Source organism: Mercenaria mercenaria, chromosome 15 (genome assembly GCF_021730395.1).
Source record: "Mercenaria mercenaria strain notata chromosome 15, MADL_Memer_1, whole genome shotgun sequence".
NCBI lineage: Eukaryota > Metazoa > Mollusca > Bivalvia > Venerida > Veneridae > Mercenaria > Mercenaria mercenaria.
In genome coordinates, this window is record NC_069375.1 from 25,365,694 (window position 1) to 25,437,782 (window position 72,089).

A 72,089-nucleotide genomic window follows, 5' to 3' on the forward strand; every position below is an offset into this window, starting at 1 on the left:
AAAATTAAAAATACATCTGCAAAAACAGGTGCTAGAGTAAAGAAATTTGCTGTGACGGGCGTATATTGTGACATTCTGGCACTCTTGTTTCTTTTTTTTCTCTCTCTCTCTCTTTAAAGATTAACGTCCCTTAGTTACTATAAATAACTTACATTGTAACTTTTTTATAATTGACCATAGGGAAAAACCATCCCACTTTTCTGTGGTACAACATTGATGTTACTTTCAAATTTTTGGTGTATTTTAAGGTATCTCTACCTGGTAAGGATTTTTTTTTGGACTTGGAAAAATAAAAGAATTACAATAATTTCTAAAAAAAAAACCAACATTGTAAACAACTACAAAATTAAAATTCCATTTGCAAATACAGGTGCTAGTGTAAAGAAATTTGCTGTGACGGACGTATATTGTGACATTCTGGCACTCTTGTTATAGGTTTGTTTGTAGATGGTTTGTTTCTGTTCAGAGGTGGGACATTTGGATGATTTCTTTTCAGACAAAGGAAGCTGTGAATCAGCTGCTGTGAATTCAGCAAACAAATAGATTAGTTTGTGTTTTAAGTATGATATAATTAGACATGTTTGTAAATTTTACAATGTTTTTGTGTTACTGCTTTTTAGGTTGCATGTTGACTGCAACAGACTACTAACACAGGTGTTGGATGCCACAGCTGACACTGCTCTAAAGGTAATAAGACACATTTTTACATACCATTAAAATTGTTTAAGCTAAATCTCTTAAGCTACTGAGTGTTAAAATTCTGTTTCTGAATGAAAATTGAGTTGTCTTTTGCAACCGGAATTACAGAGATAATGTTTTTATTGCAATATTTTTATGTTTGTTTTGTATAGATTTTTTTCTATTTTCAGAGGGATCTGCAATTGGGAGAGCTGATAGTTTGTTTTCTGTTTTGTACATATTTTAATGTTAGACATGTTTTAAAATCTGAATAAATACCTTTTTTTTTAAATACGTTATGATTTAATTGCGTGCGTAGGAGGCATTGTGGGAACGAGGGCGGGACGCGCGGTTTTTTTTTCCATTGCTGTGGTGGAGTTTTGGAAGGTGTTTATTTTTGTAGGTTATTTGTTCGGAGGCAGTGGGTTTTTGTTTGGAGATGGTTTGCTTCTGTTCCTTTTAGGTTGCATGTTGACTGCAACAGACTACTAACACAGGTGTTGGATGCCACAGCTGACACTACTCTAAAGGTAATACACATTTTTTTATATACCATTTATCCTCTGAAAATTTAATAAAAACTGGTATTAATAAATATAAAACATTGCAGTTTTAACTTTTAACAGTATAATTTATGTACATCTTAATACTAATAATTCCGGTTGTAGAAGGTGTTTTTTATTGGGTTTTTTCAATATTTCTCTTTCTTGCTGTTCCCCCAAAATGTGAAACATAGGATAAGTATTAGCTCACCTGTCACATCGTCACCTCAACGCAACGGTCATATCTTATTATAAATTTATAATAAGATACAACTTTGTTGCGTTGAGGTGACGACATAATGACAAGATGAGCTTTTGTGTTCACCCTTCGTCCGTCGTCCTTTGGATAGGGAACTCTGCAATTGCAGAGCCATTCTTAGGTGCCCTTTTCTCTTTCAGCTAGATAGGGAACTAAATTGTGTAGATAGGGAATCTCCTATGGAAAGGCATTTGTAGCCTGTAACTCTGCAGCCGGATAATGCCTCTCATATTGAAAGGCATTTGAAGCCTCAAGTATACAGCCGGATAATGCCACTCCTATGGAAAGCATTCGAAGTTTGTAAGTGTGCAGCTGGATTATGTCTCTCCTATGGAAAACCGTTCGAAGTCTGCTAAAAAATAATATAACTGGTCTTTAGAATCAAATGGTTGGTATCACGAACAGTAAGTAATTGCAAGTTGTGAAAGAGGATCAGGAGATTACATCGACCAGGCTAACATTTTGAGGGACAGTGAAAATTGTTTAAGCTAAATCTCTTAAGCTACTGAGTGTTAAATTCTTTTTCTGAATGAAAATTGAGTTGTCTTTTGCAACCGGAATTACAGAGATAATGTTTTTATTGCAATATTTTTATGTTTGTGTTGTATAGATTTTTTTTCTATTTTCAGAGGGATCTGCAATTGGGAGAGCTGATAGTTTGTTTTCTGTTTTGTACATATTTTAATGTTATGACATGTTTTAAAATCTGAATAAATACAATTTTTAGCTCGACTATTCGAAGAATAGTCTAGCTATTCTACTCACCCTGGCGTCGGCGTCGGCGTCACACCTTGGTTAAGTTTTTGCATGCAAGTACATACAGCTATCATTTAAAGGCATATAGCTTTGAAATTTATTTATTCTTTTTCTAGGTCAATTACCAACCTCACTGGGTCAAGTTCCATAACTCTAACATGTATTTTGAGCAAATTATGCCCCCTTTTGGACTTAGAAAATTCTGGTTAAAGTTTTACATGCAAGTTACTATCTCCAAAACTAATGCAGATATTGAATTGAAACTTCACATGTGTCTTCGGGGTTATAAAACTAGTTGATAGCACCAAGTCCCATAACTCTGACCTTGTTTTTGGCCAAATTATGCCCCCTTTTGGACTTAGAAAATTTTGGTTAAAGTTTTGCGTGCAAGTACATACAGCTATTACCAAAAGGCATATAGATTTGAAACTTATTTTTTCTTTTTCTAGATCAATTACCTTCATCACTAGGTCAAGTCCAATAACTCTAACATGTATTTTGGCCAAATTATGCCCCCTTTTGGACTTAGAAAATTCTGGTTAAAGTTTTGCATGCAAGTACATACAGCTATTACTAAAAGGCATATGGATTTAAAACTTATTTTTTCTTTTTCTAGATCAATTACTTACCTCACTGGGTCAAGTCCCATAACTCTGACATGTATTTTGGGCAAATTATGCCCCCTTTTGGACTTAGAAAATTCTGGTTAAAGTTTTACATGCAAGTTACTATCTCCAAAACTAACGTAGATATTGAATTGAAACTTCACATGTGTCTTCGGGGTTATAAAACTAGTTCATAGCAGCAAGTCCCATAACTCTGACCTTCATTTTGGCCAAATTATGCCCCCTTTTGGACTTAGAAAATTTTGGTTAAAGTTTTGCGTGCAAGTACATACAGCTATTACCAAAAGGCATATAGATTTGAAACTTATTTTTTCTTTTTCTAGATCAATTACCTACATCACTAGGTCAAGTCCAATAACTCTGACATGTATTTTGGCCAAATTATGCCCCCTTTTGGACTTAGAAAATTCTGGTTAAAGTTTTGCATGCAAGTACATACAGCTATTACTAAAAGGCATATGGATTTAAAACTTATTTTTTCTTTTTCTAGATCAATTACCTACCTCACTGGGTCAAGTCCCATAACTCTGACATGTATTTTGGGCAAATTATGCCCCCTTTTGGACTTAGAAAATTCTGGTTAAAGTTTTACATGCAAGTTACTGTCTCCAAAACTAATGCAGATATTAAATTGAAATTTCACATGTGTCTTCGGGGTTATAAAACTAGTTGACAGAATCAGGTCCCATAACTCTGACATGTATTTTGGGCAAATTATGCCCCCTTTTGGACTTAGAAAATTTTGGTTAAAGTTTTACATTCAAGTTACTATCTCCAAAACTAATGCAGATATGGAATTGAAACTTAACATGTTTCTTCGGGGTTATAAAACTAGTTGATAGCATCAAGTCCCATAACTCTGATATGCATTTTGGTCAAATTATGTCCCCTTTCAAACTTAAAACTCTTTTGATATTTAACATTTTGGGTAATAATTTCCTGCTTCTGTGACAATATTTCGAATAGTCGAGCTTGGCTGTCTTACGGACAGCTCTTGTTATATACGTTATGATTTAATTGCGTGCGTAGGCGGCATTGTGGGAACGAGGGCGGGACGCGCGGTTTTTTTTTTCATTGCTGTGGTGGAGTTTTGGAAGGTGTTTATTTTGTAGGTTATTTGTTCGGAGGCAGTTGGTTTTTGTTTGGAGATGGTTTGCTTCTGTTCTTTTTAGGTTGCATGTTGACTGCAACAGACTATTAACACAGGTGTTGGATGCCACAGCTGACACTGCTCTAAAGGTAATGCACATTTTTTATATACCATTAAAATTGTTTAAGCTGAAATCTCTTAAGCTACTGAGTGTTAAATTCTTTTTCTGAATGAAAATTGAGTTGTCTTTTGCAACCGGAATTACAGAGATAATGTTTTTATTACAATATTTTTATGTTTGTGTTGTATAATGTTTTTTTTGTATTTTCAGAGTGATCTGCAGTTGGGAGAGCTGATTGTTTTCAGTTTTGTACATATTTTAATGTTACGACATGTTTTAAAATCTGAATAAAATCAATAAATACCATTTTTTTTATATACGTTATGATTTAATTGCGTGCGTAGGCGGCATTGTGTGAACGAGGGCGGGACGCGCGGTTTCTTTCCATTGCTGTGGTGGATTTTCGGAAGGTGTTTATTTTTGTAGGTTATTTGTTTGGAGATGGTTTAATTACTTTTGTTCAGAGGTGGGACATTTGGAAGATTTCTTTTCAGACAAAGGAAGCTGTGAATTCAGCAAACAGATTAGTTTGTGTTTTAAGTATGATATAATTAGACATGTTTGTAAATTTTACCATGTTTTTGTGTTACTGCTTTTTAGGTTGTATGTTGAATGCAACGGACTACTAACACAGGTGTTGGATGCCACAGCTGACTCTGCTCTAAAGGTAATAGACACATTTTTTACATAGGGAATTAGGGAAAAACCATCCCACTTTTCTGTGGTACAACATTGATGTTAATTTCAAATTTTTGGTGTATTTTAAGGTATCTCTACCTGGTAAGGATTTTTTTTTTGGACTTGGAAAAATAAAAGAATTACAATAATTTCTAAAAAAAAACCAACATTGTAAACAACTACAAAATTAAAATTCCATTTGCAAATACAGGTGCTAGTGTAAAGAAATTTGCTGTGACGGACGTATATTGTGACATTCTGGCACTCTTGTTATAGGTTTGTTTGTAGATGGTTTGTTTTTGTTCAGAGGTGGGACATTTGGATGATTTCTTTTCAGACAAAGGAAGCTGTGAATCAGCTGCTGTGAATTCAGCAAACAAATAGATTAGTTTGTGTTTTAAGTATGATATAATTAGACATGTTTGTAAATTATGTCTCCCCCAGGAGACATTGTTTTTGCCCTGTCCGTCCGTCCGTCCGTCCTTCCGTCCGTCCGTACGTCACACTTCATTTCCGAGCAATAACTGGAGAACCATTTGACCTAGAACCTTCAAACTTCATAGGGTTGTAGGGCTGCTGGAGTAGACGACCCTATTGTTTTTGGGGTCACTCCGTCAAAGGTCAAGGTCACAGGGGCCTGAACATTGAAAACCATTTCCGATCAATAACTAGAGAACCACTTGACCCAGAATGTTGAAACTTCATAGGATGATTGGTCATGAAGAGTAGATGACCCCTATTGATTTTGGGGTCACTCCGTCAAAGGTCAAGGTCACAGGGGCCTGAACATTGAAAACCATTTCCGATCAATAACTAGAGAACCACTTGACCCTGAATGTTGAAACTTCATAGGATGATTGGTCATGAAGAGTAGATGACCCCTATTGATTTTGGGGTCACTCCGTCAAAGGTCAAGGTCACAGGGGCCTGAACAATGAAAATCATTTCCGATCAATAACTAGAGAACCACTTGACCCAGAATGTTGAAACTTCATAGGATGATTGGTCATAAAGAGTAATTGACCCCTATTGATTTTGGGGTCACTCCATCAAAGGTCAAGGTCACAGAGGCCTGAACATTGAAAACCATTTCCGATCAATAACTAGAGAACCACTTGACCCAGAATGTTGAAACTTCATAGGATGATTGTACATGCAAAGTAGATGACCCCTATCTATTTTGGGGTCACTCCATTAAAGGTCAAGATCACAGGGGCCTGAACATTGAAAACCATTTCCGGTCAATAACTTGAGAACCACTTGACCCAGAATGTTGAAACTTAATATGATGATTGGTCATGCAGAGTAGATGACCCCTAACGATTTTGGGGTCACTCTGTGAAAGGTCAAGGTCACAGGGGCCGGAACATTGAAAACCATTTCCGGTCAGTAACTTGAGAACCACTTGACCCAGAATGATGAAACTTCATAGGATGATTGGTCATGCAGAGTAGATGACCCCTAATGATTTTAGGGTCACTCTGTTAAAGGTCAAGGCCACAGGGGCCTGAACATGGAAAACCATTTCCAATCAATAACTTGAGAACCTCTCGACCCAAAATGTTGAAACTTCATAGGATGATTGTTCATGCAGAGTAAATGACCCTATTGTTTTTGGGGCCACTCCGTTAAAGGTCAAGGTCACAGGGGCCTGAACATTGATAACCAGTTCTGATCAATAACTTGAGAACCACTTGACCCAGAATGTTGAAACTTCATAGGATGATTGAACTTGCAGAGTAGATGACCCCTATTGATTTTGTGGTCAGTCTGTTAATGGTCAAGGTCACAGTGGCCTGTTCATGTAAAATCATTTTTTGGAAATAACTTGAGAACCGCTTGACCTACAATGTTGAAACTTAATAGGATGATTGGACATGCAGAGTAGATGACCCCTATTTATTTTGAGGTCACTTGATCAAAGGTCAAGGTCACAGGAGCCTGAACAGTGACTTGAGAACCACTAGGCCAAGAGTGTTGAAATTTAGCGGGATGACTGGACATGCCAAGTAGATGATCCCTATTGCAGCCAACCATCAGTGTCGCTTTGATTTTTGCTCCTGACCCCTATTGACTTTTTGCCTATAGGACTTTGCATTGGGGGAGACATGCGCTTTTTTTACAAAAGCATTTTCTAGTTTTACCATGTTTTTGTGTTACTGCTTTTTAGGTTGTATGTTGAATGCAACGGACTACTAACACAGGTGTTGGATGCCACAGCTGACTCTGCTCTAAAGGTAATAGACACATTTTTTACATACCATTAAAATTGTTTAAGCTAAATCTCTTAAGCTACTGAGTGTTAAATTCTTTTTCTGAATGAAAATTGAGTTGTCTTTTGCAACCGGAATTACAGAGATAATTTTTTTATTGCAATATTTTTATGTTTGTGTTGTATAGATTAGATGTTTTTTTCTATTTTCAGAGGGATTTGCAATTGGGAGAGCTGATAGTTTGTTTTCTGTTTTTTTAAAATTTTAATGTTAGTTATGATTTAATTGCGTGCGTAGGCGGCATTGTGGGAACGAGGGCGGGACGCGCGGTTTTTTTCCATTGTGGTGGAGTTTTGAAAGGTGTTTATTTTTGTAGGTTATTTCTTCGGAGGCAGTTGGTTTTTGTTTGGAGATGGTTTGCTTCTGTTCTTTTTAGGTTGAATGTTGACTGCAACAGACTACTAACACAGGTGTTGGATGCCACAGCTGACACTGCTCTAAATGTAATACACATTTTTTATATACCATTTATCCTCTGACAATTTAATAAAAACTGGTATAATAATATATGAAACATTGCAGTTTTAACTTTTAACAGTATAATTTATGTACATCTTAATATCTATAATTCCGGTTGTAGAAGTTGTTTTTATTGGTTATTTCAATATTTCTCTTTCTTGCTGTTCCCCCAAAATGTGAAACCTAGGATAAGTATTAGCTCACCTGTCACATCGTCACCTCAACGCAACGGTCATATCTTATTATGAATTTATAATAAGATACAACTTTGTTGCGTTGAGGTGACGACATAATGGCAAGATGAGCTTTTGTGATCACCCTTCGTCCGACGTCCTTTGGATAGGGAACTCTGCAATTGCAGAGCCATTCTTAGGTGCCCTTTTCTCTTTCAGCTAGATAGGGAACTAAATTGTGTAGATAGGGAAGATCTCTCAAGTATAAGGTTATGTAATTATGCAGGCGGATAATGCCTCTCCTTTGGAAAGGCATTGGTAGCCTGCAACTGTGCAGCCGGATAATGCCACTCCTATGGAAAGCATTTGAAGTCTGTAAGTATGCAGCTGGATAATGCCTCTCCTACGGAAAACCATTCGAAGTCTGCTAAAAAATAATATAAGTGGTCTTTAGAATCAAATGGGCGGTATCAAGAACAGTAAGTAATTGCAAGTTGTGAAAGAGGATCAGGACATTACATCGGCCGGGCTCACATTTTGAGGGACAGTGAAAATTGTTTAAGCTAAATCTCTTAAGCTACTGAGTGTTAAATTCTTTTTCTGAATGAAAATTGAGTTGTCTTTTGCAACCGGAATTACAGAGATAATGTTTTTATTGCAATATTTTTATGTTTGTGTCGTATAGATTTTTTTTCTATTTTCAGAGTGATCTGCAGTTGGGAGAGCTGATAGTTTGTTTTCAGTTTTGTACATATTTTAATGTTATGACGTTTTAAAATCTGAATAAATACCATTTTTTATATGCGTTATGGTTTAATTGCGTGCGTAGGCGGCATTGTGGGAATGAGGGCGGGACGCGCGTTTTTTTTTCCATTGCAGTGGTGGATTTTTGGAAGGTATTTATTTTTGTAGGTTATTTGTTCGGAGGCAGTTTTTGTTTGGAGATGGTTTGCTTTTGTTCAGAGGTGGGACATTCGGATGATTTCTTTTCAGACAAAGGAAGCTGTGAATCAGCTGCTGTGAATTCAGCAAAACAGTAGATTAGTTTGTGTTTTTAAGTATGATATGATTAGACATGTTTTTAAATTTTACCATGTTTTTGTGTTACTGCTTTTTAGGTTGCATGTTGACTGCAACAGACTACTGACACAGGTTTTGGATGCCACAGCTGACACTGCACTAAAGGTAATAGACACCTTGTTTATATACCATTTATTCTGACATTTTTAAAAAAAATGGTATAATATATAAAACATTGCAGTTTTAACTTTTAACAGTATAATTTATGTACATCTTAATATCTATAATTCCGGTTGTAGAAGGTGTTTTTTTATTGGTTATTTCAATATTTCTCTTTCTTGCTGTTCCCCCAAAATGTGAAACATAGGATAAGTATTAGCTCACCTGTCACATCGTCACCTCAACGCAACGGTCATATCTTATTATAAATTTATAATAAGATACAACTTTGTTGCGTTGAGGTGACGACATAATGACAAGATGAGCTTTTGTGTTCACCCTTCGTCCGACGTCCTTTGGATAGGGAACTCTGCAATTGCAGAGCCATTCTTAGGTGCCCTTTTCTCTTTCAGCTAGATAGGGAACTAAATTATGTAGATAGGGAAGATCTCTCAAGTATAAGGTTATGTAAGTATGCAGGCTGATAATGCGTCTCCTTTGGAAAGGCATTGGTAGCCTGCAACTGTGCAGCCGGATAATGCCACTCCTATGGAAAGCATTTGAAGTCTGTAAGTATGCAGCTGGATAATGCCTCTCCTATGGAAAACCATTCGAAGTCTGCTAAAAAATAATATAAGTGGTCTTTAGAATCAAATGGGCGGTATCAAGAACAGTAAGTAATTGCAAGTTGTGAAAGAGGATCAAGATATTACATCGGCCGGGCTCACATTTTGAGGGACAGTAAAAATTGTTTAAGCTAAATCTCTTAAGCTACTGAGTGTTAAATTCTTTTTCAGAATGAAAATGAGTTGTCTTTTGCAACCGGAATTACAGAGATAATGTTTTTATTGCAATATTTTTATGTTTGTGTCGTATAGATTTTTTTTCTATTTTCAGAGTGATCTGCAGTTGGGAGAGCTGATAGTTTGTTTTCAGTTTTGTACATATTTTAATGTTATGATGTTTTAAAATCTGAATAAATACCATTTTTTATATGCGTTATGATTTAATTGCGTGCGTAGGCAGCATTGTGGGAATGAGGGCGGGACGCTTTTTTTTTCCATTGCAGTGGTGGATTTTTGGAAGGTATTTATTTTTGTAGGTTATTTGTTCGGAGGCAGTTTTTGTTTGGAGATGGTTTGCTTTTGTTCAGAGGTGGGACATTCGGATGATTTCTTTTCAGACAAAGGAAGCTGTGAATAAGCTGCTGCTAATTCAGCAAAACAGTAGGTTAGTTTGTGTTTTAAGTATGATATAATTGGACATGTTTGTAAATTTTACCATGTTTTTGTGTTACTGCTTTTTAGGTTGCATGTTGACTGCAACAGACTACTAACACAGGTTTTGGATGCCACAGCTGACACTGCTCTGAAGGTAATAGACACCTTGTTTATATACCATTTATTCTGACATTTTAATAAAAAATGGTATAATATATAAAACATTGCAGTTTTAACTTTTAACAGTGTAATTTATGTACATCTTAATATCTATAATTCCGGTTGTAGAAGGTGTTTTTTTATTGGTTATTTCAATATTTCTCTTTCTTGCTGTTCCCCCAAAATGTGAAACCTAGGATAAGTATTAGCTCACCTGTCACATCGTCACCTCAACGCAACGGTCATATCTTATTATAAATTTATAATAAGATACAACTTTGTTGCGTTGAGGTGACGACATAATGACAAGATGAGCTTTTGTGTTCACCCTTCGTCCGTCGTCCTTTGGATAGGGAACTCTGCAATTGCAGAGCCATTCTTAGGTGCCCTTCTCTCTTTCAGCTAGATAGGGAACTAAATTGTGTAGATAGGGAAGATCTCTCAAGTATAAGGTTATGTAAGTATGCAGGCGGATAATGCCTCTCCTTTGGAAAGGCATTAAAGCCTGTTAAAAAATAATGTAACTGGTCTTTAGAATCAAATGGGTGGTGTCAAGAGCAGTAAGTAATTGCAAGTTGTGAAAGAGGATTAGGACATAACATTGGACAGGCTCACATTTTGGCGGACAGTGAAAATGGTTTAAGCTAAATCTCTTAAGCTACTAGTTGTTTAATTCTTTTTGTGAATGAAAATTGAGTTATGTCTGTTGCAACCGGAATTACAGAGATAATGTTTTTATGCAAGTATTTTTGTTTGTGTCATATAGCTTTTTATTTTCTCTTTTTAGAGGGATCTGCAATTGGAAGAGCTGATTGTTTTTGTTCAGAGGTGGGGCATCCGATGATTTATTTTCAGACAAATGAAGCTGACAGTCAGATTAGTCTGTTTTTTAATTATGATATAATTACACATTTTTGTAAATTTTACCATGTTTTTGTGTTACTGTTTTTTAGGTTGCATTTTAACTGCAACAGACTACTAACACAGGTGTTGGATGCCACAGTTGACACTGCTCTAAAGGTAATAGACACCTTTTTATATACCATTTATCCTCTGACAATTTAATAAAAACTGGTATTATAATATATAAAACATTGCAGTTTTAACTTTTAACAGTATAATTTATGTACATCTTAATATCTATAATTCCGGTTGTAGGAGGTGTTTTTTATTGGTTATTTCAATATTCCTCTTTGTTGCTGTTCCCCCAAAATGTGAAACATAGGATAAGTATTAGCTCACCTGTCACATCTTCACCTCAACGCAACGGTCATATCTTATTATAAATTTATAATAAGATACAACTTTGTTGCGTTGAGGTGACGACATAATGACAAGATGAGCTTTTGTGTTCACCCTTCGTCCGTCGTCCTTTGGATAGGGAACTCTGCAATTGCAGAACCATTCTTAGGTGCCCTTCTCTCTTTCAGCTAGATAGGGAACTAAATTGTGTAGATAAGGAAGATCTCTCAAGTATAAGGTTATGTAAGTAAGCAGGCGGATAATACCTCTCCTGTGGAAAGACATTTGAAGCCTGCTAAAAAATAATGTAATGGTCTTTAGAATCAAATGGGTGGTGTCAAGAGCAGTAAGTAATTGCAAATTGTGAAAGGGATTAGACATAACATTGGACAGGCTCACATTTTGGCGGACAGTGAAAATTGTTTAAGCTAATAATCTCTTAAGCTACTGGGTGTTATTTAATTCTTTTTGTGAATGAAAATTAGAATTATGTCTATTGCAACCGGAATTACAGAGATAATGTTTTTATGCCAATATTTTTATGTTTGTGCCATAGAGCTTTTTATTTTCTCTTTTTAGAGGGATCTGCAATTGGGAGAGCTGATTGTTTTTGTTCAGAGGAGGGACATCCGATGAGTTATTTTCAGACAAATGAAGCTATGAATCAGATTAGTCTGTGTTTTAATTATGATATAATTACACATTTTTGTAAAGTTTACCATGTTTTTGTGTTACTGTTTTTTAGGTAACAGACTACTAACACAGGTGTTGGATGCCACAGCTGACACTGCTCTAAAGGTAATAGACACCTTTTTTATATACCATTTATCCTCTGACAATTTAATAAAAACTGGTATTATAATATATAAAACATTGCAGTTTTAACTTTTAACAGTATAATTTATGTACATCTTAATATCTATAATTCCGGTTGTAGAAGGTGTTTTTTATTGGTTATTTCAATATTCCTCTTTCTTGCTGTTCCCCCAAAATGTGAAACATAGGATAAGTATTAGATCACCTGTCACATCGTGACCTCAACGCAACGGTCATATCTTATTATAAATTTATAATAAGATACAACTTTGTTGCGTTGAGGTGACGACATAATGACAAGATGAGCTTTTGTGTTCACCCTTCGTCCGTCGTCCTTTGGATAGGGAACTCTGCAATTGCAGAGCCATTCTTAGGTGCCCTTCTCTCTTTCAGCTAGATAGGGAACTAAATTGTGTAGATAGGGAAGATCTCTCAAGTATAAGGTTATGTAAGTAAGCAGACGGATAATGCCTCTCCTGTGGAAAGGCATTTGAAGCCTGCTAAAAAATAATGTAACTGGTCTTTAGAATCAAATGGGTGGTGTCAAGAGCAGTAAGTAATTGCAAATTGTGAAAGAGGATTAGGACATTACATTGGACAGGCTCACATTTTGGCGGACAGTGAAAATGGTTTAAGCTAAATCTCTTAAGCTAGTAGTTGTTTAATTCTTTTTGTGAATGAAAATTGAGTTATGTCTGTTGCAACCGGAATTACAGAGATAATGTTTTTATGCAAGTATTTTTGTTTGTGTCATATAGCTTTTTATTTTCTCTTTTTAGAGGGATCTGCAATTGGGAGAGCTGATTGTTTTTGTTCAGAGGTGGGGCATCCGATGATTTATTTTCAGACAAATGAAGCTGACAGTCAGATTAGTCTGTTTTTAGCTCATCTGATTTTTTGAAAAAAAATGATGAGTTATTGTCATCACTTGAGCGGTTGTCGGCGTCGGCGTCGGCGTCGGTGTCGGCGTCGGCGTCTGCGTCGGCGTTGCCTGGTTAAGTTTTATGTTTAGGTCAGCTTTTCTCCTAAACTATCAAAGCTATTGCTTTGAAACTTGGAGAGACTTGTTCACCATCATAAGCTGACCCTGTATAGCAAGAAACATAAACTCCTCTTGCTTTTTGCAAGATTTATGGCCCTTTTGTACTTAGAAAATATCAGATTTCTTGGTTAAGTTTTATGTTTAGGTCAACTTTCTCCTAAACTATTCAAAGCTATTGCTTTGATACTTGGAATACTTGTTCACCATCATAAGCAGACCCTGTACATCAGAAACATAACTCCATCTTGCTTTTTGCAAGAATTATTGCCCCTTTTGGACTTAGAAAATCAGTTTTCTTGGTTAAGTTTTTATGTTTAGGTCAGCTTTTATCCTAAACTATCAAAGCTATTGCTTTAAAACTTGCAACACTTGTTCACCATCATAAGCTGACCCTGTACAGCAAGAAACATAACTCCATCCTGCTTTTTGCAAGATTTATGGCCCCTTTTGGACTTAGAAAATATCAGATTTCTTGGTTAAGTTTTATGTTTAGGTCAACTTTTTCTCTTTAACTATCAAAGCTATTGCTTTGAAAGTTGCAACACTTGTTCACCATCATAAGCTGACCCTGTACAGCAAGCAACATAACTCCATCCTGCTTTTTGCAATAATTATTGCCCCTTTTGGACTTAGAAAATCATTTTCTTGGTTGAGTATTATGTTTAAGGCAACTTTTCTCATAAACTATCAAAGCTATTGCTTTAAAACTTGCAACAGTTTTTCACAATCATAAGTGGACACTGTACATCAAGAAACATAACTCTATCCTGCTTTTTGCAAGAATGATGGCCCTTTTTAGACTTAGAAAATCATGGGTAGGACAACATTTCTATTATACAAAAAAAATCAGATGAGCGTCAGCACCCGCAAGGCGGTGCTCTTGTTTAATTATGATATAATTACACATTTTTGTAAATTTTACCATGTTTTTGTGTTACTGTTTTTTAGGTTGCATTTTAACTGCAACAGACTACAAACACAGGTGTTGGATGCCACAGTTGACACTGCTTTAAAGGTAATAGACACCTTTTTATATACCATTTATCCTCTGACAATTTAATAAAAACTGGTATTATAATATATAAAACATTGCAGTTTTAACTTTTAACAGTATAATTTATGTACATCTTAATATCTATAATTCCGGTTGTAGGAGGTGTTTTTTTATTGGTTATTTCAATATTCCTCTTTGTTGCTGTTCCCCCAAAATGTGAAACATAGGATAAGTATTAGCTCACCTGTCACATCTTCACCTCAACGCAACGGTCATATCTTATTATAAATTTATAATAAGATACAACTTTGTTGCGTTGAGGTGACGACATAATGACAAGATGAGCTTTTGTGTTCACCCTTCGTCCGTCGTCCTTTGGATAGGGAACTCTGCAATTGCAGAACCATTCTTAGGTGCCCTTCTCTCTTTCAGCTAGATAGGGAACTAAATTGTGTAGATAAGGAAGATCTCTCAAGTATAAGGTTATGTAAGTAAGCAGGCGGATAATGCCTCTCCTGTGGAAAGGCATTTGAAGCCTGCTAAAAAATAATGTAACTGGTCTTTAGAATCAAATGGGTGGTGTCAAGAGCAGTAAGTAATTGCAAATTGTGAAAGAGGATTAGGACATAACATTGGACAGGCTCACATTTTGGCGGACAGTGAAAATTGTTTAAGCTAAATAATCTCTTAAGCTACTGGGTGTTTAATTCTTTTTGTGAATGAAAATTAGAATTATGTCTATTGCAACCGGAATTACAGAGATAATGTTTTTATGCCAATATTTTTATGTTTGTGCCATAGAGCTTTTTATTTTCTCTTTTTAGAGGGATCTGCAATTGGGAGAGCTGATTGTTTTTGTTCAGAGGAGGGACATCCGATGAGTTATTTTCAGACAAATGAAGCTATGAATCAGATTAGTCTGTGTTTTAATTATGATATAATTACACATTTTTGTAAAGTTTACCATGTTTTTGTGTTACTGTTTTTTAGGTAACAGACTACTAACACAGGTGTTGGATGCCACAGCTGACACTGCTCTAAAGGTAATAGACACCTTTTTTATATTACCATTTATCCTCTGACAATTTAATAAAAACTGGTTTTTATTAATATAAACATTGCAGTTTTAACTTTTAACAGTATAATTTTGTACATCTTAAATCTATAATTCCGGTTGTAGAAGGTGTTTTTTATTGGTTATTTCAATATTCCTCTTTCTTGCTGTTCCCCCAAAATGTGAAACATAGGATAAGTATTAGATCACCTGTCACATCGTGACCTCAACGCAACGGTCATATCTTATTATAAATTTATAATAAGATACAACTTTGTTGCGTTGAGGTGACGACATAATGACAAGATGAGCTTTTGTGTTCACCCTTCGTCCGACGTCCTTTGGATAGGGAACTCTGCAATTGCAGAGCCATTCTTAGGTGCCCTTCTCTCTTTCAGCTAGATAGGGAACTAAATTGTGTAGATAGGGAAGATCTCTCAAGTATAAGGTTATGTAAGTAAGCAGGCGGATAATGCCTCTCCTGTGGAAAGGCATTTGAAGCCTGCTAAAAAATAATGTAACTGGTCTTTAGAATCAAATGGGTGGTGTCAAGAGCAGTAAGTAATTGCAAATTGTGAAAGAGGATTAGGACATAGCATTGGACAGGCTCACATTTTGGCGGACAGTGAAAATTGTTTAAGCTAAATAATCTCTTAAGCTACTGGGTGTTTAATTCTTTTTGTGAATGAAAATTAGAATTATGTCTATTGCAACCGGAATTACAGAGATAATGTTTTTATGCCAATATTTTTATGTTTGTGCCATAGAGCTTTTTATTTTCTCTTTTTAGAGGGATCTGCAATTGGGAGAGCTGATTGTTTTTGTTCAGAGGAGGGACATCCGATGAGTTATTTTCAGACAAATGAAGCTATGAATCAGATTAGTCTGTGTTTTAATTATGATATAATTACACATTTTTGTAAAGTTTACCATGTTTTTGTGTTACTGTTTTTTAGGTAACAGACTACTAACACAGGTGTTGGATGCCACAGCTGACACTGCTCTAAAGGTAATAGACACCTTTTTTATATACCATTTATCCTCTGACAATTTAATAAAAACTGGTATTATAATATATAAAACATTGCAGTTTTAACTTTTAACAGTATAATTTATGTACATCTTAAATCTATAATTCCGGTTGTAGAAGGTGTTTTTTATTGGTTATTTCAATATTCCTCTTTCTTGCTGTTCCCCCAAAATGTGAAACCTAGGATAAGTATTAGCTCACCTGTCACATCGTCACCTCAATGCAACGGTCATATCTTATTATAAATTCATAATAAGATACAACTTTGTTGCGTAGAGGTGACGACATAGTGACAAGGTGAGCTTTTGTGTTCACCCTTCGTCCGTCGTCCTTTGGATAGGGAACTCTGCAATTGCAGAGCCATTCTTAGGTGTCCTTTTCTCTTTCAGCTAGATAGGGAACTAAATTGTGTAGATAGGGAAGATCTCTCAAGTATAAGGTTATGTAAGTATGCAGGCTTCAAATGCCTCTCCTGTGGAAAGGCATTTGAAGCCTGCTAAAAAATAATATAACTGGTCTTGAGAATCAAATGGGTGGTGTCAAGAGCAGTAAGTAATTGCAAGTTGTGAAAGAGGATTAGGACATAACATTGGACAGGCCCACATTTTGGCGGACAGTGAAAATTGTTTAAGCTAAATAATCTGTTAACCTACGGGGTGTTTAATTCTTTTTGTGAATGAAAATTACAGTTATGTCTATTGCAACCGGAATTACAGAGATAATGTTTTTATGCCAATATTTTTATGTTTGTGTCTGAGCTTTTTATTTTCTCTGTTTAGAGGGATCTGCAATTGGGAGAGCTGATTGTTTTTGTTCAGAAGTGGGGCATCCGATGAGTTATTTTCAGACAAATGAAGCTGTCAATCAGATTAGTCTGTGTTTTAATTATGATATAATTACACATTTTTGTAAATTTTACCATGTTTTTGTGTTACTGTTTTTTAGGTTGCATTTTAACTGCAACAGACTACTAACACAGGTATTGGATGCCACAGCTGACACTGCTCTGAAGGTAATAGACACATTTTTTATATACCATTTATCCTCTGACAATTTAATAAAAACTGGTATTATAATATATAAAACATTGCAGTTTTAACTTTTAACAGTATAATTTATGTACATCTTAAATCTATAATTCCGGTTGTAGGTGTTTTTTATTGGTTATTTCAATATTCCTCTTTCTTGCTGTTCCCCCAAAATGTGAAACCTAGGATAAGTATTAGCTCACCTGTCACATCGTCACCTCAATGCAACAGTCATATCTTATTATAAATTCATAATAAGATACAACTTTGTTGCGTTGAGGTGACGACATAGTGACAAGGTGAGCTTTTGTGTTCACCCTTCGTCCGTCGTCCTTTGGATAGGGAACTCTGCAATTGCAGAGCCATTCTTAGGTGCCCTTTTCTCTTTCAGCTAGATAGGGAACTAAATTGTGTAGATAGGGAAGATCTCTCAAGTATAAGGTTATGTAAGTATGCAGGCTTCAAATGCCTCTCGTGTGGAAAGGCATTTGAAGCCTGCTAAAAAATAATATAACTGGTCTTGAGAATCAAATGGGTGGTGTCAAGAGCAGTAAGTAATTGCAAGTTGTGAAAGAGGATTAGGACATAACATTGGACAGGCTCACATTTTGGTGGACGGTGAAAATTGTTTAAGCTAAATCTCTTGAGCTACCTGGTGTTTAATTCTTTTTGTGAATGAAAATTGAGATGTCTATTGCAACCGGAATTACAGAGGTAATGTTTTTATGCCGATATTTTTATGTTTGTGTCATATAGCTTTATATTTTCTCTTTTTAGAGGGATCTGCAATTGGGAGACCTGATTGTTTTTGTTCAGAGGTGGGGCATCCGATGATTTATTTTCAGGCAAATGAAGCTGTTAATCAGATTAGTCTGTTTTAATTATGATATAATTACACATTTTTGTAAATTTTACCATGTCTTTGTGTTACTGTTTTTTAGGTTGCATTTTAACTGCAACAGACTACTAACACAGGTGTTGGATGCCACAGCTAACTCTGCTCTAATGGTAATAGACACTTTCTTTTTACACAGAAAGCTTCAAGTTCGGAATGCTGATGGTTGGTATGCGTTTGTTTTTGCGTTTATGTATTAAATGTTTTAATACCTGTTTTAAAATATAAATGCATCAATATTCCATTTTTGTGTTTTTACGTTTGTTTTATGTATGCTGCGATATTTAATTTTATCTTTTTACACAGAAAGCTTGGTGCTTCTGAGGGATGTTCATGCGGATGATCGGTATTTGTGTACTTGCTGTCTTACTAGTATGTATATTTTATTTTTTTTTTATATAAATATACATATATGTATAAATACCATAATTATGTATGTTTTAATTTTTAAGTGGTTTTTGCTTTATCTGTGATATAGTTGCGTGCGTAGGCTGCATTGTGTGAACGAGGGCAGGACGCGCTTTTTTTTAGATTGCTGTGGTTTAGGTCTGTATAATTCTGGGTTTAGGGTACGTATGTTTTTGTTTTTAAATAGAGAACTCTGCATTGACTGAGGAATTCTTAGATACCTTTCTCTTTCATCTAGATAGTGAACTGAACGGCTTTAAGGCAAGATGATGGTTTGTACTTCTGTTTTACAGGTATGTATATTTTGATGTTTTAACATGTTTTATAATATGAATTGAATAGGTAAATACCATTTTTGTGTTTTTTATTTTAGTTTTATTTATGCTGTTACAATTTTTTATTTTGTCTTTTTTTACACAAAAAACTTCAGCTTGATGTGTGTGTGTTCGGGTGTTTTCAACAATTTCAGTCATCAGTCATATAAATGACGGTAAGTTGATGGTTTGTATTAGTGTGTTTTATGTATATTTTAATGTTTTACCACACATTTTAAAATATGAATATGTACATTTTAATGTTTTAACGTACATTTTAAAGTATGAAAAGAATGTATAGATACCATTTTGTGTATATTTTGATTTGTGTATGTTACCAATTTACACAGAAAGCTTCAAATGGGCAAGCTGATGGTTAGTATTTGAGTACTTATGAATGTCATAGAGATTGCATTTAACCATTTTGATGTACATTTGTTGACTATAATATTTATTTCACAGACAAAGTCTGATGGTGCTTGTTTTATTTTATGGTCATTATTAGAAGTGAAGTTCAAGCATACATGACATTGGACTATTTTGGCTCAGAAGAACCTGGGGCACTTGTCACCAATCCCAGAAGGAGCAATTACTAGAGGTTGCGAAGGATGAAGTTGAGGTATGTGTACAATTTTTGTGTTTCAGCAGATTTGACCTCTGGTCACTGTGGTAAACCTAGTTCAAATTTCTCATACTGTTCCTTCAGTCTCAACATGTCCATAAAAATAAAAAATACAAATATATAATGATACTTCCTGTAGCTGGACTTTATAACATATTAAGCATTATCATGTTTCATTTAATGTCACTTTGATTTGTTTTCTGTGTGCTGAATTCTGAGTAACTATGATTGATCAATACTAGTGATTTTGTTCAAAGACATTTTATACATTTATTAGTCCCCTACTGGTTGAAAATCAGTTTCGGGGACTATAGGAATGCGCTTTTCCATCCGTCATTTCGTCCGTCCGTCCTTCCGCAATTTCGTGTCCGGTCCATAACTCTTGTCATCCATGAAGGGATTTATTACTAGGCACAAATGTTCCCCATGAAGAGGTGACATGTCATGCGCAAAATCCTGACCACTAGCTCAAAGGTCAAGGTCACAATTGGAGGTCAAAGGTCAATAGTGTTTTTTTTTTTCTTTTTGGTCCAGAACTCTGACATCCATCAAGGGATTTTAATATTACTTGGCATAAATGTTCCCCATGATGAAACAACATGTCATGCGCAACACCCAAAACCCAAGCTTACAGGTCAGTCACACTTAGAGATGAAAGGTTAATGGGACATTTTTCATGTCCGGTGTATTAACTTTGTCATGCAAAACAGGATTTGAATATTACTTGGCACAAATTATCTCCACTATGAGAGGGAGTGTCATGCACAAGAACCTGGTCCCTAGGTCGAAGGTCAAGGTCACACACAGATGCAAAGGTCAGATACAAGAATGACTTTGTCTGGAACACTTCTTCTTCATGCATGGAGGGATTTTGATGTAACTTTGCATAAATGTTCACTATCATGAGACAGATTGTTGTGCACAAGAACCAGGTCCCTAGATCTAAAGTCAAGGTCAGGCTTAGAGGTCAAATGCCAAATTCAAGAATGACTGTTGTTCAGAGCATTTCTCCTTTATGCATGGAGGGAATTTGATGTAACTTTGCACAAATGTTCACCACCATGAGGCACTCTTGTTCTTTAGAATTATTTCCCTTTGTTGTTACTTTAAATAGCTTATATTGTGCCTTACTTATTACAGGCCGTAGGGAAAAATCGAGACCAGTTTTCTTTGGTACAACATGCATATTACATCCAATGTTTAGGTGTATTTTGACCTATCTCTACCTGGTAAAGACCCGCCGTTACATGACTGAAATACTGTTGAAAAACGGCGTTAAACCCAAAACAAACAAAACCTGGTAAAGAGTTTTGTGTGGACTTAAATGGAATTTTTTTGTTACTATAAACAGCATTCCCACTGTTTTTTTGAAAAGTGGGTACATGTACCCACATACTGTAGAAAATGTGGGTACATGATAAAAAAGTTGGGGGCGCGGTAATACTTATTTAGCATGAACAGTATCGGACTTGAATAAAAATGAAAAATTGCCCGATGAAAGTCAGTCCGCAACCGGTCATTTTGTAAATATTAATAAACAAGCAGCTTAAGAGACTTTCTTTAACAATGGAGACCAAAAAATTGTGTAGTGGATGCCAGCTGACCACGTAATTATTCAACAACTTGTTGAAAAAACGTCCAAAATCGTTGTTTTTGCACTCGCACATGTTGACAATTATCGGAAAGTGTCAAAGATGCAACTGCGTCGTTGATTGGCTGAATGCTATCACATCTAGTTTTACAAATTATTTGATTCGCTGTCACAGTTCTGGTTACATTCTACCAATTCAATTCCTTATTTATTTCATATTAATAACAAAACATTCAGACCTCAATTTCAGCACTTTAGAGCATTTCAATGATATGAAAACCATACATGTTCATTTTGTATAACATGTCTTCTTATCAAAAATAGAAAAATATTGACACGTTATGTTGAATATAAGAAAAATAATCTGTTCTGAGAAACATCACTCTCTAAAAATGCCCCCATGAAAACAGCCGTTTAGCAGTTACGCGTAGGTAGACATTTTTTGCAAAGAATAAAACTTATTCCAAAAAATTTACAATGAAAATGGTCTAGATCTATTCTCAATACTATAAGCAATAAACATAAGCCAAAAATTTAACTGTCACCTCCTCATGTCACTCATTATACCAGATTTCATCCATAGCATGGAACTACATTTTGGACTACTTCACATGTAACACTGAGTAGTCACTTCCGGTTTGGTGTAATCCGTCCTTCTCGCGAAAATCTCACAAGTACCTGGAGTAGGCGGAGCTTAAATTATGCTATCGGCATGTAAATTCAACTCGTCTTGACATGTAGCAAATTGTCAACAGTGTGTATTGCGGTAATTTGCGTGTACGGATCAAAAATAATGTCTGGTTACTTGAATTTCGGCTCTTTATCGACGAACAATGTATTTTCTATCAGATTTTTTATGTGTGCATTGTACCCGTGGATTTTTAAAACTTGAGTGCAAGTGACTTTTTATGTGTGAATTACGCGGATTTTTGCATGAATGGGAATGCTGTTATAAATAACGTTACTTTTTTGATAATCAGCCAGAAATGCTGTATGAAAACAACTAATTATAGGGTTTTATATATACAAATTTTAATCCAAGTCTTTTGTTTATAACATACTGTATATATAGTACAATATTGGTTATACATCATTGACAGATATCGGTTCATTATGCTATACTGCAGTACAGGAAATTAAGTGCCTTCCAGTAGGGGACTTTGTATTGCAAGGCTATACTTCATTCACTTGTTGTAACTGTTACAGGTACTAAATTTTTAGTTTGTATACAATGTACAATCTGTTTTAAATGTTTCAGGGTGATGAGGATGATGATAGTTCAAGTGCGAAATAGTGGTTGACATTATAGAGAATGGAGCAAAAGCAGATTGTATACTGGTCAGAATGAAGATGACTTGAGATGAAAAGACTAGACAACAACTAATAGATGGTGCGTATTCTCAAATTTTGAGTGTATTTATCAGTCTACAACATAAAGCTAAAAATGTGAGAACAGTGTCAAATGCACCCTAGGTTGAAAGCCCGAGATTTGTCTCCTACAGCTTTTAAGAAAGATTGGGGCATAGAATGTGCATACTAATTTTTACTAATTTTACACTCTGTCCAGTTGATAACTATCATTCATCAATCGAATAAATGAGAAAACCATGGTCACCAGAGAGGATGGTCACACTGCCCTATTGGTAGGTAGAGGAAACTGAAATATTTTTTATCAGAAAACACCTGCCAGATTTTTAAATGATTTTACACAATGGTAACTTTTGTGCCACTCTACCAAGAGTGTTCAAAATATTTAGTTTCATAAATGAAGAGAAGGCTGTTTGAGGATTGGTCACTTTTCTCTACATGTAATAAGTGCAATATTGAATAAAAATCTATTTGTAAAAAATTATTGGTCAGATTTTAAAATAATTACACACAAATGATCTTCATGTTAGTTACAACAAAGTGTTCAGGTTACTCTGTCAAAAATATGACTGCCAGGGGGCATGGTAATTTGGATTCAGCAGAAAATCAGCATCAAGTGGTAATGATGAAATATCCCCAGCCAAAGGCTGGATAGTTTTAGCGTCTTCCTTCCACTTGTCTGGAGCCATTATCTAGAATGTGGTTTACAGTAATTAGCTTTGCTAGTTTTGTACCTGTTAGAAAATGGAAATATAGTCACTCTCCCTTTCTGAAGTGTAACCAAACAACTATGGCTATATTTGACGTATTTAAGGCCTCAAAAAGTAGATTTAACTTGTAAAGGGTATATACAAAGACGGAATATCATTTACTACAGGTGTTATGAGACATTTTTGTGATTGGTTGGCTGATACTTGCGCTGGTGAAATTATTAGCGAATTTTGTCAATTTGCGAAATTCGCTAATATTTCCACCTCGCTAACTTAACCACTTAAACAGTATGTTCTTTTGTTTACTTTCAGTTGAAGAAAAGTCCAACTGCAAACTGTCAAGACATACAGTAAGGATGTGGATCTGTGGTAAATAAAGGTAATGTCTCTGTGCGTACACAGAGAGAAATCATTCATTCAAAGTGATACTGTAGAAAGAGAAAAATGTTGAATAACTTAAAAAATCAGTTTCTTGGTTAAAATCTTTGTTTTGGTCCACCTTTTCTCAAAAACTGTAAGAGCTAGTTTTGAAACTTTTTTTTGTACTAGAAACTCTGAACTATAACTCTTTTCTTGTATCTTGTCCAGCTATTTTTAGCTCGACTATTCATAGAATAGTAGAGCTATTGGACTCGCCCATGCGTCCGCGTCCCGATTTGGTTAAGTTTTTGTGTGTAAGCTGGTATCTCAGTAACCATTTGTGGGAATGGATTGAAACTTTACACACTTATTAACTGTGATAAACTGACTTACATTGCACAGGTTCCATAACTCTATTTTGCTTTTTTACAAAATTATGCCCCTTTTGCCACTTAGAATTTTTTGGTTAAGGTTTTGTATGTAAGATGGTATCTCAGTACTCACTAATTGGAATGGATTGAAACTTCACACACTTGTTCATTGTCATGATCTGACATGTACAAAGCAGGTCCCATAACTTTATTTGCTTTTTTTCAAAATTATGCCCCTTTTTTTTGGTTAAGTTTTTGTATGTAAGCTGGTATCTCAGTATCCACTGATGGGAAAGCATCGAAATTTCACACACTTGTTCACTGTCATGATATGACTTGCAATGCAAAGGGTCGATAACTCAACTTTCCATTTTACAAAATTATGCTCCTTTTTCAACTTAGGAGTTTTTGGTTAAATTCCTATATGTAAGCTGGTATCTCAGTACCCACCAATGGGAATGGATTGAAACTTCACACACTTGTCCACTGTCATGAGCTGATAAGCACTATGCAGGTTCCATAACCCTGTTTTGCTTTTTTACTAAATTATGTCCCTTTTTTGACTTTCGTATTCACTCATTCGACAAGGTTGTTGAATAGTCGAGCGTTGCTGTCTTCCGACAGCTCTTGTTTAGGTTTACAGTAGATGTTTTGGAATTCAGAAATTTAAAAGGGTGATTTTTGCCCATAAAGAATGAAGGATTTCTAATGCTACCTGATTTAGTTTGTCTTTGATTGATTCACACTAGCACTTTACTTCATATTAATGAGAAGTGAATGTATGTGAATCTGAACAGTGACAGACTGGAAATCTGGAGGTCCCAAGTCCTCAGAAAAGCAGAGGGGAAAAAGCTTCATTTTCTTTCAAATTCTGTTATTTACATAGGTGACTCATAACTGAAAAATAATTGTATTTTGCTATTTCTAGAAAAAAAGTCGCGAAAATTAATATTCACATTCGCCCTATTCTTTTCCATTGAAAAATTCGACATTCATTTCGTATGAACAGCAAAAGGAAAGGAGCAAAAGTTGCGTCAATCCTGCTTAGTGATGACAGATTGCTGTTTTGACGACGTCTGCATATAGTGGGGGAGAACAATACTTAGAAGAAGTCGGTGTTGCTACAGAAGTTAAAAGCTTTTTGTCGAGCCCGCTTGCAGAAGCGAAGACATAGTTGTCCAAATGGCTGTTCGGTGTATGTGCGTGCATCCGTCTGTCTGGATTTATTTGTCCGGACCATAACTTTGACATGCATGGAGCAATCTTGTTTATATTTGGCATGAATGTTAACCTCAGTGAGACGAAGTGTCATGCGCAAACCCCAGGTTCCTATCTCTAAGGTCACACTTACAGGTCAAATTCAAAAATGACTTTGTTCTGAGCATTTCTTCTTCATGCATGGAGGGATTTTCAGCTCGACTATACGAAGTATAAGGAGAGCCATCCTACTTGCCCCGGCGTCAGCGTCAATGTCTTTCCGCGTCCCCACCTTGGTTTAAGTCTTTTTTACACTCTCTTTTTTCAACTTATCTCTGTAATTACTTGATGGATTTGATTCAAACTTGAAGTACTTATTCCTCATCATCATCCACATCATCTGACATAAGGGCCATAACTCTGGCACCAATATTTCATGAATTATCCCCCCTTTCCACTTAGATTTTCAGGTTAAAGTTTTATGCACTTTCACTCTATCTCTGTTATTACTGAGTGGATTTGATTCAAACTTAAACTAGTTGTTCAACAGCACCACCCACATTATATGACACAAGGTGCATAACTCTGGCACAATTTTTTCATGAATTATTCCCCCTTTTTACTTAGAATTTTAGGTTAAAGTTTTGATGCACTTTCACTCTACCTCTGTTATTACTGAATGAATTTTATTCTAACTTAAGATAGTTGTTCAGCAACATTACCCACATCATATGACACAAGATGTGTAACTTTTGCACTGACCAACATAAGTCGAAAATAGAATTTTGTTTTATAATTTCCTTCATTTGCATGCAAACAACTGCTGATTAAAATACTAAGATTTCATAACGATCAATTATTGATTACTTAGAACTTCTTTTCTGCGGGATCAATAGTAATAAGTAATCAATAATAGATCGATATTTGATCAATAGAACTTTTTTTTCAACCCTTTATCAATAATTGATCTCATTAATCAGATCAAATATACCGTCAAACAAACATTTAGGGAAGTCGTGGAATAGACCACACAATTCTCACAGCGTGTGAAAATTTTTAATTAACCGATACATTCTGACCACCGAAAGTGTGAAAATTTTTGACACCTCTGCTCGAGTTTGCCAGAAGAAGCAAATAGTAAATTAATACAAAGGGACCAGGTGTTATGCTCGAGCGATCGAGTTATCAATGCTCTACCCAGCCATTGTAATTTCACATAGAAAATAGAAGGAAATCGGCCGGGACCACATAAATTGCTCGAGCGAGGCCGGGTACTCAAGTCATCGATGCTCGAGCGAGCGGTGTTTCACAGTAGTATCATAATTTTTGTGATTTATTAACATTTCAAAATTTAGAAAATTTGAACAAGTTTTGTAGCGGTCCACTAGGCAATGCTACATGTCAAATATCTAAGCTCTAGGCCTTTTGGTTTATTTTTAGAAAATTTTTGAAGATTTTCCTATGTAAAATCAAGTGACCCCTTGGGAAGGGTCAATTTTGACACTGGGGATCATGATTTGAACAAATGTTGTAGAGGTCCATCAGGCAATGCTACATGTGAAATATCTAAGCTATATCAAAGAGCTATAAAAATAAATAGATTGGCAACTTGAAAGGCATATAGAGCAGATCTCGCCAACCTCCCGTGACAAAAAAACGAGATCTCGTTTACCGGAAGTGGCGCTTTCTCCACGCGCCATTTTGTATGGGAAAGCAATTATTCATCGGTAAAATGATTATCACCGTATGACCACGCTTCTTTCGATGGCAAAAAAAAACTGTGTACTTCGTGTCTTAAGACCATTTCACATTAAACTAATTTTGTTTTAGAAGCTAACATGTATTTTAAATGTAGTTTAAAGGTACAAATTGTAACTCCATGCTCGCCGATGTTTGTTTTTAGCAAGATAACGCCGAATCACGCTCTGACACGAGCTCACGCAAGATTACAGCCAGTTGCCATTCTGTGTATTTTATACTTCTTTGGCTGTATCTACCACACAGTGGTGTGGGAGGCATATTGATTAACTACTGTCTGTCACAAAGCTTGTCTGTACTCTTAAGTCAATTATTGCTCATTTGATCTTCACCAAACTTGAAGAAAATGTGTTTGACCATAACACCTCGGCCAAGGTATATAACTTGCCTGAATGGCAAAGGTACTTCGGATAATGGCCCTTGAAACTTGTTTTGATAATCAAAGCACTGAAACGGTGTGGGAAAGATGTGCTTTTCTAAAAAGCGGCTATAGTTTCTGAACTAATATAAAATGTGTTTTCTTTAATAGCTTTATATAAATGTATAGTATCTATAAGATTATAGAAAAAGTTGATATGAATTGCAAGCAAAGTAGTTCTTCATAAGTATACAATTTCAAACATGCATGTTAAACTGTATGTAAAATCAGACGGCTATCTATAAATAAGCAGTGCAGAACGCTTGTGAATTATTTCGATTTGCTTGCCATTCAGATGGATAAACAAGATATCCATGAAAGTTTAAGGTCAAGTTCTTTCCCTTTATCAACAGATAGTTAGAAAGAAAATTTGCAGATTTCAACTTATTCCAGGTAGCAGCTGAGACCAGAAACAAAGACCTGAGGCCATGGGTGCCAGACCTGATAAATCATTTTTGGCATTGTTGTCAAATTGCTAATGGCAATGAAGATGTCTTGCCGGTATGTTCATTTTGTCGTTTTAAACAAAAAGAGTTCTCTGGATTAATGTGATAGTCTACCTGCTCATTATTTACATTACTTTTTCATAATATTCCAAGTTACCAAAAACAAAGCCTGGATGAAATGAAAAGCATGTAATATTTGCATAGAAATAAGACTTAATGACTAAATTTTCATAAACGCCCACTTCTAAACTAATTCTGATCTTTTACAATTCTGTTACACTAAAGGCTCATATCACCTTTGTTAAAATGTGGTTATCATTTTTATTTACATAAAATATTTTTGCTAATTCTGTTGTTTTTTTTTTTTTTTGTACTTTTCCTGAAAGGACAAACTCATAGTAATGAATTATCAGTTTGTTGGATAAATGTAAGGGAGGTTGTCAGAAAAAAAATCATCAACTTTTATCGATACTATTTATGCAGCACATTTCAATGAAGGTGTTGTGGGACTGTAGCACGTGTTGTTATTTGCTAGGCAAGGTGGAGAGGTGCACTTCATCATGTGACTAATGTGCATGAATGGATTTCTGGTGATGATGCAATAGAGCCAAAATGTGAGCTCGAGGAATTGGAAGAGAAGGAAGACGACAAGTGGCTTGAAGCAGGATCTCCTGCACATGAGGCATTGACACATGTCATGCTAGACACACGGTTCCTTCACAACCTTCACCATTATGCTGACTTCAGGTAGGAAATAGTCATGAATAACCAATGAAGTCAATATTGCAACAGACCTCTGAAACAAGACATATCATGTAATCACAAGATGCAGTAGTCCGTTTTCTAACATTAGTATCAAAAGTCCATAATTAAATAGTAAGAAATGTGAAAGTAAGGAGGTTCATACTTCTTGAAATATAAAAGTATGTAATTGAGCATAGGTATTTATTGTTTTTATGATGTATTAATTTTTATTGTGGGCATATCTTTCACTGTTTTATATTTTATATTACAGGCACACTGGAGAACTGGAAACATTCCATGAACATATCCTTGTGAACTGTGCTAAAAGATTTGCCTACACGTAAGTATGAAAAAAAAAGTTCTTTACATGCTGCAGTAAAACTCATTGTACTCCTCAGCTAATATTACAAAATTAATCTCTATAACTCTAGATTCAGATACCTTGAGAGTTTATGTATTTGATATTTGTCAGCAGACAATAAAATATTTACACAACATAATGGGACTATTATCATTTCATGAAAACATGAAAGCTCTAAACTGAGTAATGTGTTGTAGGTATCCAGTCTATAAAGCAAGAAACTACTTGGCAGGACTGGACTATCAGATTCACAAGGAAAGACCATTTCTGATGAATAAGAATGGCGAATTTAGGTTGGTATTGTGAAATTTCTTCTTTTTTTTTCTAATTGATATTTCTATTCATAATTCATCCCATGCCGGTAAAGAAGGCCAATATTTCTCCTTTTATCTGTTCTAAAGCTGCTATTGTCATTTATGAAAAAAATGTTGGTATCCAAGTATAAACTATTTGGCAGTATTCTCATGGTGCAGGCTTGTACCTGTCAGAGTTGTCCATAGATCACATGTATGAATTTTTTCCCTACTGCAATCCTGAATTATGATTTTTTTTTCTGGACTTAGAAGTTATATCATGTAAAACAGCATCTCAGCAGTTATCTAATCTGTTATGGATTTAGGTAATTTTTTGTAGGTGTTCTGTAGCTCTGTCTTTATGTTTAAGGTTTTTAAAGAAAGTTTGTATTGATCTTTGACATTCTTTGCAAGATATTTCTCCAAATTGTAATGAATTGAAATGATTGCATTGTCCTCTAGTGCATTTCACATATTTAAATTGTATAGACTTCATAGATGCTTCTCTAAATGAAGTGGATCATACAGCTGCTACAAAGAGAAAGTGCCAAAGACATACACAAACTTTTTAATGGCTTCCAAGAAATCCAGATTTGATGAGAAGTGAATGCAACTTACACAAATATAGTCTTGCGTGAATTGTCATAGAACAGGACTTCAGGACAGAAAGATATCCATTATTCTACCATATATGAAATAAACATTTGCAAAATCTCAAAAATATTGAGGATTGAATAAATGTACTGGGTGCCGACCAGTCACCGGACAGAAATCTGGGATTTTCCATTGCCGTTTTATAAAAAATTAACACAAAAACATGAAATTTGCCCCGATAAAACTTCAGCTCATTTGTCTTCCGAAAATGTAAAAAACTCAAACAATCGGACGTAAAACATCGTATATCTTGAGGCTCAAAAGGGGTAATGAAATGCATTAAATCAAACAAGGTGGAATAGTCACCGGACAAATATTTCAAAGACTGATTATTTTTATTTGACGATGACAATTGTACCGAAAAAAACTGATTATGTCCATCTGTCTTCTACGCCTTCTAGAAACATCTTTTCATGCACATTCAAAGTGTTAAACTATCCTCGGGGTCGAACTACATAACAGCAGTGATTTACCCATGTTACCATTTTAAACGAAGTACTATCTGCAGAAAATACCTCGGTGCTTATGCCACCATAAGGAGCCAACAATCAAATCTCTTTCCGTTTTTGTTACTTTCAGAAAACCCAAGCAATCTATAAATATATTTTTATACAAATGAGGCTCGGAATGGATGTAAATATATATTATCATATGCAAGGGCATTCACTCGTGCGGTATTAACACATGACCTAGCAAATGATACAGACGTTCATTCATTTTACAGAAACAGTATTATGTTTTACCAATATGTGATCCAAGTGAGGACTGAATCAAAAAGAAAACTGTCATCTGCAGTTGTAGGGGTCTGTGCTATACATGTAATTGTTTGAGACCCACTTGGTGACCCCCAAAAATAAATCAAGTTGCGCATGCGCACTGCCATTCCAATGCCCCAAGGTCAGAGGACAGCAGTTTTGTAAACACGGGTGAGAATTGGTACGATTTTCCTCGTTTACTCTTATTTGTCAGTCAATATTGATATATGAAAATGAAAACAGTGCTGAATGTTTCCGATTAGCAGATTACTGCGATATAATCGAAACAAAGCCGTAATTACGTTTGTCAAGTATATATTCCTGTCCAGTGACTGGTAGGCACCCAGTAGAGTATTTCTTATTTGTTCAAACCATTTGAGAGGGTAAGTTACACTATAACCAAACCAAAGAGCAAAAGTCTTGAATCCACATGCTGTTTATTTTCTTTGTAAGTTGTACATATAACAAGTGCCAAAATGTCATAAACCCAGTCAGGAAATCTGACCAATTCTGTAGAACAGGAGATTCAAAGATAAGCTATTTGATCAGTAAAGTAGGCCTGTACACCATAGTCATTTTAATAGTGACTTCATTACACAAAAAGGCATAATTCTATTTGCTGGAATATATATCTGATCAATAATGGACTTCTCTTCAAAATGGCTGAATTTTATATCTGACATATTAGATGTATTTGTATTTTTTCAGCTAATGATAAAAAATACTCCATTTAATAAGAGGACATATGACATCATGGTGTATGATACATGATACAATCTCATGATAGTCCAAAAAGTTTGTATCAGACAGATTAACCAGTTAATGGGCAATACGGTCAAACTTGTCTATAAATACCACCCTTGTGAAAGACAAATGGTCTTTTTTCATGGGTTAAAATACACTGTTATAATTTAGAAACAAAACATGTGGTCCCTGGAGCCAGGTAGTCTCTTTTAACCCTTATCATGCTGGACACAACTGATTCTGCCTCTGATCATCATCTGCACTGTATACCATTCAGTCAATACGTTTTGGTAAGCACCCCTTTTTAACAGTTAATGGTACTGTCGTAATTGAAGGATGGACAAGTTCGTTACATAAATTTACCATGGTAAGGTGGTATTTAAAAACAAGTTTGACTGTAAATGATTTCTGGAGTACTCATGAGGCAGAAGCCTCTGGCTACAGTATACTAACAGTACTTACGGATTTTTACCGAGAAATAGCGACACACAATTTCTATTTTTGGCTTGGTCTGGCTTATGAAGGATGGAATAACGAGTCTCATGTTAACGTTATTGTTCATTCAATAGCTAGACATGTTGGTATGATGGACTTTATTTGTACATGGCCTCTATTGATTTCAATGTCACTGAATCGAATGTAAAGATTACAATGACCCGAACATTGAAAAAATGAATTCTGCATGATATATGGACAAGTATTTCACCTAAGACCTTGGAACTTCGAAATAATGCTGTTGGTCTTTATGTCTACATTAACATTTTTGTTAAAAGGTCACTGCTTCAAAGGTCAAGGTCACAGGGACATGAACATGTTAGCTTGGTTGTTTTTATTCAATATCTGGACTAGTATTTCACCTAGGATCTTGATACTTCCAATTTATGATGGTTTTGATGTGAACATGACCTCTAATGATTTCAAGGTCACTAAGTCAAGGTCACTGGGACTTGAACATTGAAAATAATTTTTGCTCAGTATCTGGCCTAAGACTTTGAAAGTTTATAGTTAAATTGGTCTTTATGTGTATATGACCTCAAATGATATCAGGGTAAAAGGAACCTGAACATGTAAACCTCTGTATGACCTCAAATGATATCAGGGTCAAAGGAACCTGAACATGTAAACCTCTGTATGACCTCAGATGATATCTAGGTCACTGAGTCAAAGGAATCTGAACATGTTAACTTTGTGTTTACTCAATATCTGGACAAGTAACACCTAGGACTTTGAAACTTCATACCTATGTTAGTATTGATGTGTACATGACCTCATTTTATCTTCGGGGTCACTGGGTCAAACATTGAAAATGGTTTCTGTGCAATATCTGGGCAAGAATTTCACCTAGGGCCTTGAAACTTCATAGCTATCTTGGTCTTCATGTGTACCTTACCCAATTAATTTTTTAGGGTAAAAGGTCAGGGTTACTTGAATGTTACTTACTACCAAAGGTAAGAACCAGTTTAGTGAATTGGAGCTAAACTGTTCAAATGCTGGGAGTTATATGGTTTTAACTATAGAATTATGGGGCTGTTCGGCTACTGACTAAACTTTGTTGAAACATTTTGTTCTTACTTATTCTATAGTTTGGTGAAGATATGATAAAAATAGTTCTATATAGAAACACATGAATCTTTGTACCTATTGTCCGACCAACATAGCCAGTCCCATTGCTTAGAAACAGCATAAAAAATGAAAACAATTGTGTTAATTTCATACATTTCTTGCATAGAATTGCTTAATTTACAAATGCTTGTTCATAAAATACAAAGGATGTCTAAGAAATTCATGGAACAATTTCATTTATGTGTGGAGTTACTTTTTGTAAGCTTACAATGAGTTCTTTATACAAATGCACACAATAATAGACTAATTTCTATAAAACTGTTACATTTGTTGGTTTACCTAATCTGTGTGTGACTAGCATTTCTGATGATTTTTTTCAGTACTTAGAAACCCTTCCTTTTTACAAGACACTAACTAACCATTGTTAAGCTTTTGATATGTAGATAGAACTCATGACTGTTATTAATAAATGATATATTACTGACAGACTGTAGTTACTTCAGCTTTATTTTGGATGTTGAAAATAACATCACTTGAAAATTCCTCATAATTTCCTGTAGTCTAAAGACAATACAAACTGTATCTCAAAAGTGTCAATCATAAGCAAACAAACTCAAATGATAAACATCAGTAGTTGAATGTAAAAAAAGGTCTCAAAGACCTAAACTAGAACTTTCATAAGGGTTTTATATTCACAGTTTTTCCTTTTATACATCAAAGAAAAGGCACTGTATAGGTGAACAAGAGCACCGTCTTGCGGGTGCTGACGCTCATCTGATTTTTTTTGTATAATAGAAATATTGTCCTACCCATGATTTTCTAAGTCTAAAAAAGGCCATCACTCTTGCAAAAAGCAGGATAGAGTTATGTTTCTTGATGTACAGTGTCCACTTATGATGGTGAAAAACTGTTGCAAGTTTTAAAGTAATAGCTTTGATAGTTTATGAGAAAAGTTGACTTAAACATAATATTCAACCAAGAAAATGATTTTTCTAAGTCCAAAAGGGGCAATAATTATTGCAAAAAGCAGGATGGAGTTATGTTGCTTGCTGTACAGGGTCAGCTTATGATGGTGAACAAGAGTTGCAAGTTTTAAAGCAATAGCTTTGATAGTTTAAGAGAAAAAGTTGACCTAAACATAAAACTTAACCAAGAAATCTGATATTTTCTAAGTCCAAAAGGGGCCATAAATCTTGCAAAAAGCAGGATGGAATTATGTTTCTTGCTGTACAGGGTCAGCTTATGATGGTGAACAAGTGTTGCAAGTTTTAAAGGAATAGCTTTGATAGTTTAGGTTAAAAGCTGACCTAAACATAAAACTTAACCAAGAAAACTGATTTTCTAAGTCCAAAAGGGGCAATAATTCTTGCAAAAAGCAAGATGGAGTTATGTTTCTTGATGTACAGGGTCTGCTTATGATGGTGAACAAGTATTCCAAGTTTCAAAGCAAAAGCTTTGATAGTTTAGGAGAAAAGTTGACCTAAACATAAAACTTAACCAAGAAATCTGATATTTTCTAAGTACAAAAGGGGCCATAAATCTTGCAAAAAGTAAGATGGAGTTATGTTTCTTGCTATACAGGGTCAGCTTATGATGGTGAACAAGTATTCCAAGTTTCAAAGCAATAGCTTTGATAGTTTAGGAGAAAAGCTGACCTAAACATAAAACTTAACCAGGCAACGCCGACGCCGACGCCGACAACCGCTCAAGTGATGACAATAACTCATCATTTTTTTTCAAAAAATCAGATGAGCTAATAATCACACGACTGTCTTGACCATGCTTTGAAAAACTGGGTTATTCTCTGAGTAAATTACACATGGCACAAAAATGGTCAGATCTGTAAAATGACAATGTAACTCAAACGAAACATGCAGGCACAAAGCCTGTGTACTGTCCTGAGGCTGAAGGAAATTTTTGCCTTATAGCTAGAACACAGCAACTAGGAATCACTCGTCGGATTCCAGCCCCCAAGCGTCCGTGTCTCCAAAGTGTAAAATTGCGATATCCTGCATGTCGCATTGTTCTATTGTAATCTTCAACTGTTGGCGATGTCTTCCCAACATATCCCTGTAGTAGGCTTGTCCTATTGCCAACACTTCTGGGTCAAGAACAATACGGTTCATTGCTGAAAAAAAAAAACACTTTTCATGGATTTACTGACTTATCTGTACCTATTTGATACATAATACAGTACAAACTCTCCAGAGCGGCCCTCTCTTGTGCAATAATTGCTCTATAACATCATCAAACTTTCTCTAAGCTGAAATATACTTTAAAGTTTACTTCTCTAGAACAAAAACCTGTACACAATTGTCAATATTTGTATCTCCCAAAGGGCACTGCTCAACAGAGGTTGCACTGTATTGAAATTTGTGCTCTAAGATAAAGGGACACAATATAGACAAACACATGAAGAAAAATCAGATACATGTATTCTATAAAAAGGGACTTAAGTTTGCTACAATGTAATCTTGCTGTGTTAGATTGTCCCAATGTGCTGAATATGTGTGGAAACAAAAAAAAAATAATAAAATTTTGACAGAACAAGAGATTAATGTCAGTAATCCTATGACGTCTTATTATGATGTTGAATGTATAAGTCAAGTTTGAAAGCAATAGACATCCTGGTTGTGGAAAAAACATAATTACATGCAGTGGCACTGATAAACAAAAGATGTCAAGCTGAAGAAACTAGTGTGGAATTTAAAAACAGACTTACATCTCTCTGGCTCACACAGTTTTGTGGAATACAACCACAACATTTTTTTTCTAACTCCGTGGGCATTTCTCTGCAGAAACCACATCAGCACCATGAATGATGGTACTATGTTGCCTGAAGGTGATGGTGGTGGAGTCCCGTCATCCTCTACAAGGTCAAAGAGAAGCCCCGGCTCCCTCTTCAGTAAGGCCAGAACCAGATTCCTCAGCTTCTCTGTGTCCATACGTTTCACCAATTCCTATCAGAAAGAAAATTAATATGACATTATCAGAATACTCATTTCATAGTCTTATCCTAGTGCTGTCAAACTATAGTCAAGTCCATATTAAAAACCAACTCTATTAAAATCTTGTCATGTATGTAAAGCACCAGAACTGAACATTTACACTAAAAAATTAGGACAGACACACCTGTTGATAAATACCACCTGTCTATAGAGACTAGAGTAGCTTTAGTTTTATACAGTAGGCTGACTCTCTTCACATGTTTGACTGTACCAGTACTGGCTAATTCTGGTGAAGAAATTGATTTTTAATAACTAATGTATGAGAAGACGGAAACTGTATTATCACAGACTGAAGGAAATAGGAAAATTTTATTTTCATTGCACGGTTTATATTATGAAACAAATGCTGTTAATGCTGTTTTATGAAAATTAATTATGTCGGCAATAACAGCAAGATATTTATCACATTGTAGAAATACAATTCATACCTCGGCATTGTCTAATCTTTCTTTAAATCTCTCTTAGACTCTTTCTTTGTCTGACTTGGACAACCTGGTACTTTTTACACAACCACCCCAACCCCTGCCTTGCCCTCGTCTACCCCTGCCTCCACCACTGCTTCTGGACCTACTGCCCCTAACTCCTCTTCCCCTTCCACCTCTGTCTGTTCCACTGGTTGTCTTAACTCTAGCACTGCCCCTGCCCCTGCCTCTTCTACTGCTACTCCTTATATTAAAAAATGAAGACAGCACATGATGAAATTCATTAACATTATTGCAGAAACGACAAATGGACATAGTTTGCCGTATTAAAATTTATTAATTGGAATATATATTAAAAGCATCAGTAGTACCTGATCAATTATTGGGCTGAAAGCCTAAGTATGAGGTATTATTTCAGCTCAACATGTAATTTTTACTTTACAGTAACAATTTCATGTCTTTTGCATCTCTTGCATCATTTGTGCTCATTGCAATAAGATAACATAATGTTCACAAATATCTGGTATCAGTTTCACAACTTTTAAGGGAAAGGAGAAACAACTAAAATGAAATGACATATTTAAGCCGTGCCATGAGAAAACCAACATAATGACTTTGTGGCCAGAATGGATCCAGACCAGTCCGTGCATTCTAGTCAGGAACCATGCTGTCTGCTTTCAAAGCCTGTTGCAATTAGAGAAACTGTTAGCAAACAGCATTGATCCTGACCAGCTTGCGCGGATGCACAGGCTGATCTGGATCTATTCTGGTCACAAAGCAACTATGTTGGTTTTCCCATGGCGTGCCTAAATTTAATATCATAACAGGGTGCAGCTGTGTGGTAATTAATGTCAAGGTATTCAGTTGAATCCCAGTCAGAGCTTATCATTTTCAGTCAGATATACTTTATGTTTAGACTCGGGTTGATCCTGAATCCCATGTTATATTCCATGTTTGTTTCGATTTGGTGTACCATGTGATCAGTCACGTGGTATGGTGACGTTTGAACGCGCTAAATTTAGAACCGGAGATATATCTTACTTTCATTTTCACATTTTTTCCTTTACGATTATGACATTTTCTGTAAGTTTTTTTTCACATGGAAGGTACTGTATATGTTTTTTGGATAGATTGTAAGCAAGTTAGTGAAAAAAAAACAATTTTTATTATTAAACAAGCCTGGGGATCAGTCCTTATAATTTTAGGGCATGTGGCGCCCCTAGCGTTAAAATTTATCAAAATTTGCAGGTTCCCGGCTTCGTTGAAGTCATAAGGAACATAGTGTATGGTGAATAGTGCATTGTCGCTGTGCCAAGTGTCGAAATTTCTTTTTTCCTATTTAAAACTGTAATTAATGCAAACGCATATGGAAGAGCTACTTTACAAAATCAAAGAATGGTCATACATGCAAACAATTGATTTATTCTGTGCATCAAACTAACTGAAGTATATGCATGCGAACATTTGATATAGAGCTATGCAGGAAGCATGTTATGAAGCACCAAGCATATAGAGGCTAACATAGACGAGGATTTATTTATTGACCAGTGCATTGTCGAGACTGACGACCAAACAGAAAACACACCACGGAGGACGTACTATGACTAAAGAACAGAAGAAGAGAATTGTCTGATGAACTGTTATGTAATAGAATTACGTAGTGTAATCAATTTTTTGTATTACTATTGGTGTTATACTGTTCTTAAAATGTGTGAAAATAGAAGTTTGATTATAATTAATGTTTTATGCTAAAATAGTGTTACCAGTATACAGTCTAGTTTATACATAAATGTCTATTTAAACTAAACTAACAGTATATAACTTTTCCTATTAATTAAATGCTATTTCTTAATCACTAATTGATTTTTAATTTTTATCCATTAGTCTGTATTGTTTTATTTTGACACTGTACCCTAGATACCGGTACCATCTGAAATGTTCATACTCTGTTAATAGTGCACTATTACCTTAAGATCATATTGCTATAGCTATATTAGAAATGTATATGGAATTTTGCAGTATATAGATGTTGAATATTATTAAAGGTATCCATGAGTCATCTATATATGTAATGTGTAAAGGTTCCGTACGGTCAGTTGTTTATTGCACATTTTTATATGTATATAAATCGTTGTCAGCACATGCGTTATTTTTGCTATTACTAATAGAATACTTGAATATTATGGGAGACTTGGTTATGGTAACCAGGAGATGTTACTACTTTTAGGCCTACACCTATTGCTGACTTCAATCCTGTCCTATTGTTATTTGCTCATGAGCCTTAGCAGGGTTCTCGGTATGTAAGTTGATTAAGAATGTCCGATTGGAGGCCCTGCGGGTACACCTTTTACATGTTCCTTGCACACCTTTACATGTGCCACTTCACACACCTTTACATCATGTGTTGCTTGACATACGCCGGTGGGCCGGGGGTTAAACCTCCGTTTCCTCCTTTAATAGGCAGTCACTTTTTGGGATCCCGACAGGTATTATCATTGTATTATTATATTGGCGCCCAGGGTTGTGCAAGCCCTTTTGTCTCCCCACTCTTTTTGTACTTTTAATGTGCCACTGTGATTGAGATTTTATTTTGGGATGTTTACATTCCCATTATAGTTTACGAATCATTTTATAGTAGGCCTGGCACTTAGGATAAGGATACCATGTTTAGAGTTTAGTATGAATATAAATGAGAATACCAAGTAATAATATCATGAGGAATTTAAGAGTAAATTTTATATTGGGTACAGTGTAATTTTGTTAATCTGTTTATGTGATTATTTTAAAGCAGAATACCTTTGGTGTGATAGTTTTAGTGAGCAAGACATATTTAAGTCGTGAAAATATCACGTCAAATTGTAACCATACATTTAATTATAAATCTTATGCCTTGTTCCGGAAACTTTAGTAAATAAAAGCTGGTGGGGAGTTGAACTGATCAAAACTAGACTGACTAAAACATTAATGTAATCATGAAATTAAGAATGGCATGCATGTTACATCACACAAGTATACAATAGCATAATAATGGTAAAAGATAGCGACTGTTTATCAAATATTTTATAGAAAATCCGCGGCTAAACATTTTTTGAATTCCTTAAACATTCCCAACTATGACAACGAACAAGTAATAATACAACTAGCAAATTCAGCGACATATCAGTCAGTAATTTCTTACTTATTTTTAGAACTATGTTTATCAAAAGTAATAACTAAACAATAAATAAGTATCCTATCCTCGGCCGAAAGAATAGTTTACTTTAAAACAAGGCGGCTAGACTTTAGAATCTGTCCGTAGCTATTCTCGTTATTTGGGCATTCTTTTATTTATCGATATGGTAGCATGGATATATTTTCCTCGCCAGGTTTAGAAAATGCAGGGGGTGTGGGGGGGCAGCAGCCCCCCAATTATGAAATATACAAACTAAAAAAGCCTTACCTTTATTTAAACCATACAGGTACTGGATATTGCAAATTATGCAGATTTTACCTACGGACAGATTCTAAAAGTGCTCCTCGGTCTTTCGCTCCGCGACATTTGTTTACTTCCGGTTGCTCCGGTGTCACCGTAAGTTTTATGTAACGTCGTTTTCGATTGGATAGTAGCTATCTCCACGTACGTCACGTACCGTTCACGTACCATTGTCGTATGCGGAGCTGTGCTAAAACTATAAAAGGCCTGTTTTTCGGCTCCTCATTGGTCAATCTTTCCTCCACCCTGAAGACAGTAACCCCTATGTTAAATGCATTAAAATCGGCTCCACAAATATCAATTTATCCTGACATATTAAAGCAGACTGGAGTCATAGAACAGTAACTTAAGATAAGATAAGATAGATAAGATAATATTTATTTAACGCCGGTTATATATAAAAAGTTACAACATAAGCTAGAAGCTTGTATCCGACATAAACATATTATCCTATAACAGACAAACAAACAAACTGTAGATAAAAGCATCATTAAGACATATTAAAATAAGTTGATGGAGATAACTTCTGGAGATATGTGGAATTTATGAATACCTTGTAAACTACTGAATATTTTATACTTGGAACAGCTAGAACTTTATATCTGAATAAAAGATGTGTGACTGAACACCGATTTTGCCTCTTTGCTAGAGATATAGGTACAATGCCATCACTCTTTGTCCGAACCCAACTCAACAACTGTTCCCGGTCCTCGGCAGAACAATATTCATCAAAATAGCGTTACATAACATACATTTGTCTACAATTATAATGCATTTGACAAAATGCAACTGAATGTTTGTCATGAATCATAAAGCATTTGACAAATGCAATAATGTTTGTCATGAATCATAAAGCGTTTGACCAAATGCAATAATGTTTGTCATGAATCATAAAGCATTTGACCAAATGCAATAATAGAATTTTTGCATAAATAATCTTCCATATTATGCGCACCCACGATTTGGGGTGGTCCAAGGTGTAAAAAGCTGCGCATTATACATGGGTATCTAGGGTACTTTTTGGTGAAGTCCTTTGCTTGTACCCCTTGGTAAATATTCATTGCTTGTTCATTTTTGGTTAAAATTCATTGCTTGTATATTTTGGTTAAATTTCATTGTTTGAGTATGTAACTTAAAAATCATTGCTTTTATTTTAAGCTCAACAATTCCAAGAATAACTATTCGAAGATACTCACCCTGGCGTTGGCGTTGGTTAAAGTTTTGCATGCAAGTACATATGGCTGTCATTTAAAGGCATATAGCTTTGAAACTTATTTCTTTCTTTTTCTAAGTTTATTACCAACCTCACTGGGTCAAGTCTCATAATTCTGACATGTATTTTGGGCAAATTATGCCCCTTTTGGATTTAGAAAATTCTGGTTAAAGTTTTGCATGCAAGTAACTCTCTCCAAAACTAATGCAGATATTAAACTGAAATTTCACATGTGTCTTTGGGGTTTTAAAGTAGTTGATTGCATCAAGTTCCATAACTCTGACATGCATTTTGGCCAAATTATGACCCCTTTTAAACTTAAAAGTTCTGGTTAAAGTTTTGCATGCAAGTTACTATCTCCAAAACTAAGGCAGATACTAGATTCAAACTCTATAGATATTTCAACATTTCGGATAATATTCCTGCTTCTGGGACAATGATTCGAACAGTGGAGCATTTGCTGTCTTACGGACAGCTCTTGTTTTTGATTAAATTTCATTGCTTGTTTATTTTGAATAAAGTTCATTGCTTTTATATTTTCTTTTTCAGTCCTGGAAGGTAGCTAGAGCCCGTACAGATATAACTATTGATTGACTGGTTCCAAACACTACTTGTGTTTTCCTTGTCAGACGGCCATGGAAAAATGGTGACCCAATCCACTGTACATGATTATTAAACACTTGGTAAATATTATTTGAAGGTGTCCAATTGTTTTTTTTTTTTGGTTGTGCATGCAGCTTTTAAAACCCAATTTCATAAATGATTGATTGGTGTATAATTATACGCCCGTTTGAAAAACGGGACATATTGTGGGAACGCACCTGGCAGGCGGGCGGTGTCCACAGGAGTGTCATGCATAAGAACCAGGTCCCTAGGTCTAAGGTCAAGGTCACACTTAGAGGTCAAAGGTCAAATTCAAGAATGACTGTCCAGAGCATATCTTCTACTACATGCATGGAGGGATTTTGATGAAACTTGGCACAGTTGTTCAACATTATGAGACGGAGTGTCATGCACAAGAACCAGGTCCCTAGGTCTAAGATGAAAGTCACACTTAGAGGTCAAAGGATACAAGAACGAAAACTTTGTCCGGAGCATTTCTTCTTCATGCATAGAGGGATTTTGATATAACTTGGCACAAATGTTCACCACCACAAGATGGAGTGTCATGTGCAAGAACTAGGTCTAAGGTCAAGGTCACACTTAGAGGCTAAAGGTCAGATACAAGAATGACTTTGTGATAAGTGATCACTTCAAATGTGTTGCCTGAAAGGATTTTAACACTACTTTAATACGTATTTAACCTGTAACACAAAGAAAATTACCATTCTGTGTTTAACTTCTTTATTATCTTGAACATGAAATTGATGATTTCAAAAACTTTAACAAAATCACTCTTAGGGCATGGGTACTATTTGCCCTTGGTCATAACATCTATGGCTAGTATTAAATTGATGACAGAATAGCAAACCGTCATTTTCAATGGTCTGGTCGGCTGGTTTCATTTTTAGCATGTACATTTTTTTATTTTTAATTCACAAACTTTTCTGACTTTTCTTATCTTTATTTAATATATTTTAATATTTATTTGTTGTGTTTTAAGTCACACTGACACAATTTTATAGGTCATATGGTGACTTTCCAGATTTAAATGGTGCAGGAAGACCCCAGGTACCCCTCCCGGCATCATCTCAGGCAAGAATGGGCATCTGGGTAGAACGGCCTACCTTCTGTCAGCCAGCTGGATATCTTTTTCACATGATGACCGGAGTGGGGCTCGATCCCACAGTGGTTAGGGGCAAGTGATTCAAAGTCGGGCCACTCTTTATTTTATATTCGATGGTCAGAAATTGACTGAAAGCATAAGTAGCTAGATAGGTCCCTGAAGGCGATTTATATTCAATGGAATATATAGATAAATACCTCCAATCAGGCAACTTGTAATATGTCTTCATAAGCATATCACAGGGTTTTTTCCTTTCATATTAGGGTCCTTCCCTCAGAAAATATCTTTTAAATTATGCAGCTTTCAGACTTTACATCAGGTTTTTTTATTCCCCTTTGCCCAAATACCGAGCTATTTTTGCCCCAAATAACAGGCCTGGGCCCCTTTCCCTCCTGTTAACCCCCCTGCCCCCCTCCCACCCCAAAATCTGAAAAGGATGACTCCTCTGTTTGGCAGCACTTTGTTGCTCATATACCTCATCCCCATGTAATATATAACTGCCAAAGGCATGTCAAATTCACATTCAGTGTTCCCGTTGTTATTTACGTCGGGTAAATCTATGTTTTTCTAGCATTTTGAGACACTGTTACTGACCGTAACCGTTTTGTTACCTAAATTTCGCTAAGTATTTCTTAGCTTTCATCTTCTTGGCCTTTACAGAACTTGTTTTTCGTTGTTTTATTGTCTATATACTAGATCAGAAACCAAATACTCCGCTTTTCCATCGTTTATGATTAAATTAAATTCACAAATAGGTAAAATTTTGATCTTGATTTTCAAAAATAACCACATGGTCTGAACTTTTGCATGACGTCATCAGTTTCTCACGAGATGTTGCGGTTTGACACTTAATGGACGGGACCATCAGAAAATAAAAACAGTGTCAGTTAAGTTATGGTAGCCAGAACTAGTAGATATAGTGCCGGCTACCTAGGTAGCCGGAACCGGCTAAGTAGACTAAAGGTCTTTCTAGCCACTGCCTTTAAACTTACGTCTTCTAACCATGCACAGTTAATTAGTTAGCGCAATATTGCATGTCGCAAGTTTTTTTGAAATATAATTCTCTATACCGACTTTCAAAAGGTAAGTGTTTAACTATTTTCATTCATCTTTTTGTGTAGCGAGCATATTTTGATTGGAACATACCCCAGGTTTTTGACATATTTTGGCTTGTCGCGGTGGCTGCAAATATTATTATACAGAAACTTAGACAAGCTTACTGTCGCTGAGTGGCTGCTTTTTAATTTCTGACTTTTGCAGCCACCGCGACAAGCCATAAGTATGTCAAAAACCTGGGATCTGCTGCGAGCAAAATTTGCTCGCATCTCAAATACATGAATGGAAATTGTTAAACACTATGAAATATATACCATGTTCTCGAAGAAAGAACCTTTTTCTCGCGATCTGCACCAATTATATTCTTGAAATACACAGCATTACCTTATACCTGCCATAAATCCACAGCTATACCGCAATATTGACCTTGTTTTTCAGCCATGATATTTTAAGATGCGTTGTTTTGATCCTTCTCGACCAATCAGAAAACGCGCACCTTACAGCATTTACATTTCAAGTATCGGAGAATCTGTGGAAACCTGTAAGCTGAATTCTCAGCCGATTTTAACTCGATGTCATGCAGCTTATGAGGGATATTACAGGGTTTCTTTTGTGACTGATTCTTAGGACTTCGCACTTATCTGGATTGAATTCCATGGACCAATCAGATTCCCAGGTTTCGAGACTGAAAAGGTCTTGCTGTAGAGCTTGGGCATCACTGTTTGATTTGACCGTAACATAGACTATTGTATCATCTGCGAACAGCCTCACCTTGCTTTAACACTTTCAGGCAGATCATTTATATATGAGAGGAAGAGGCAAGGTCCGAGGATCGAGCCTTGTGGGACACCAGAGAGGACGGGGAGATTGTCAGAATTGTGACCTTCGACGACTACCTGCTGAGTGCGACCTTGAAGGAAGGACTTGACCCAAAAGGTGACCTGTGGTCATACATCCCAACTAAAGTTTGGGGTCTCAGTTTTAGCTGGTTTTGCATTTTATTATATATATATAAATATTTTTTTCCTTCTCTACTCTCCAAAATATGTTTGCTTAAGTAGTCGTACACTAAACACCGCAAGACAAACTTTCAAGGAGCTGTATTAATATAAGCCTCTACATGCTTGTTTACATATCCTTAGACTAGAAAGCTATGTTCATGTTATTATTTATTGCTATATGAAACTGTTTGACTTTGTGTATAATTTATAATGAAAATAAATATTGTTTAAACTAAAATGGGTCCTACGGCTACGTGTGCTGCAGCCACTAGAAATTTGTTCATTTTATATAGAATAAAGAAGGTCGGCTATTTAGGGTGTTCATACAAAAATAAGTAGGGACAGTCACACGGCTACCGTGTATCATAACCACATATAGGCACGGATGTCGTGTTTGTAATATATCATTCACACGACAGTCGTGTATACAATTGTCCCTAATATGGTTCTGGTTGTCAGGTCCGGGTTGTCCCATGGTCCGGGTTGTCCTGATTCCGTACGTTGTACCTGTGGAAGTGTCCATAATTGACCAAACCATTAATAAAGGTATCCACTTCAGTTCTTAAAAAATAACTGTTTAAAATTTGACCAACTAGTTTTTTCACAGTTTAACGTCAGTCGGGTTATTATTGGACATGGGGAGTCCGAGTGATTAGTAATAGGCAGTGCGTGTAGTCTAGTGGTAACACAATTGACTGTCAACCTGGAGCTCTAGACAGAGATTCAAGTCTTGGTCAGATTACGGGAAATTACTGAGATGCACGTGAAAGTCTCCAAGCCACACGGTGGGGAAACCACGTGACTAAATCGGATAACGTGCACGCAAAAGTGCTAAAAATAGGCCCGCTTCAGGTATGTTTTTTCACTATAACTTTTTTGATCCGCCATTGTTTTAAACGAGATAACGTGCATAAACCCCGCAATAAAAAGCTCTTTCATCGGATATATGTAACTTGATGAAACTCCCTCCCGTTTTTACGTAATCCTTGCCCAACCGATTCGAAAGATGCAAAATATTTTGGTAACGAACACGTCTGTTCACAAGTTACGCACCTAGCACAGATTCTGCAGAGAATTTCCGCTGAAATTAGGTTTAAAATAAAGCTTGTCATTGTCCAAAGTCCTGTACCAAATATTTAACATGACTATTCAGGAATATTAAAGATATCGTAAGACAAAGGATGCGGTAACGTACACATTGCGGTTTTCAGGAGGTGACGTACACGTCATTTTTCCCCAGAGGGTAACGTACACGTCAAAAACTATTTATCATGCAGGTAGAACATCTTTGTCTTTAAATGACTGAACTGTAAACATTTTGATATTGTTAAAAAAAAAAATGCAAATGCTGGGAACAGGCTGTTTTTCTTTCGGTAGGTTAGTATATCGAGGGCTGAGCGCGAAACTATTGTATCTTGTTCTTTATTTATATACAGTTACAATAGTTTCGCGCTCAGCCCACGATATACAGAAATGCTACAGTGAAAATGAATAGCATTTGGAATTTTATGGTCTAATCGTGTATGTAATTTTACAAGTAGACATTGTTAGCAGTTGCCATTTTAAATGTCAACTTTTTTTTTCTCCAACTATCAAAAGTTAATTAGGTTTCTGAGAATAAACCATGTCCGTCTGTCAGCAGGGTTTAATCAAATCCATATGTTCAAATCTTCTTGATGACCCGTTGAACTGTAAACATTTTTTATATTGTTAAAAAGATGCTGAAATTAGTATAAATTCTGAACGATAACTGGAACGATAGCATGCTTGATAACCATGATTTTTCTTTATTAAAACGTTACAATACAGAAAATCTTTTTGTTTAATATGACAGCATGCACCTTATTTGAATCATTGACAAACTGTTTTTGAGTTCTATCATGCATGGGACCATAACAATCAGCCAATAATATAAACACGTTGTCGTTTAAATTATCGTGCGGGAGTAATGTTATTCTTTCTGTGGGTTAGTGACAGTTTGTTGGTCAGCTAATTATTCATTTAGACCTCCTTACTGAAACAACATATCAGTATTGACCTAAAGTTTGCATATGTAAGGACATAGTCATTCCATGGTTGATTAAATTATAAATGCTGACATATTCTGATAATATAGATCTATAAATGCGTAAGTTACATCCAAAGCTTTAAAGTAACAGCCTCGGTTATGTTTAGGCTGTTCATTCACAAAATCAAATACCTTATATAAGCATTAACGAGATTACAATTAACTATTTTACTAAACTAAGCTATATTGGATCGCAAAAAAAAGTTAGAAAATGTCGCAAAAAAGTTGAATTTTTCTAACCAAGTACAGTTGACTTAGACAGATTTTGTGTTGCCTACTACAAAGTAGCTGCGACATATAGGGATCACTTTTCCGTCGTCCGTCTTTCTGTCCGTTGGCGACCGGCTGGCGTCCGTCACGCTTCTTGTCCGGAGCATAACTCAAGAAATAATAAAGGTGCTAATTTGTTACTTCATACAGTGATCGAACACAGTGAGAGGATGTGCAGTATCAAAGAACCATAACTCTAGGTGGTCCCATTTTTCAATTATCTCCCCTTATCCTTATAAAAAAGACTTGTCCAGAGCCCAAGTCAAAAACTATTTGAAAAATTTGAAGATACTTTACACATTGACAGAGGAAGCGCAGTGTAATGGTCACATTTTTAAATTACCTCCCCTTATCGTTATATAGAAAGCTTGTCTGAAGCCCAAGTCGAAATTATATAAAGGATTGACTTGAAACTTTGCACATAAATAGAGGTCCAATGAAAGGAAGTACAGTGTCAAAGAACCATAACTCTAACTGATCTTATTTTTGAATAACCTCTCTTTATCAATGGAAAAAACTTGTCTGGGGCCAATGTCAAAACCATATAAAGGATTGTCTTGATACTTGATACATTGATAGAGGTCAGTGAAGCAAAGTGCAGTGTCAAAGAACCATTACTTTAGCTGACCCCATTTTTGAATCACCTCCCTTTATGCATGAAAAGGAAAAGCAAGAAGCTTGACTGAAGCCCAAGCCAAAAACTATGAAGGGTTGATTTGATACTTTATACATTAATACAGGTCAGTGAAAGATAGTGCAGTGATAAGGAATCATAACTCTTACTGACTCCATTTTTAATTACCTCTCTGTATGTATAAGAAACTTGTATGGAATCCAAGTAAAATCAATGATATACAAAATATAAACATGTCAAAAAGAAAAGTAACAAGTTTTTTTCTGTTGTTATTTTTAGAAAATGGGTCGTCCAAAAAAAGTTTTTCCCACAACAGTGGTAGGTTCACGCTCCACTATGTCTCTTCTCGTGCGCCTTTAAATTACTTTTTCTCCGAAAAGACATTTCGCACTCCTGGCAAATATATTCATTCTCCGTGCTATAAATAGATAATAGTTTTACTGCTGTTACTCTCGGTGCAACAATTATACCTATATGCGTATTTAATACTTCTTTTTGTTTGTCTCTTTCAAAAGTCAGAATCATATGGTGCGGACAACTAAACTAACTATCGTTACTGGAAAGAACAAGTACTTGGCTTCCATCACCCGTAAGCAACTGTCAACTTTTTCACTCAAAGATACATGGTCAGTTGCGCATATGATGGATTTAGAGCAAAATAATTTAAAAATTTTATCATCTTACCTCTTTATGTATAGATATACAAGAGCTGTAAACGTGTAATTATTTCCAAGCTAGGATGAGGACCGACGCTACACATTTTCACTGTAGCATTTCTGTATATACTAACATACCGAAAGAAAAACAGCCTATTCCCAGCATTTGCATCTTTTTTAACAATGTCAAAATGTTAACAATTCAGTCATTTAAAGACGAATGGTCTACATGCGTGATAAATAGTCCTTGACGTGTACGTTACCCTCTGGGGAAAAATGACCTGTACGTCACCTCCTGAAAAACCGCAACGTGTACGTTACCGCACCCTTTGTCTTACGATATCTTTAATATTCCTGAATAGTCATGTTAATTATTTGGTACAGGACTTTGGACAATGACAAGCTTTATTTTAAACTTAAATTCCAGCGGAAATTATCTGCAGAATCTGTGCTAGGTGCGTAACTTGTGAACAGACGTGTTCGTTACCAAAATATTTTGCATCTTTCGAATCGGTTGGGCAAGGAATACGTAAAAACGGGAGGGAGTTTCATCAAGTTACATATATCCGATGAAAGAGCTTTTTATTGCGGGGTTTATGCACGTAATCTCGTTTAAAACAATTGCGGATCAAAAAAGTTATAGTGAAAAAACATACCTGAAGCGGGCCTATTTTTAGCACTTTTGCGTGCACGTTACCCAAGTTAGTCACGTGGTTTCCCCACCGTGAAGCCAGGAATAACGTTAATTCTGGTTCTCAGACTTCAAAATTTTAAAAACTGATCTGCATGTTACTGAACAGTGGGACCAAGCTAGATAAAATTCAGACCTGGTAAGTGGAAATTGTTGTTGATAACTACGGAAATTGATTCTTGCATCTTCCTATACATCTTACATGACCTGAAGTTAAAGGGGCCGATGGCGCTACACACTTAAGGGCGTCAATTTCTTAAAATATAATTAAAGGGACCAGTCTATTTTTATACGGTATTTCATGTCTGCCAATTTTTATTTTCTTAAGTATTTCAGTCTTATAGGTTTGTGCTTTCATATGCATTCTTTATAAAGGTACTTTACATTTTATATATTACAATATGTAATAAAATCTATTAGTAGATCGTTTAGAACCGATAGAACGCAACCAAGCAAAATAATAACAGACTCGGTTTGTTTCAGATCATGAAACGTGCAATTACTCGCAATTCATTAGCACCATATTATGCAGAAATGTGTGTGTACTAAATCATCCCGAAGGACCAGAAAGTATGACAACACTGAATCCAAATACGGGCCGCTACACGGACTTAAAGACTGCAGTTGTGGTAGTTAATGGATTCTGAAATGAAATAAGATAAAGCCTCAGAGAGAGAAATAGAGAGAAAGAGCGAGAGAGAGAGAAAGAGAGAGAGAGAGAGGAAATCAGTTTTTTTTTAAAAATTTGTAACAACTAACCTATTACTACTCAAAAGAAAGTGAAAATTCGCAAGAAAAGATTAATTTTAGTGTTATGATAACTATTAGAGTGAATATGCAAACTTACCGGGGAACCAATGTCACGTTTACGTCATGTGCTTTTCGACGTTTTTACACTTTTTAGCATTTGAGAAAAAGAAATCAATTTTTGCAACAAAACTGGACACCCTTTAAAGGTTTTTTGAGTAATACAAATTATGAGAAATGGATCCCGTTCTTCTTCACCGGGGAGAAAACACTTCTGGTGCCAGGTGCCCCTTGTTACGAAAAGGTGAAACCAACACTGTGTGAAAGATATAATGTTCCCGTAGTCTAAACCTTTGGTGGCAAGAAAAACAGAAATTTAATAGCAGACTCGGTTTGTTTCAGTCTGTTCATGAATGGTAATGTAATGTGCAACACATCTCAAGTCCCCTAGCACTGGCTTAGTTTGCTTTCCTCATTTAACCATGAAAATGTACTTTAATTTATCTTTAATCCCTGTATTTTAAATGTTTTATATGCTTTCACTAAATGCTTATCTTTCCTTTTAGCCATTTTTTCTGGTTGATCTCTGTTATACTTACGTTTGTCTGGAAATAGCTCAATAGCTTATTTTTTGTTTGTTAAACTGTTAAAAGTTAAATAAAGTTATTGTATCTTTGCATTTTTTAATTAACTCTAGTGTAAATGTATAGAGTGTAATTACATGGAAAGCATCCTCTAGTTAATAAAGACTTTAAAAGCACTGACCTCCAGATTTTGGCTGAAAATGATTTTTCTTTAAAAGTGAAGTTAAGAAAAATCAAGGTCGGGAATTGAACCCGGGCCGCCGCGGCAATAAAACTTTCCCGCTTATACCTATACACATCACGTAGAAATGTGTATTTAACGCTCATTAAATATAAATATTTATATCTAAGGCAGTTCATCTCGATTAAAGCGTCACAAACGCTTTTCAATTTTCAGTGTAAAATTTAGTAAAAACAACTAATTCTTCTGTGTTTCCATAGCATATAGTCTGTCAGTAATTAAGATCAAAGCTTTCTTAGCATATAGTATTAATTTCTGTCCCTTTTTATCCCCCCGAAGGGGGGCAATTATTTTTCAACGTCCGTCGTTCTCAAATTTAAATTTTTTGCTGAAGGCCTTTACTCGCGAACCCTGCCCCCAGGACCTTCAAACTTACATGTGATGTACTTATTGCGTACACGCCCCCTACTGCTTTGGGCACCAGGTCAAAATTAAAGGGTCACAGGGGCCAATCTTAACTTTTTGCATTCCTTTCGTCACCTTTTATTTTTTTGCAAAAAGGACTTTACTCGCGAACCACTGCCCCCAGGACCTTCAAACTTCACATGTGTTTTAACTTATTGCGTACAGGGCCCCCCTACGACTTTGGGGTCCCCAGGTAAAAGGTCAAGGTCACAGGGGCCAATTTTTAATTTTTTGCAGTGTTCGTCAAAACGTTAACTTTTTGCATGAAGGCCTTTCCGCGAACCACTGCATCCAGGACCTTAAAAACTTCAGTGCTGATAGTTTAGGCGTTCCCACCCCTACTATTTGGGGTCCCGGGTCAAGGTCAAGGTCACAGGGGTCAATTTTAATTTTTGCTGAAGGCACTTACTCGCGAACCATGCACCCAGGCCCTTAAAATTCACAGTGATAGTCTTTTTGGTACTTCCCCCTACTGATTTTGGGGTCACCGGGTCAAAAGTAAAGTACGGGGCCCAATTTTAACGTTTGCAGAAGGTTTTTTTACCCACCACTGCCCCCAGGACCTTTAACTTACATGCTGATGATTATGGAGTGCACGCCCCCAACTAATTTGGGGTCAAAGGTCAAAAGTCAGGTACGGGGGGCCAAAAGAACTTTTGCTGAAGGCCTTTCTCCAAAACCACTGCACCCAGGCCTTAAACTTCACTGCTGAAATAGTACTTTTTGATACACACCCAAATGATTTTGGGGTCCCCAGGTCAAGGTCAAGGCTCTGCGGTGGCTTTTTGTCAATTAGTGACAGTTTGATTCTCTCAAAAAAAATATCCCAAAGAAAATACACTATGGCAAAGATATCAGCAAAGTACTTTAACAAAATTAAAGGCAATAATGTGTGCAAAAGGGTTAGTTTTAAAATTTTTTTACACAAAAAATCCCCCCGAATGCTGCTCAATGTCTTTACAGTTAAAAAAAAAACATAACTGACTCAAAAGACAAAACTGTACACAAACACACAGTTTTAATTAATAAAAGGTCATTAACTCTGGTCCTACTTCATTATTTTCAAATAAATTTGCAGGGATATAGACTTGAGTAAGCACAAACACTCGCACCAAATATCAAATAAATGTGACTGACCATTTGTTTGATATTTGATGTGAGTGTTTGTGCTTACTCATGTTTATATCTCTGCAATTTTAATAAATGCGACTGACCATTTTGCCCCTACAGTGTGGGTTGGGCCCTCACTGGGGGTTGAATTCTTCTGTGGGGAGCAATCCATGGTTTAGGGAAAGGGGTGGTTTCTCCCCAGGTCCCCGCCCGGATGAAATAAGCACGGGGGGACAGGGGTTTTCCCCAGCACCATAAAAGCGGGGAAGTCGCCTATCCCCCTAAATTGTGGTTGCGACTTTTAAACCCAACAAAAATAGAATAAAAGGATGACCTTTTTCCCAAAGAAAGGGACCGAAGGACAAAAAAGGTTTTAATTACTGAAGGGCAAAAAAAATGCTCTATTTATTTTTTAAACAAAATCTTAAGAAGTAGATATTAATAAATCCCATTTCAAATAAGATATACAGAAGCTGAAAAAAACATATTTCAATTACGGGCAATGTGTGCGTATACAAAATTTGCCCCAAAATAATTGCGCCCGAGAAAGTTAATTAGATAAAACAAAAATCCCCAAATTTGATTATTCTAAATGTGAACAACGAGAAAAAGGAAAAGCTTTTAATTTTTTTAAATGAGTAGACTTGTCACAATCCTTACATTTGCCAATCATAGTCTTTTCTTATACTTATGTTAAATTACTTCCCTTCATAGTTTTAACTGGAAAACTTTGTTATGCCAAAATAAAAGCCAGAAACCAACAGTAGCTTTTTAACAGAAAAAAAATTCACGACGAAAAAAAATGAAAATACAATAATGGGGCATTAATTCTGGTCATACAACACTGATTTTGCAACAAAAACAACAACAACAACAACAAACAAACAAGTAAAACACTGGTAAAGCTGCTACGAATGCATACAAACAAACACACACACCAACTGTCATTATAAATTATAGTAATCTGATATTTTTCCAAAATGGCTGTAGAAGGACAAATTTGCAGTTTTTAATTAAAAAAAAGACAAAAATTCGATAACTAATTTGGCAAGAAATATAATCCCAAAGTATAAACCTATTGTTTTACTGTTTTTAAAGATAGGGGGGGGGGGGGCCAGGTGGACAGACAGATGGACGGACGCACGAACAACGCCAAAACAATATACCTCTTGTTTTCGTGGGGGGTAACTATACAATTACCAGCTGACTTGCCCCAGCGGTATTGACCATTTCCCAAATGGGGGGGGGGCCAAAAAAAATTTCAAAACTTTCTATACAATTTTAATAAACCGAGTCCGTATCATTTTTCCCAGTTGTGTTCTACGTTTTTTAAAAGATTTTTTTATGATTTTTAAGGCCGTGGGGACTGTAAAAAGTCTTTTTTACAGATTTTATTCGCTGTACTTGGACACTTTGTTGTTTAATTTTTGGTCATTTGGAATCTTGGAGTCCTTAAAAAGTTTGGGGATATAGAGTTTCACCAAAACCGGAAAATAGGATGGTAAAATGGTGTTGCAAATTCAATACCTCTCAAGAGTAGATAAATCAAACTTGTTCCCTATCTTTCGTTTGGGTTGCGCATAGTTCCAAAGGTTTACTTATATGACCCGCCCCATGGGAAAACCAACTGTGGGTTTGCGACGCATGGACCGATAGACGGCTCTAACGTTTCTCTAATTGCAATGGGTTTTAAAAAGGGAACAGTATGGATCTGCCAGACGGTCTGAGCGCGGGCGGGTTTTTGATCCTGCTGGTCGCAAACACATATTTTGTTTTCTCTGGCCGGTTTAATATTATATACTATTTACGCCTCGTGTTTCTCATATTCTCTTGAAAAGATGCATTTTTGAAAGAAAATGACAAACTTGCCAGTATGTATGAACATTGTCACGTCTTGTTGCGCTGACATCATGAGGCTACGAGTTACATTACCAGGACAAAATAAGTTGAACAATGTTTCTATCATAGAATGACGGAAGTGAAAACAAAGTATATCCAAATGGAACAGAATGAAACTACATGAAGGAATAAGGTCAGTAATTGGGTCAGAACATGTGCTTCAGTGGTGTCCAAAAAAAATAATTTTTTGTTGCATTTTTGGCACGTTCTCAAAAACTGGTGTTTAAGCATTTTTTTGACGAAAATATAAAAAACAAAAATTTTAAGCCCCAAACCCAATGGCAGAATTTTGAAGGTAGAGACGCCACGCTTGGTTTGCACTATTTTTAACCTTTTTTCCTCAATGGGGAAAAAAGTTGTAAAATGTAAAATGTATATAAAAGTGTGTTCTCAAAAGTCACGAATCACATCTGAAATGGACGCTTTTATATGAAAAAAAAATTGTAAATATTTAGTATATAATTTTTTCTTATATGATGAAAAAGTAATAAATAAGTGCCCTTTTAAATAAAGAAAGCTATTTTATTTTTTTAACTCGGTTATAAAAAAAGGTTTAACATATTTAAAAACACTATTACCCCCAAAAACAAGACAATTCATTAACATGGGGGCCCCCTTGGCCGGGGGTTTAAAGGCACTGACTTAAAAATCATGTCGCACCGATTTGGGTTCGAGTTACTGGGGGCGTGAATTCTTACGGGGAATCCCCCATTTGGTTAGGAAGGCCGGGGGGGAAATAATGCTGGAGAGGCACTTTATAGGCTTCCTCCACCATCAAAGCTGGAAAAGTCGGCAGCCTAAATTTGTTGGGTGTGACGAAAAACCCAACAAAACAAACAAATTTTTTAACTCTAATAGTTTTTATTCTTTTATTAAAGGGAGGATTACACCAAACCGGAAGTGAACTCATGTTTAAAAAGTAACCCAAATATTTTTTCATGCTAGGGATGAAATCTGATAATGATTTGATAGGGAGGTGAAAGTTATAGTTTGGGCTTAGTTTTATTGCTTACTGTATGAAAAAAGATTTAGACCATTTTTTTTGGGGATTTCCTGGAAAAAGTTTTTTTCATTGAAAAAAATGTCTACTACGCAATTGCAAAAAGGGCTTTTTTCAGGGGGGCATTTTAGAGGGTATTTTTTTCAGAACAAAATTTTTTTTTTTTATATGAACATAACCATGTCAATAGGAGCCGAAAAAACGGCTTTCGGTAAGCAAGTACCTTTCGCATTGGTGATGGTTTTAAAAAGTTTCGTCGGAAGTTGTTAAAAAGGGCACCCCGGACAATGCTCCAGGAAATACTTCTCTCCGCAATGAATACAAAATTTTCATTCATGCTGAAAATTATTCTTCACTCAAAAAAATGCAAGAAATTTTCCAGTTGTTTTGAGAAATATTTATTTTCATTTAAAAGATGCCGGCCAAAAAATCCCACGAAAAAGCAAAAAGGTGAACACAATAAACCCGGGGTTTTTCTTTTTTATATAAAATCCACTCATTCATAACGGTGTTTCGCATTTTCTAGCTAAGATTTTCAGAGATTATTTTCCCCAAAGAACTAACGCTACTTTAGAAAAAACAAAAGAAAAGGGGTGTTAACTTTTATATAAGAAAACTCAGTTCGTTAAATACAACCCCTGATTTTACTTTTTTCTTCTTTCAATTTTCTTTTCGGGACATAAATTTTACGCCGCCATTTTTATCTAGCAGTAAAAAGGAACTGCCGATTTCATTAGAATGAAAAGTGATACATACTGAAACGCGGTAGGGTAAAAGTAGCCGTTGCTGCCGAGAAAATGCACTGGAAAAGGAAAAAGATTGTATTTTTATATTTGGTACTTGTGACTAGCCCGCGGAGGCTTCCCTTCTATTGGTAGTGATCACCCTAACCCCCGGGGAACCGGCAAATGGGTAATGACGTCACCGGACACCGGTTTCCCCCAAAATTTTTTAAAACTATGATTTTTGTTTTAAATTACAGGATGTGACACTAATCTACGCATTTTTTTTTTTCAAGGAATATGTTCTCCAAATTCTTTTGAGTATGAACATTTCTTTTTTTAAATATAGATGATGCATATTTAAATTATCTACAGAAAACCTGATTTCTTTGAGCGTTTGGGGGCTTTGCCTTTTTTCATTTATTTTTTTTTTTTGATAAAAAGACAGCCCATACAAATGACCATTTATGGTTTTCATGTCATTGAAATTTTTTAAAAGTCTGAAAATGGGTCTGTATTTTTTTGTTACTTGAAAAAAAAAGGGATTGAATTGGGTGAAGAAACCTATATGAAACTTGAAAACCCGTTGTACTACAAATAGCCCGTTGAAACGCCCAAGTGCTGATTTTACATTGTTAAGTACATAAGTGAAAAGACTACGTACGGGAATTGCAAACACTAAATAAGTATATTGCTTTGATAAATAATATATTTTCCTAAATTGAGAATATTTTTATTAAGAAAAGTACCGAAAATACATAGGCAACGTTTCATTTACTTTTTCGATATAAAAGCCTACATGGTAATCTCATGTTTTCGTTTAAAATTAATAGTGTTACCCTTTTCCATATAAAAAAAGTCGTGTTTATTTATTTTTTTGCAACAAATCAAATATTGCCTAGTGTACTAATATGCATGTAAAAAAGGTATACAGTGCAATACACCAGTTTGTCCATCTTAAGAATATAAAAGATATTCGAAGTTTTAATAAAAGAACAACATGAACAAGAATCAACTGTTGAAAAAAAAAAAAAGGAACTAAATCAGTAATTCATGTTATTATAGTGAGAAAATAGAACGTTTAAGTGGCAGTTCAACTATGTGTTGCTCACTGTGTTTATTGACTGTTTTATTTATTTCATTGTGCATTGGATCAGTGGTGTTGTGTTTTTTGGGGAATTTGGGGATGTGAATTTTTCCAAGCTTGCTATGTTTAAAAACATGGTTTCCTTTTGTAAAACCCTGGGAAATGCGATATCATTTTAAGTTGTGTCTAGAAGCGTCGATGCATTGTAAAATTGGTACACACTTTACACCATTTATTTCTCGTGGATTCAGACATGTGTATAATTCATTCCCACATATCGTGGATGATTTTAATCAAGCAGTAGTGGACATATGGAATTTCTTACGCTACCAGAGTGAATTGTTTATATTTTGCTGGGGTTTACTGCTTGTGCCTCTATATGTGTTTTCCAATAAACTTCGCAATATTTTTCAAGGAAATGAATTAAATAATCAAAACAGGAACATAAATGAATAGGATGATACCCTATGAAGAGCATGGGGACAATGTCAATTTTTTTTAAATGAGGCAAAGAAACAGAAATAACAATGGTGGTCAGAATGTAAGGAACAGACAAGGAAATGGCAATCAAAGACTTTATCCAGAATTACCTGATGATAGTGATAATAGTGACAATAATGATGAGGGTTATGTTTATGTTGGCAATCAGAATGATAACTTATGTGTTGTTTGTTTTGAACATGGTAGAAATACAGCTGTTTTCCCATGTGGACATACGCAAACATGTGAACAGTGCATGAGAAATGTTATGATGAGGAATAGTAAAGTCCTGTTTGTCAAGACTGTAAGATTTAGAAAAATTTTTATTTGAAAAAGTGGGGAAAATATGAGTGCTTTTCCTTTTTTTTCTTTTATCGCATTATGCAAGATTTTTCCTGTTTAATTCGACTTTGGAGAAATTTTTTAAATTTCTTCCAAAATTTAAAAAGTGTGGTGTACTTCAAGTAAAAAGAAATCAATATGATTATGCTGGATTATATATATTTTATTTTTATATTTTTGTAAAACATTCAGTGTTTCCTTCCTTTAGTTGAATGTATTAATTTATTAAGCCTGATTTCATGTGTACAGTTGACTGCATGAACACTATTGCAAACTCATAAATAAGATATTAATTTCAAACCAGACACATGTGGTCCCAAAAGAACCTCTGGATAGCATGGTTTTAATATATTTTATATGCAATGATATTGCAGTTTCTCTGGGAAAACACATTTTTTTGAAAAAATACGATTTAAAAATTAAATTTTTTTGGTTTTGCAAATGAAAATTTAACCTTTATCTTTTAAACCCCAAATACAACCCACATGTTTCTTTTCAATCCCTGAAGTGACACAGAATAGAAAAAATTTTGTCATCATAAGTAAGATGGACTAAAACAGTGAAAAAAATTGCTTTTTTTAAATTTCCCATTTTTTTCAGTTGTCCGGGTTGCAGTACCCCTTTATTTTGTTTCTTTTTGTTATTTAAATGAACTATATAAATATTTTTTGATTGAGTTTTTTAAAATTTTAAGCATGTCAGCTTTCAACTTATTTCATTTGTTAGTTAAATTTGTCTTCAATTTTATCCAAAGAAGAATGTAAAGGGACAGGGCACAATCTGACAGGTTTAATAACAAAAATAAAAGTCTTTGACTGTGGCTTATAGCTCTTGACTTTTAAAGGGAATATGAACTTTTGAACTTTTCTTTTTAAGATGAGATGGTGAAACTTAAAAGATGCAAGTTGAAAAAAAATTATTAAAGGGGATGAAAAAATAAAATAAAACCCTTTGAATGAAGGGCATTTTTTTTTGACCAGTGTGTCACAGCCCCCCGCTAAAATTGTGTAGTCTTTATTTTGTTTTAAAAGTGTAGGTAAGAAAACTTTTACTAAAATCCTTCCATAAGGCCACTTTAGACTGGAGTGATGTCCTTGACTTTCTTTCTATGTCATTGTATTTGATTTAGGAAACCCAATTTGAAAGTAAAAATATAATAAGTTTTATTTTTTATTTTTTAAAAAATTTGTTTTTTAAAATTTCCTTCATTTGATGTTTTAACAAAATTTTCCCCAATAAATACTATTTGAAAATGCTTATTTACAGTGTATAAGATAAAAGAGGGGTCGAGGGCCTTTTTTCAACCGGTATTTATTTGCCATACACTTGTTTCTGGTCTCATTTGATAAAGTTTTGCTATTTTTATATTTTGACATTATTGTAAGTTTAAAGTCTTTTCTAACAGGTTTGTTTGCATGTTATTTGTCTGGCCACCAAAAAATAAAAAAACATTACTAGAAATTGCTTGCTAGCGATGTCTGTGATTAGAAGAGAAGGTTGCATGCAGTATATACGCGAAAATTAACGTGTCATACTTAAAAAAATATTGAACAAATCACATCACTACCTGGCCCCCTCATAGTAACTAAAACAGTAATCTGCCTATACCTTGATATTTCGAGTTTTTAGCAAGTGACCCCCAATACTTTCAGTATAAATTTTCACTTTTTTTACGAACATTTTTGCCCTCCCCTTTTACACAGAAAACAGAAAAATTTAAAATTAGGAAACATTCTTTTAAAAATTTTTTTCCCTAAAAAAAAAAGTTACAAATAAAAAAGTAACGACACTCATTTTGATACGTATTGTCACGGCTTTCCCAACCAATAAAAAAAAAACGTCGCCTAATTTGAGATTATATGTTGAAGGTATTTTCGTGAGGAAAACTTTCCAAAAGTCAGGCGCTTTTACCCAAAAATTTTTAGGGGGAGCTTTAAAAAACCAAAAGTGCTTTTTTTCGCTAATTGAGGACCTTTTGCTCACAAAAGAGCTTTTTTGATTTTTGAAATTTTAAAAAAGCAAGCAATTTTTAGACGGGAAAATTTTTTTTCTGCAAAGGGGAAGTCCATTTGATTTTCTGGGAAAATTTTTCGTAACCCGGGTTTATTTTAAAATACCCCTTTGTTTTTTTTTTCGAAAAATCGTTGAACAAGGCCCGAAAACATGCAAAATGTTGCGTTAGTTTTTGCAAAAAACTTTCGTTCTAAAAGATGCTCTATGCATGTCAAAAGCCCAGTCTGGACAAGAATGACTTGACCCCCAAGTGTTACTTTAGGTGGGTCTCCCCAAAGTGCACATTTTTGCGATTTCAGATTGCAGTTGCAATTTTTTCCCCAAACGCAGACTTTTCTGCAGTCGCAATAAGAAAATCTTACTTCTCCCCATGGGCCCCCCTTGGGTTTCTATAGTTCTGCTGAAGTGTATAAAGATTATCCCACTATGCAAAAGTTTCAAAACAAATTTTAGTAAAAAATTTTTGTGTTTTTTTCTTTTAAAAGTCCCAGAAAGTGTTTTTGCCCTTTTCTTTTCGTAAAAAATATCGGTTTCTTTATATCCTAATATTTTTAAAAGTCATCTTGTTACATAGGGAAAGTTACAAACCAATTTCCGGTGTATTAGAAAAACAATATTTTTGTAAAAACACATTTTCCCCCTTTTTCTCAATAAATGCAATTCAAAAACTGGGAAATTTTAAATTGTATTTTTTTTTTTCAGGGTTTTTGATAATTTTTTTTCCCAATGTAAAAGATTTTAAAGCTTCAAAAAATAAATCGAAAATTTGGCAAATAAAAAAAGGTTTTTTTGCTTTTGTTTTGCTGGGTGATTTTTAAAGTTTTTTACCTTGCATAATTTTTAAGTGCTCTAGAGGAAGTCAAATTTTAATAATTTTTCAAAAGTAGATTTAATGAAACTTTCATAGTCGAAAAAACATTGTTCTTAATAGGCAAAATAAAAGTACAGGACTTGGTTGTTTTTGAAAATATGCCCAAAGATTGAGAATCTGCACATTTTGTGTTTATTTTTTAAACAAAATAAACGTTAACAAAATGCACATGTCCCTTCATGTTGGTGATTACAAAATTTTTCTAATTTAATTAAAAGACTTTTAAACACATTATGAAACCCCCCGTCTTTTAATTTTTAGGATAAAACGTTTTTTAAAAAAATTTTTAGTTTTTAAAAAAATTAAAATGACTTTTAAATGAATTTTATTTTTCGGGAAAAAGTGTATTGGATTCTGTTATTATTTTATAAAACCCACAAGGATAATGTTGAACATAGTTTCAAGAACAACAAAAGTTAAAATTCTGCGTAGTTTACATTGTTCATTATTTTTCGGATGCTGTAAAAGTTTAGCAAAACTTTCAATGTTCGCACACATTTTTGCACATAAGGTAATTTACACGGTAAGTTTCGTAAAATCAGCTTTTTTTTAATCAAATTTTTTTCTCTTTAAAAAAAAAAATTAAAAATTTTTTTTTTAAGGTTTGCATAATATAAGCGGTTTTAGAAAGTACTGTTGGATGCTTCAAAATTCAGGTCTTTGTTCATTTGATATCAATACGGGAAGTGGAAAAACCCAGCTCTTTTTTTCATACTGGGAACAGAAATTTTTTTTTCTGTAATGACCGGTAGAATTCTGTGTTTGAAAAAATTGTATGGTACGTTGGATTTTTTCTGAACTATATCTGAAAGGGCGTATTCTGGTGTATAATCATTTTGACTTTTCTTTTTATTCAAACTTGAAATAGTTTTCCTATCATCTCCAATCATCTGACTAAGGGGCCCTAACACGGCACCAATATTTAGATTTTTCCCCCTTTTCCTGATTTAGGAAGTTTTTATGCACTTTCCTCTATCTTGTTATTTCTGAACATTTGATTTAAACTTGAAATAGCGTTCAACATATCCCCACAATATGCACAAAATGCATAACTCTGGCACACATTTTCATGAATTATTCCCCCCTTTTTTCTTGAATTTTAGGTTAAAGTTTTGATGCACTTTTTACCTTTCTCTGTTTTACGAATGGATTTGATTTAGACTTAAAAAAGTTGTTCACATCATCCTCACACCTATGACAAAGGTGCCTAACTCTGGGACCAATTTTTCTTTAATTATCCCCCCTTTTTTCTTAGAATTTCAGGTTAAAATCTGATGCACTTTCTCTCTTCACTGTTATTACGATGGATTTGATTCAAACTTGAGTATTGTTTCCCCATCATCACCCCCCATCATAGGGCACAAGTTTCTAATTTGCACCATATTTAAAGAGTTTGCCCCCTTTTTTCTTTGATATACTTATATAGTGTTTTGATACACTTTTCTTTTCCTCGCTTATTACTTATTTTTTTTACACAGCTCAGGCTAGTTTGCAATCTCTTCATCCACCTTTGGGGTTAATAAACACTCCGGACAGCTCAGTTTCCTCGAGTGCCCCCTTTTACTTCCAGCATCGAAATAGTCAAACGCGCTGTTCATGTACAACTTTTTACTTTTTTTTTTGTAATATTCTTTCTTTGGGAAATTTTAAGGCGTGTTTTTATATTAAAGGGGAATTTCGCCCAATTGAAGTTCGGGTTCCGTTTTGAAATTTTGTTTTAAAATTTAAAAATTTAAAATATTCCTCATAAAATGCGTATTTTACATTTTTTATATTTCTGAACTTTTTTTCTGCAAACCTTTTAACACGCATTGCGTCTATTTTTTAGAACCCATTTCGCGCCGTCAGACGTTTTCAAAATCGTTCTGTTTAGTCCAAGTATCGATTTGCTTGTTCTCTCATATTTTCATTTAAAAAAGTCTTTTAAAAAGGGGTTTTAATTTGTGGAGATCATTTTTTTGTGTGTGCGTTTTTTTTTGAATAAAAATTTGCGTTTTCTTGTTCGAAAAAACCCAAAAGATAGAATTTGACAAAAACAACATGATGTGAAAAACTTTATTTTTTGTCGATGAAGGAATCAAATTTTGGGGTCCCAAGTTATTTCGCGTAAAATTCTTCGCTACCCCCACCCCAAATCACAAGATAGCGCAATTGAGTTTTTTTATGTATTCCCTTTTAAGGATAAACGTATATTTTTTTTACCTAGTAGAATTAAAACAAAAAAACCTTTAAAAATTTGTTTCTTTTGTGAAAAAATTTTTGTGATCCCTCAGATTTTGAGTTTAGATTTAAATTTATAAATGAGAAGCGACAAAATGACACCCCATTACCTTTGCGCTGAATTACATTACACTACCTCTACCCCGATTAAAAAAAAATGCGTAATTCAATGTATTTTTTTATGTATTCTCGTGATCAAGAGACTCATTTTACCCATTCAAACCTCTTTAGTAAAGCCAAATTCCCCCATGAACAGAGGTGGAGGGCGAATAAGTTCAGACACAAAGTCTTTTTTTTCAAAACATCACGGAGAACATATGCCCCTCCCGGAAATCAAGTTAGACCTGTGATCCATAAGTTTGCACAGGAAAAAGAATTGTTATAGTGTAGAATAAATTTCCTAAAAAAAGAATTTTTTAATTTTTCCCAATTTTTCCCAAAATCATGACCTAGGATGAAAAAAGTTTTAAAAAAACCCCAAATTTTCGTAGATGGCCAAATATAAAAAAATTTGATACATTAATGTCAAACTGAAAATATGGGTTTTTTGGGAAAATTTTTTTTTCATTTAATTTTTTAGAAAGAACTTGATTTTTCATTTCTATTTTTTTTTTTTCCAAGAGGTTCGATCATTTAGTACTTTCTCCTATAAACATTTTTATTTAAAACTTATTTTTTAATTTGATTTTTTTTAATGATTACTAAAAAAAGAAACCTGAAATTTCAGTCCACACCCGTATTAATTATCATTCAGTTAGCCCCCAATTAATTACTCAGTTAGCACCAATACAAATTTGCCACAAAATTTAAATTTCTCATTTAAATTTTAAAACCAATAAATCATTTTAAGTAGTGTGAATAGTAAGTATATAAGTAATCAAAATTTCTCCCTATTACTGATTAATTGTAAAATTAATTTTTATTTTATATTAATTTATTAAAGTTATTCTTGCATATACTTAATTTTAAACAACACCGAACTGCAAGACCATTGTAAAAGATTTTAAAAAAACTTTTAAAATTTCAAATCATCATTCTAAGCAAAAGGTTTTTAATGAAATCAAAATCTTTTTCAACCCCACTAAATAGTTAAATAAAAAAATTTTTTTAGACCCGGGGCGAAAGACCCCAAAAGCATAATTTTTTCTGAATCAAGTGTCCCCTTCCCGCCCGACTTTTGAGAATAAACGGGGATATTTACTTAACCCGGCATGGGGGGGGGGGGGAAGCGTCTGCTAGGCATCACACCTTTTTTTAAAATTTTGATGCAGGCTCATATTTAGTACAATTGCTTTTATGGATGGAATTTACAATAAAAAAAGCACTCTTTGGTCCTTTTAATTACTCGAAAAAATCGAAATTTACTTTGTCCGCTTTTTAAGTCGAACAGTTTCATTGATCTTTACCCAAAATTGCCCATGTGTTTGGGGCATAATTTTTGGCAAATTCAATAAACCCCCCAAATCGCGTCAGGCAAACTTGAATTTGGGGCCCCTTTAATTGGTCAAAATTCGATGACAGGCAATTTTTTGACGTCGGACTTTGTTATTTTTCCTTGAAAAATTTAATTGGTTTTTTTGCCCTCGGGAAACTACGAGCGGGGGCATACAGTGATTTTCCCTCCGTTCGTTCGTCCTTCATTTTTCCGGCCTCGAGGTTAACCAAAGGCCGTTCGTTAGCATCAAAACCCCTTACTAGAATTTTACTTGAACTAATGCAGAGTAACCCCGTGACCATTTTTCATTTTTCAACAGCACCTGCCTCCGTTTGACCTTGACCTCATTTTGGACTTATTGCTTTTTTGGGCCATCCTTTTTGGGAAACCAATTGGGCCGTTTGTCTACATCGTTACCCCTTCTAGAATGACTTGATACTAAGCGATTAACCTGTGACCTTTTCCCCATCTTCACCGCCCTGACCCCCAGTTTGACTTTACCTCATTTTGGACTTAGGTTGCTTTATATGGGCCATCTCGGTTAAAACCCAAAAGGGCCCTTTTGTCTAGCATCAAAACCCCCTTTTCTAGAATGACTTGATACTAAGCAGATGTAACCTGGACCATTCCTCATCTTAACGCACCTGACCTAGTTTTTACCCTTTACCTCATTTTGGACTTTGGTGCTTTTATGGGCCATCCTTTGGGTTTCCCAAAAGGGGGTTTTGTCTAGCATCCCCCAAACCCCCTTTCTAGAAAGACTTTTAACAATGAATTAACCCGTGACCATTCCCCATCTTCCCACCCTGACCCCAGTTTGATTGAACTTGACCCTTTTGACTTTTGGTTGTTTGTATCGAAGGATGCCACCGGGGGTAAGCGTTTATTGAAGCGCTTCTTGTTTTTAATTTGCTGAATGTTTTAATTGACTTTTAAAAAAATTCGCCGGGGAAAAAAGGGGTAAAAAGCATAATATATTTTTTTTTTTTCTGGTTTTGTCAGAGCAAATAATTTGATTTAAAATAAAAAGGGTCCATCAATCAAAATTTTAAAGACATAAAATTAAGAAAAATTTAAAGACAATCTTAGAAAATTAAATGTTTAAAATTGCTATTTATTTTTTTAATTTTTATTTTTTTTAACTTAGAAAACTTGGGTTTGAGGTTATTTTATACATGTATATTGAAAAATGATTCAAACAATCAGTTTTACTCAGCATTTTTTTATGGGAAGAACACCTAGGTTTAAAAAAAGATAATGAGCCACTAAAAAAGCCCAACAGGGGGTTTTTTATAAATTACACTGTCTGCAACAGAGTTGCAAAAAAAGTCTGCATTTAGGAAATTAAAAATTTTTTTTTCCTTTTTTAAACTTTTCTCTTGCAGACTGCGTCGCAAAAAAGTCGCGTTTAGGGAAAAAAATTGCAGACTGCAAACTGCAATCTGCTAAAATGTCTGCAAAATAGGGAGACCCCTTTTAGGTGTAGAATAAGTATATTGATATCGCGCGGTATGGTACATACGGTATCATTTAGGCAATAAACTTGGATTCTTCCATATATGTCGAAGTTAAAAGCCATAAATGACGTTGAACCGCAAGTTGCCATTGATTTGTGAAATAAAGGGCCCGGGGACCTTTTTCCCGATGTCCGTCTTTGGCAAAAGCCCATGCGTCAAACAGAACCTTGATAATGTAAATTGGCCTTCTTGGGCTTGCGCGCGACACGACATCTCATTGAAACAAAATTCTGCTAAATAAAGAAAAAGTTACGGCCCGGACAAGATCTTTCATGACACTCGAATGTGATAAAGTTGGAGATACCAGGGAGACAGGTCTTCCGTGCGACACGCAAGCATTTGTGCCAAAAAGAATATGGAAAGTTACAGTCCGGGCAAAAGACGCATTCAGTAAGCATTGTTTACTACTTTCTTCGGGAATAGGCCAACGAAGACGAGCTCGACATAAAGCCCCGTGTTACCTGATAGGCAGTAGTGGAGACTGGGGCACCTTGGGACAAAAATTATATTTTTTCATTTTTTTTAAAATCTTGAATTTAAATTTTTGTGATAGTCATACATTTTTAAAAAAATCCCTTCAGTTCAAAGGAGTCAATGGTAAGGCTATCATTTCGAGATATGTATGCAGAAACGCACAAAAGTCCCCCGAAACGGGGATCACGGGACACCCCCCCCCCCCCCCCTGGAACAATGACCCTATAAAACAAAATTTTAAACTTTTTTCGTCTGAACTGCAAGATAACAAATTTTTAAACACAACCAAAAAAAAAAGACTAAAAAAAGCCATTTAATTTCAAAGACAGACCTTTTTAACTTGAAACAAACTGAATGTTTATTTTTGCTCAAAAAGGGAAAAAAGATACACTCAGTTAATAAAACAAAACTTGAACTTTACTTAATTTAAATGCAAAATCAACATCAAGCACAGCCAATTTTAAATGTCATTTAAATTTCAAGACAGACCTACCTTTAACCTAAACAAATTTATGCCCTTGGTAAAAACAAAACAACAAAGTTTAAAAATGAAAACATATTGTAATTAACTTTCAACTTAAAGTATAAAAGACTTTTTCATAATGATTTATCCAGTAATGGATGTCAACATTATTTATGCCTTTTTCTCAGAAATGTGAGTTAGGTCGAGGTCCCAAACTCAGCGTTTTTTTAGCTCTTGCAGTGCCCCTTTATTGCTTGGTGAAGCAAATTTTTGATAATGTCATATTCCCCCTCAACGTTTTGTTTTTGTTGGATAAATTAAAATTGAAGCCTTATTTTTTTATGGGTTGACGTTTAAAAAAAACTCAAAGATATGTCAAATTTTCTACATTTTTATGCATTAATTTACCAAAGTAATAAATTGTGGTTTTCTCCCAGCTGTACATAACACTGTCCCATCGTGCCCTGTCTGGTATAATTAACATTGTAGCCTTATTTTTCATGGGTTGACGTTTAAAAAAAACTCGACTGATAGGTCAAATTTTTTACATTTGTATGCATTAATTTACCAAAGTTAAATTGTGGTTTTTTTCCCGCTGTACATAAAAAACCGTCCCATCGTGCCTGTTGCCCTGTGCCATCGGCCCAAAACCCCACCCTTTACATTTTCAAAAGAAAAAAAAGGTCTCGGGTTCCTGGGATTTAAACACTTTGTGAAAAAATTAACAATGTGTGGTTTTTTTCCAGAAAAAGAAATCAGAAATTTTTGAGAGAATATTTGTGATAATTTTTTTCTTGGGGTAGTGAAAAAATGAAGAAAAACAGTTTTTATTTTAAATCCTCCGCCCTTTAAACCATGTAAAAAAAAGCTTTAAAAAGGGGAAAGTTTTTTTGGGATTCAGTAGATTAGTTTTTTTTCCCGAAAAAAGTTTCATCTGATGTCACATGTGTCCCGGTCTCACCTAGGGTATTTGGGTTAGGTTGGGAAAAAGTACCAATTAAAAATACAACCCAAAACCCTGCAATGTAGCCTTCATGGTCGGAAAGTCCCCATTTTTTTTTTTTTCAGTTTGATGAAAGTGAGTTTTTTTTTTTTTCCCCTTAAAAATTTTTAAATCAGGGGCCCGTACCAGTCGTGCTAAATCATGCTCGGGTTTTTTGGGGGTTTTTTTTTTCGGTTTTTTTCGCCTTGTTAATTTTGGGTGTGCTTTTTCAGAACATGAGTCATCTTCGGCGGGGGAATTTTAAATCATGAAGAGTTTCAGTTTGTTTTTTGAATCGGGTATATTTTTGCTGTTTTGTGAAAAAAAAACCCCAAAAACGAGAGTGGCAAGGCCGAATTCCAATAATATCCTGTAGTTTTAAGGGGCCCATTTTAAAATTTAAAATGAAAAAAAAAAAAAAAAAAAAAAGAACAAAAAAAAAACAAAAAAAAAGAAAAACAAAACAAAAAAAAACGGGAAATTTTTCTGCAACGGGATCTTTCACGCTGTCCCCCAAAGTGCAAAATTTTGATTTTTGGCGTTTTTATATAATGGGTAGGGGACAATTCGTTTTTATAGCTTTTGTATTTTTGATGGACCTGATTTGTGATTAATTTAAAAACACAAAACCGTACACAATTTAAAATGGCCACTCGATTTGCACAATAGGGGTGCAATATTACGACTCCCAATGTAAGTATGGCCCTGCCCCAAAAAGTTCGAATCCAAATGTACCTGAACTGAATAGCAAAATATTTTTAGTTTGACGTGCTGGACTATTTTTTTGGCCAAAGGGGTTTTTTTCCTTTTAAAATTATTGTATTTTTTACGGAAAAGAAACATGAATACAATGGCAACACGAGTAAGGATGCGTAAAGCTATGTGGTATTTCCCCTTCGAGTGCGGGGGGGCGGGGTTTGATTTTGACTGCAATATAAAGAGTAAAAAAGGGGTAGTGTAGGACAGGTAGCCCGGTGTCGTATAAAGGACTGGGTGGGTTTAAAAGTACGGTCTACGGCCTGACCCAAATTTTTTGAAGGGATTTACATAGAGGGCTGTGAAACAATCGGCAATTTCCCGGGCCCTTGTTTTTTCCCTATGTAAAATTTTTTAAAAGTAAACCCCTGATTTGGAAAACTTCTCCTCTCCCTTTTCTCTCTCTCTCTTCCCCTTATTTTTGTAATCTTTTGTTGTCTATTTCTCTCTCAAGTAACTTGCTCACATTTAGTCTGTTGAATAGAATATTATAAGATCTTTTTCTATGGGAAAGACTGTATGCTGATGTTGAAATAACTCGTAGCCCAACCCTTTTGTTTTTTGTTGTGTGTTAAAAAATGAATGTAATATTGTGTGTAATATTGAAACAGAGAGCAATAAAATATGATTAAACTAAACATGATTGGAAATAAAACAATATTCTAATATTCTATTCTATTCTGTTCTATTCTATTCTATTAGAACTATTCTTTCTGCATCTTGTGGCCATAACAGACAGAGAATAATCATTAATAAGAAACGGAGAAACGCATATCGGGAATACGTAATAGAGGAAAATGTCATGGGGCCACGTCACAGGAGTGATTGGTATAAAGCCTAGCTGTGTATTCATCCGCACGTCAGGCTTCATGTAGGCCCTATATATGTTTATATTCACCTCCACTTACTATTTCCGAAAAAGATCATGCGGGGATATCCATTTAAATAGAATTTTCTTTCGAGAATGGCTGAATTTGAACACATTAACAAAACGTCGAGACTAGATCTTCGCTCCAGGAAAGTTACTCGTACGTATCAACGTGATTATGCCTCCATGGTAACGCGGCAGCATCTGAACAACAACATAATGCGACCTCGTATGTGTAATTTATACAATTCTGTAAGTAAAAAAGGTCACAAGTTAGCTACTAGTTAATTAGGAAAATTTAACAAACTAAGGTCAAACGTACGTAGGTCAGGAAATCATTGAACGTCAGCCGTCGATGTCCTGATAGACATGGCGGCGGTTTCCAGCCGTCGATGTCCTGATAGACCTGGCGGCGGCTGGAGCCGTCGATGTCCTGATAGACCTGGCGGTTGTTTCCAGCCGTCGATGTTCTGATAGACATGGCGGCTGTTTCCCTAGAATTCTCCGTTTTCAGAAAGGGCTCTTACACGCTCCACTTTTGGCATTAAATGTGAATACATTTCATTTAATACATTGTACATGAAAAATTCAGGACGTCTTTCATATGTCTATTTTATCAGATACATTAATACTGACACACTTTTGCGTAAAAAGGGACTATTTGTTTTTTAAGAGAAAATACAATACATCTTTTTATGGTCTGATGAGAAAAGTCAGCGAAGCAAATATGAGCCGCACCATGAGAAAACCAACATAGTGGGTTTGCGACCAGCATGGATCCAGATCAGCCTGCGCATCTGCGCAGTCCGGTCAGGATCCATGCTGTTCGCTAACGGTTTCTCTAATAACAATAGGCTTTGAAAGCGAACAGCATGGATCCTGATCAGACTGCGCGGATGCGCAGGCTGGTCTGGATCCATGCTGGTCGCAAACCCACTATGTTGGTTTTCTCATGGCACGGCTCATTATGGTGGCGTGTTAAGCTGATTCACTATAATGATACATTAGATGTCTTAGGATACAGATACAGATACAAATTTTATTTAAAATCGGTGTTAAAAAATATAGAAAACATTATCTATGTATAGCTATTGACCAACATAATAACAAAAATATATTTAAAAACAAAATAAACGTGTACGACAACACTAGCAAATTAGTTAATTAGTAATACACGAGTCATATACAAATCTGGTTAAACCTAAAAATAATGTCTTAAGTAGGAAACTGTCTGCTTCAAGGATGAAAAACAAGCGTCTCCTTTTCTTGTTAAAGCGTTTGAAGTGTTAAGGTACAATAGATGTACTTTGAATAATTTATATAAACTGTCAAGCTTGAAATACAATATTTTTTTCAATAAGACACGCACTACTGGTCTCCGACATAACACACATTTATATAAAAATAGTTCAAACTTAACATGGCGAATGTATCACTACCGTGTTTGATTTTAATACCGGAGGCAAGTTTTGCCGTTGTTGACGTTAAAATTGATTGATCGTCGTTTTGTTATAAATAATTACGATTACCATGCTGAACACACACACACACATGGTGACATGCAGTTTTGTCTTTTTGTCCAGATGTCATTGATTTAGAGTGAAATTGTGCAAAATCAGTTTAATTTTTATTTTCATAACTGGATTATTTGGAATACATCTGGGATAATTGTTGGTGATTATTTGAAGGACATTATATCGCCGTGAGGTAATTTTTGTTATTATTTCCGGCTATTAATTCAACGTGACCAGCATTTTAACACAGAAACTCATGTATATAGTCGTCCAGTTATACCTGCCAAATTACAATACTAGATCCTCCCTGGGACATTGTCGTACATGTACATAAACTGTCATACATAGTCTATGAATATATCTTAAGTACCATAATAAGTCTTGGGTCATTCAGTTTTAAACTATGTACATGTAGTATAAATAATCCCTACCAATCCTTTTTCAATAGACTTCCTTCTTCCCGTTGTATATAAACATTTCAAACACAATGTTTTTGAACTCTGGTGTAGCAGTGTGATTTCAGGGTCCCGTTGTTTTATTTTGAAGAGAAACACATCTACCCGGTCCCCTTGCTAGCAAGTCAAATGTTCTACCAAGGTAGCTTAACAGGGAACTTTTCATCTGTAAATAATACCCCGAAAGGGGAGTTAAAATGTAATTGAAGACAGATAGAACGACAGGTTTTGCTAGTGTGAAAGTAAAATGTGTTTTTCATGAGAAACAGTTACATAAAATCAAACGTCATCTGTCTCAGGTTCGAGGTCTTTTCCAGTTCAGATACATGTAAATCTGGAAGCTGACCTTTAATTCTAAAAAAAAACCTCAACCAAAGTTTAGTAACCAGTACACTTAAATAAAGACGTATTTATCGGTGGAAACACCCCTGTAGTTTGTACAATACATATGTTTAGAAAAATTGTACTGCGTTAATCACGCAGTAAAATTAGATGTATTGTCAAAGATTGTATGTGTACTTTATATAATTCTCATGAAAATATAAACTTTAAGATACTGACCTATGATTTTTGATATCATAGAGGCGTTGTCGTCTGTTTGTAGACGGACATTTTTTTTCAAGTTGCAGCCTTTTTTCTCAAAGCACATTATATTGCCTTTTTAACAAGAGCTGGCGGGGACAGCAACGCTCGACT

At 35.2% G+C, this 72,089-nt stretch overlaps 1 protein-coding gene and 2 long non-coding RNA genes across 3 annotated transcripts in view; all 3 read left to right on the forward strand.

The window, feature by feature from the left end:
• The window catches only part of LOC128548971 (uncharacterized), a 15,529-nt gene extending 12,082 nt beyond the window's left edge, over window positions 1-3,447 (forward strand). The window contains exon 2 of the long non-coding RNA XR_008367397.1: window positions 621-3,447. This is a non-coding gene — a long non-coding RNA (uncharacterized LOC128548971). The remainder of the gene's footprint in view (window positions 1-620) is intronic.
• A 14,518-nt stretch (window positions 3,448-17,965) lies between these two features.
• LOC123560591 (uncharacterized) lies at window positions 17,966-24,250 on the forward strand. The gene is made up of 3 exons (XR_006688278.2): window positions 17,966-19,655; window positions 22,508-22,639; window positions 23,640-24,250. It is a non-coding gene; the product is annotated as an uncharacterized LOC123560591 (long non-coding RNA).
• A 3,155-nt stretch (window positions 24,251-27,405) lies between these two features.
• Window positions 27,406-33,466, forward strand: LOC123549784 (uncharacterized). The gene is made up of 6 exons (XM_053524132.1): window positions 27,406-27,414; window positions 27,789-27,932; window positions 28,413-28,624; window positions 28,893-28,961; window positions 29,180-29,275; window positions 29,765-33,466. Exons 1-6 carry the CDS (start codon window positions 27,406-27,408, stop codon window positions 29,787-29,789), a joined length of 555 nt encoding a protein of 184 aa, XP_053380107.1. The 3' UTR covers window positions 29,790-33,466.
• Window positions 33,467-72,089: the final 38,623 nt, after the last annotated feature.

Excerpts from the sequence above, each read along its gene's own strand:
- LOC123549784 (XM_053524132.1), top strand. Across the intron at positions 28,625-28,892 it reads CACCATTATGCTGACTTCAG|GCACACTGGAGAACTGGAAA; the intron begins GTAGGAAATAGT and ends TTTATATTACAG. Across the intron at positions 29,276-29,764 it reads AATAAGAATGGCGAATTTAG|ACTTCATAGATGCTTCTCTA; the intron begins GTTGGTATTGTG and ends TAAATTGTATAG.